Source organism: Rattus norvegicus, chromosome 19, assembly GCF_021556685.1.
Source record: "Rattus norvegicus strain SHRSP/BbbUtx chromosome 19, alternate assembly SHRSP_T2T, whole genome shotgun sequence".
Lineage (NCBI taxonomy): Eukaryota > Metazoa > Chordata > Mammalia > Rodentia > Muridae > Rattus > Rattus norvegicus.
Genome location: NC_141552.1, coordinates 29,579,684 through 29,651,594, shown reverse-complemented (window position 1 = coordinate 29,651,594; position 71,911 = coordinate 29,579,684). Strand labels below are relative to the sequence as shown.

General features: G+C 46.7%; 1 long non-coding RNA gene across 1 annotated transcript; it reads right to left on the bottom strand.

Annotated features, from left to right (window-relative positions):
- Positions 1 to 59,463: 59,463 nt before the first annotated feature.
- Positions 59,464 to 64,782, bottom strand: LOC134483614 (uncharacterized). Its single transcript, XR_015643552.1, has 3 exons — positions 64,519 to 64,782; positions 63,682 to 63,851; positions 59,464 to 63,361 (listed from the first exon to the last, which is right to left on the bottom strand). It is a non-coding gene; the product is annotated as an uncharacterized LOC134483614 (long non-coding RNA).
- Positions 64,783 to 71,911: the final 7,129 nt, after the last annotated feature.

Below are 71,911 nucleotides of genomic sequence, written 5' to 3'. Positions count from 1 at the left end.
CTTCCAAAATGCCAGACATCTACATATTTGGCTGTGAACAGCCATGCTCATCACGTAGCCTAGAGCCATCCCCTCTTTGTGGCCAACCCTTAATTCATGAAGTATAAGATGGGGAGCTGAACTGTTGGGGGCCTCTTCTAGTGCTAACATACTATTATAGCCATTCCTTCCTTCATGTATTCTACATGTATTTACTGGGCATACACTATGTATTGGCCCACAAGATATGGAATCGCTGAGTTCCTTTGTGAATGAGAAGATAACGTCAGATTCCACAGCTAAAAGAAACTATGAACAACTGGGAAGAGCACCACAGGATGTGGAGAAGGATGGAGGAAGACCCAGGAGCAGAGTTAATGGAGAGACAGATTTCAGATCTCAGAGACTGACAGTTGATCTCGGCAGATTGCTTCTGGAGAGCTGAATACCCCACATCTCATGGTGTTTAAGTGTGTCACAGTCACGGCACGCAAGGTCTGATGAGCAATTCCTGTTAAGAGGTTGGGCAGGAGCTGGTCTAAAGGAGGACTGAGAGGTGTGGTTTTGGGTAATGGAAGGGTGTGTGAAAGCTAGAAGGTCAAGGTTAGACCCAGAGGAGTTAGGTTCATCCCAGGTTGGTAAAGACACACCAAAGCCATTCAATACAACAGGGATGTGATCACAGTTCTAAGAAAGCCTCAGTAACTCCGGAGAGGTAAGCAGATAAGATGTTTGGTTTATAGCATGCTTTAAGAGTGGTCAAGGTAAGACCGTCAAAGTCATGTTCTGAACTGAAGGAGGGTCTGTAAGGGTGGAGGGAAGAGCTAGGTGCGAGATACACCAGGAGGTGGGATCCAGACAGGTGGGCCACCAGGTTGTTCAAAGAAGAGAGATGGGTCAAGGATGTCATCTGGGACCGTGAGTTCCTGCAGGCAGATCACTATAGACTCTAATTCTGCTGCAGGCACCTTTGGAAGTTAGATACAGGAAAGGGTAAATTGTTTGGTTTGTCTGCTTTCTTTTCCTTTTGTTTTATGTTGTTTTTAAGAAGAAGGGATGCGGGGTTGGGGATTTGGCTCAGTGGTAGAGCGCTTGCCTAGCAAGCGCAAGGCCCTGGGTTCGATCCCCAGCTCCGGAAAAAAAAAAAAAAAAGAATAGAAGAAGAAGGGATGCTAACAGCTGTTGGTGGTGTCCAGTGTATCCATGAGTACAGCATCAGCACATTCAACAAACCATTGAAAATGTTGTTTTCAGGTTGCACCAGGTGCTGGGGAGACAGCTCAGTGGACAAGTGCTTTCTAAGCAAGCAAGGGGACCAGAGTCAGAGTCTCCGGAGCTCACATATATCTGGGAGCTGTAGTGTAGCGCATTTCTGTGATCTCAGTGTGCCTGCCCTGGAATGGGAGGCTCCTCAGAAGCTCGCAGGCCATCTAGTCGATGTCACAGGGAACCACAGAGAAACTAGTGGAAGTATTGGCATTGGAGGTTGTCTTCTGACCTCCTGGCATGCGCTAGGCATGTGCATACATGTTCGCTGACTGGCTTCTGGTGAGGCTGCTCTTGCTGTCCAGAGCCAGACCCCTCCTCTTCCTCCTGTTGTAACACTTATTTGCTTATTAATAGATTTAGTTTATCTACTTGGCCCCATCTTCACGACCATAGTCCCTTTACTTATCCCTTGAGAGGTCTTGTCTTCTGATAGGCACGTTGGTCATTACAGCTTTGACATGCACACTTGTGGGTGCCTGTCGTCTGGCCAGGTACTTTGGCAAATCCCAGGGACAGACTAATATGTCAGCAGTGAACAGAGAGACCCAGTCGCCTGGGCTACTTAACAACCATCATGGGGATATGTTCACCTCTAAGAACTAGGGAGATTTCACTTGTCCAAACTATAGACACGTCAAACCCCATGCAGGCATCACGGAACAAACAGTATGGAACAGTACACAGAAAGTTGTGTCCAATATCAAGGTAAGGAGTGCCAGAATGAAACATCAATTAGATATTGGTGGTGTCAGGAGAGATCTTTAAAATGCAAATGAACCAAGTGCCCTAGGGTATCAAGGTCCAAACCACTGTCTATTCCTCTGGGCTATTTTCTCTGCTGGGACTACATATCTATCTTGTCGAGGGGAAAGCCATTAAAGTTCTTATTAACCAGAGGTGGGGGGCATTCTTTCCCTCTCTTGGAAGCTCAACCTTATCTGGAGGGACCTCTGTCTCCAAGAGCTGTAAAATAGGCTTTTCCCCTAAGCTAACGGCACACAAAAACGGTCACATAATGTATAATGACTCTGTAATGTGAACTAATTCCACTAGGGACCTCATGGAAAGTACCACTTTCATTAAGCTCTTCCAGCAACAGGGGCCGAATACCAATTTGGAGTTGGCCGTAATTTGCAAGGCGCGCATGTTTTGAGACAGTTGCTGAGGCTTCCCTGGGAAAAGACCCTTGGGGTGGAAATCCACCCACTGGGTGTCTGTGATATCCTGGCACAGTGGTAGGTGGGAGAAGGCCACTCCACTCTGCGCCCTAGCCATGGAGATCCTGGGCTGCTCCACTCGCTCTTGTCTCTACGGTCTCCTCCGTCACCAGGGGAGTTCTGCTGACCCTAACATGGCGGAGAGGGCACCAGGACATCACCAGGAATTAACGAGACTGCAATTACACTTATTTGCTTCAAGGAATTAAGACCCAGCACAGACCCCCCCCTCCCCCAGATAACAGTGACTCCTAATAACATGGTGATCCTTCAGAAGTTACTAATAAGGAGAAATTAGTACCCTCCATACCAGAGGAGTGTATGTGTGAGCTCTCACAGAAGTAAATAAGAGAGACAGGCCTCCTCTGCGGAAGAGAACTCCATCCTCACTCTGGTGGCTGCATGGCCCCTCTAAGACTTGTCTGGGCCACCAACACCCAGAGATGAGAGGGAAGGCAGTGGCCATCAGAAGCCCCACACCCACCCTGTGCCGTTTTCCAGCCTTGCTAATCTTAATTGAATCCATTTCCCAGGCTCTCTTGACAGTGAAAGATTGATCAAAAAGGGGAGGCTGGGCTGGACACCACTCCTAAAAAAAAAAAAAAATCTTCCTGAATCATTAATTTGTCCACTCTCTCTCATTTGGCCCCATTCTTCACTGTCCGGTCGTCCCCTTCCTCGGTAATCACTCTGGAGTGCTCTTCCCAGTGGGCTCCCACAGCTAAGAAAGTAATTTACCAGAGGAGAATTTTGTAGGGCAGCGCTGCTCTCACCCTCCCGAGTGCGCTCTGTCCCCTGTCTATGAACTGCTTTGGTGGCTCTAATTAAGTCCAGTGAGGCCTCAGGTACTATTTGCCGGATGCACTGGTCTCCAGCCCTGTCTCCCACAGCCAGAAGTACCCAGCAACATGCTGGTAAACCAGAAAGCACGAGAACTGTAGGCTGCACTGGCTCACACTGGCTCTCGTCTTGAAGGGAACTGTAGGATCCCTCCAGGGGATGCTCTTTCCTCACCCCCAGTTCTCAGCTCTCTCGGGCTGTAGGTTTCACCTATCTCTGTGTTTCTTAAAGTAGGTCCACTAACCAGTGAGCGATCCCATGAGAAGAAGGACACCTGAGAGAGCTTGCCACCCACAGCCAAAGCCAAGCTTCGGCTTGGACTTTGTGATAGCATGCGGGCGGCCCCTGCTCCTGTTCTTACCTCCAACATGGTATTCTTCAGGCACAGGTAAGCCTCCAAAGCACTTGGTACATTGTTTCCCCCTCGGCTCAGGCTGCCTCATGCCCTGAGCTTACTCAGCTAAGGCTAAAGAGGAAGGAGCCTGTGGCCTACCAGGCCCTGTAGGAACTGGTCCCTTGTCTTAGGGTTTCAGGCTCTGGGAAGAGACACCATGACCACAACAACTTTTGTAAAGGGAAACACTTAGTTGGGGCTGGCTTACAGAGGTTTAGTCCGTTATTATTGCTGGCACTCTGTCTAAGCTCCACCCCACAGCTACCTGGCATTAGGGTCCCTTCCTAGCATTGGCACACATGGTGGGCTGAGGGGCGGCTAACAACCATTGGTGACTCCAGTTCCAGAGGATACAATGCCTCCTCTGGCTCTGAGGGCGCCAGGCACACACATGGTGCACATGCATGTATAGAGGGAGACACTAAATAAATAAAGTCATCATGTCGAGTCACATCCTTGGCCACACGGCTCCCCAACTACCTCCACCATGCTGTTCATTGTCTGGCCCAGTGTCTCCTTTATTCTCTGTCTCCTGCTACAAGCTTGCTTGTAAGAGCTATACAACACTGTCTCTACACATAGTAGATACTTATTAAATATTGTAAGTAGTTGAATGTTTGCTGATGGGCAAAGGTGTTTACCATCCAGTAGGATGCCTTGAGCTCAATTCCCCAAAACCACATGGTACAACTGATCTCCAGTGGTCCCCTGGCTTCCGCATGTGTGCCGTGGCCCGTGTGTGCCCACAAACATATGTAGATAAGTGAGGAAGTGATCTTTAAACATTTCAGAAGGTGTGTTTCATGAGGGACTGTTACACTAATGACAGGATCTACTGAGAACATGTCAATGACATGGGACTCTTGATGGTAAATTTTCATGATCTCAAAGTTCATAAGATGACCCCCCCACACACACAAAGACTGTTAATTACACACAGAAATCCTGTCTCAAAAAAACAAACAAACAAACAAATCAACCCTCCACCCCCCCCAAAAACAAACATAATAACAACAAAAACAAAAAGAAAAAAAAAAGATGTCGCACAAAATGTTCTGTATCGATCTCTTTTGGGAAGAGGGTTGCTGTGAATTGAACCTAGGTCCTCACACATTCCAGGCAAGAGCTATACTACAGAGCCACATTCTCAGTCTGTAGTTTTCATATGACCTCTGGCGTTTCACAGGAAAAACAAACTAAAGATGGGGGACAGACCTAAACCGATTCTCTGAAGCAGTAGTGATGAAGGAAAACCAAGCAAGGAGGGGAAGTTGTCACACCAGGCTTACAGTGTGACAGCATCTTCCATGGAGCCCATGCCACTGAGACAGAGGCCCCACTCTTAACCCTAGGGGCGAGGTTCACAGGTGGATTTATGGCAGCCTTGTGAGCTGTCCCCTGGCCTTCCAGGTCAGCCCTCCCGAGGCTTCTGTGTGCAAATGCCAGCTGGTAAAATAAACAAACTCCACCATTCTCTCCTGCCTGGCTATAAATCGGTCCTGGCCTTAATCATGGGGACAGAGCCAAGTCTGATTTATGCACTTTGTGAGATTTACAGCCTAATCATTTAACATAAGAAACAAGACCTCTCAAGCATAAATTCCAGCGAAAGCAAATGTTTGGAAACTTGTGTTTTCTTTTGGTGACATTGAGCATGCCCACCTTATCTTAGGGTTCGTGGAAGGTTGGAGCCTCCTCTTCTGAAAGTGCCTGGCACGCGCAAAGGCCATTGAGCGCAATGCTCAACAGAGGCTGTGCCCACCAGGCACTTAGCTGGTTTGTGGAAACTGGAGTTTGAGGAGACTGAGCTCAGAACGGCGAAGGGCACTTGCAGCTTCTCCAGAAAGTCCTTCAGCCCTGGAAACAGTTGACGTCACGGGACATCAAACCTTCATTAGTTGATGTAGGAAAGTTGGAGGATAGGTGGGTACATCAGTGCCCTGATGAGTGAAGGACTGGTCCGAGTTGCAGAAATGTCTTTTGGTTCTATGTTCCAGAAGGGAAGACAGCTTCCCTTTGTGTTTTCACAGAGTTTGGTGCCAAGAGTAGTTTCTTTTAGCTAGAGTTTGATTTTTATCAACTTAGTGAATTCATATGCAGTTAGATGTGATTTTTTTTACATATTTACAAGTTTTTTTAACTAATAGAGTTTATAAAATTAAAAAGAATCTGATTAAAAATTTTTTTCTCTATCATTATTCTGCTACCTGTGTATGTATGGCATGTGTGTGTGTGTGTGTGTGTGTGTGTGTGTGTGTGTGTGTGTGTGTGTTTTAGGGTGTGTTTGTACATGCACGTATGTGGGCAATTTACTCATGTGGGCAATTTACTCATGTGGCCACATGCAGTAATTAACATTGGGATATCTTCCTCATTTTTTTCCATATTTTGTTCTTTGAGAAGAGGTTTCTCAATGAATCTTGAATTCCCTTGATCACTATGTTAGCTGGTCATTGAGCTCGTGGGATCTGCCTGTCCCTGTTCCCCAGTATTGGGGTTACAGACTTGAGTCACTGCACCCAGCTTCTTATACAGGTAATGACATGCAAACACAGGCCCTCATGTTTGTACAGAAGCTACTTTATGCACTGAGCTTTCCTTGGGCCCTGGAAAGTTCTTCTGTGGTCACAGTGGTTAGAATTACTCCTTACAGGGTCAGGGAGGTGACCCAGTGGATAATGGCACTGATTGCCCTTGAGGAAGACCTGGGTCCAGTTTGCAGAACCCACCTAGAGGCTCACCAATGCCTGTAACTACATTTCCGGATCTGACACCTTCTTCTGAGCTCCTCAGACCCATTCGTGCACATGTGCTGCATGGGCACACGCTCAGCCGAACACAATAAAACAAAATAAACCCAAAGGAAGTCATTTCTCTTTTCAATACAGGATGTCTCCTTATTGAAGTTGCTTAAATATGCCACTCGAGAAACACTGGGTTACCTCACCTTCAGGAACAGAAAAGCAAGTTCGAGAAAGGCTTTTTTTGCCTGAAAGTTGGTTGAATTATTGTGGGATTTGTCTACTTTAAAAAATGAGGTTCTTCCAGGTTGATTGTTTCATTTTAAAAGCAGTGTGTGTGTTTGTTTGTGTGTGTGTGTTCATGTGTGTGTGTGTGTGTGTGTGTATGTGTATGTGTGTGTGCGTGTGCGCACACATGTGTCTATGTATTTTCTACCACCCAGAGGACAGTCTTAACAATATGTTATATGCCCATATATATATATATATATGTATACATGATATATTCATACATATATATGTATATAAACATATATACTTACATATATCTATCTTCCTGTTTGGGTGACAGTTTTAAGATCCTTCTGAGCAGTGATGAAAAGCTCACAGTTCTAATGTGTGATCATTTCCCCTTTCATTATAATGCAGAATTTCTCCATGCAAAATCAGGCCAAGATAGAAGCTGAAACCCAGGGGCAAAATTCATTCATTATGCATGTGCATGACTCCCCCAAATATTGATAACACTTTTCATAATAATTATTTTACATATATTAGCTCTTGCTGCCATATTAGCATTAAAGATACCTTTATTAATCTTGAATATTTTACTGAATAATAAATAGGGTCTCAGAGGCTTGAGTTAAAAGCTGCTCTTAGCTAGAATGCTGTAAATCAGTTGTTTTATGAATAAAATTGGCTTCCATATTTTTTCCTTAGGATTGCTTATTTAAATAATTTTCTCATTTATTGAATGTGTATTTTTCTTCATTTTTTTTAAAGCCAGAGACAAGGCCTCCTACTGTTACCCTTTCTTCTGCTCCCCCATTCCCCCCTCCCACATATATATACATGCTTACTGGAAAAAAGTGCAAGGCCTTCCCCAAACCTCTGTGTGCAAGGGCAGATAGTTTGCCCTGCAGCCCAGGCTGGATACAGTCAATGGACTCCACATCGCAGCTCTTAGCAAACATCAGAGCTGAGGTAGGAGCTACCATCCTGGCCAGCACACCCTGCTTCTTGTCTTTCCCACCATGTGGCATTGGCTCTGGCCTCTCTCCTTTCTTCCGCTCTCCAAACCGAGGACACATATATCTGCCTTCTTAGGGTGGGAGATGGCAGCGAAAAGGTAAGGATAAGAGTTATGGAGAACCTGTTTCAGGACAGACATATTTGTCGAGGAAGGTGTTTCATCCGTATTTAAACAAATGCTACCAGAAATGCCAGCTGAATGCTTTATCCAAAAGGCTTTGGATTGGAAATAGTCCAATTTTGGCTCTTTCAGATTTTGGGATATTTGCATATGCATAATGAGAAGGGCGGACCCCAAGTTTGAACACCAAATATACACCATATGTACCTTGTACACGTAGCCAGAGGCAAGCTTACAGAACACTATTTTATTATTCTGGAGCAGGTCTTACTATGTTGCACAGGCTGCTCTATAATTCATGGGCTCAAGGGACTCTCCTTCAGTCCCCCAAGTAGCAGGCATTACATCCACAGGCCACAGCACCCAGCTGTTTGCAGAATTTGTTCTTATTAGTTTTGTGTGTGAAACCACGTTTTATGGTGGGGGATTTTCCCCTGTGCCATTGTGCCCATGCTCAGGGAGTTTCAGATCTTGGAGCTTCAGACTCAGAGGTTAGGGCTGGTCAGGCTGTAATGGTAGCTCAAGCGCTGACTGACACTGTGGAGGCCTTAGCTTACTCAGCACTCACTCCTCTAATGCCTCCGTTTTATCTACGACAAAATTTAGGGGAAAGTCTCAAGTAGTCAAGATTCAAACCTAGGCTTGTCAAGCCCTACAAATCCTCTCAGTGTGGCCTCAGAGGGAAACATTCTAAGCTGTGTGTCTGGGTGGTGTTGAAAATGAGGGAGGCCACAATGGCTGAGCTTGTAAGTCCTGAAGATCCCCAGTCAGGATCCTGGCACTCTGGTGGTAAGATATCAGTAGGGGGAAGGTCGTGATTGTTGGAAGGTCAAGCCTACCCTGACACAGCTTAGCACCTTCTGAGTTTTCCTATAAGCAGGAGGAGCTGACATCTTCTTGGCCTCTGATTACTCCACCCTTTGCAGAAGCTAAGGGTTGGACCTCTAGTGCCAAGGGGATTGACCGATGGATGGGTCTTGCCTGGAGCCGAAGGTTGCTCAGAAGCAACCTTGATGGTTTGCTTTCCTAATCAAAATGCCTGACGGAAGCAACTTAAGGGAGAAGCGGTTTATTTGGGCTTACTGTGTCAGAGGCGCTGTCCCTAATGACAGGGAAGTGTGGGGCAGTGGTTTTATGGCAGCTTTGTGGAGCTTGGGGCAGACTCCTCACATGGCAGCCAGATCAGGAAACAGATCTAAACCAGCCAGAAGCAGAAGTGGGCACTGTCTTTGTTGCAAAGGTCCTGTGGCTTGCCAGGACAGCCCCATGATCTGGGGACCAAGCATTTGACTCATGAGCGTGTGGGGACCATTCCAACCAAAGCAATCAATTGGGACTAGTGAGTTTTTTATTACTGTAACCAAATGCCCCAAGCAAGTAACTTACGAAGAAAAGAGGTTAACTCAGCTCATGATTATGGTGCAGAGCACAAACTCAGGGTGAGAGCATTCTCTTGATGCATCTCACGGAGGGCAGTTGTAGCATATAGACTTTTACCCAGACCCTATCCTGAACTCAGAAGCAAAGTGCTATGACTCAAAAGGTCCCACTAGAACTCCTGAGAGCACATAGTAGCCATCTAAGGATCTCTGCTCAGTACCCAGCCTCCGGTCACCATGAACGTTGGCAGACACTTGAGTCATCCACAGCCATGGAGACAGTGCTCCTTCCACATGGCGGTGAGCATCTTGGGAGTTCTCTCCCCTGCTGAGCTTGTAACCACTGCGTGGCTGCCTTGGAACTGTGGGTCTCCTGTTCTGAAGGGAGCAAAGCTACGAGCAGGTGTGAGCTCTCCAAAGCCACGCAGGATAAGGGGAGACCGAGGTTCTGCAAGTGCCTCTGAGCTGCTTCTCCATGAAAAATCTCCTCTGAGAGGTAGAATCAGGTTGACTCTATTCTCCTCATAACACACAGGAAGCCCATTTTGGGCCTGGCTACCTTGGCCTCAGTCACCATCTGCTTGGTCTGTGTGTTGTTTGTCATTGTGAATCCCCTAAGAGGAGGAACTTACTCTGTTTACTGTGCCTAGGAAGTGAACGCATACCTGACTGTGTAAGTGAATGGCTCTGCTCTGCCCCAGGACCATACACACCCCTCTCTCAGAAAGCCTTAGTGTTGGTCCCAAATTCATCCGTCCCAAACTCCACCTTTTGGATCTGACCACTGTCTGACATTCTGGATTTTATTTCTCAATTCATGTACTATCTTCTGGTTTTGTGATTTAATCATGACCCACAGTCTTCCTTGGGAGCAGCCCAGGGCCCAGAAACATATTCCTGAAGTAATTTGTATTCCTAAATACTGCCTCTTTGGCTCCCACAGCTAGGGGCAGCCTGGCTTAGTCAGGTTTTAGATATGCATATTATTATGTAAATGTGCTAGAATTGAATATAATTTCCTTAAAACATTTTCCAATGGAAAATAAATCTGCTTGCAGGAGAGACCTTGCCCAACAGCCCCTGAAGAAAGCTGTGTTGTCCACACAAGATGTGCATTTAGGGCTGATGCTTACGGCAAGGGCTAGGATTCATGGAACACTTGCTGGAAGCCACACGCAGATTTAAGTTCATAAGAAAGGAAGACCTTACAACCATACCCCTAGGTTACAGATAAGTAAACTGAGGCATGGAGAGTGCTGGAAACACATGCCAAGGTTGTCCAGCTTGCAGCAGTTTCTGGTGTGTTCAGTTTTAGTTGAGGGGTGACCCTATAGTGTCCCCCAGCTCCTCACTATTGAGTTATCTTCAGAGACATCTCAGAGGAAACAGTGAAGTAGCCCTGGGATACAAGGGGCAGACACATGTCTGTCCAGTACTCTTTGTATCTTTCCTTTGTGGGTCCAGCTGGCCCATTGCTCTCTCAGGAGTAACTGGAGAAGGCCAGACACCTTTGGTTAACAAATCGTGACATGAATCAGTATACATCCCAGCTCGAACACAACGCACAAGTGTCAGACCCATTTGGTTTTCTAAACGGGGGTTCCAGGCACCTCGGAAGAACATACTGCTCCCTATAAGAGGTCTGGGGGTGAGATCCCAGGGTACGTCTGGTTTGTGCCTCTAAGAGGACATTGGGAACCCCTGCCCCACACTTATTCCACAGACTTTTTCTCCACATGATTAATCCAGTATCCCATGACCTCCCTTTAATGTGATGGGGACACAGAAATGGAGCCTGCGGCTCCTGCCGACCCCAAACATTTAGTTACATTAATCACAGAGCACTTTTGGACTCGGAGCATCTCGAATGAAAGACACTTTCTTGGGGAGACATTGATCAAACAGTCTACAGGTATCTGCACATCGAGGGACATTAATCATCTCTGCGTTATCTCTCCCACCAGTAGAATATGTAAATGCGATTCCTGTCAGTGATAAGAGGAAGTGAAATTATTCTTGGAGATTGGTCCATCTGGAGCTGTTGATACAATCTTACCTAAGACAATAGGTTGTAAAGATAAATTTTTTAGCATTACTAATCCAGCGTTGCCAATACCCATGGAGAATGGAGAAATTTAAAACCAAACCAAAGACGTACCCATGGCCCAAGAGAGGAAAACTAGCCTCCATTGTGCTTCAGTTCCTGTAATACTGCTTTTGGCAACCTTATGGGAAAGACGCTTTCTGCATAACTAAGGAGGACATTTTTGGAAAAGTCTCAGGATGCATTTGGAGAGTGTTCTGGAAGGGTTCACATCTGGTTGCAAACAAGACAAAAGCCTGCATACAGATACACACTGGGATAAATGTTTCTGCACACTCAAAATCCAGGAGTTTCATCTTCCTGAGAGGAATCTTTTTAGAACTTTCAGCTGCCTCTTACAAGTTGGCAAAACATACCCAGTATGGAATGGAACAGAAAGACATGGGTAGAGCTCTGAAGAAGAAGGAGGAGGAGGAGGGAAGAGGGGAGGAAGAAGAGGAGGAAGAGGAGAAGGAGGAGGAAGAGGAGGAAGAGGAGAAGGAGGAGGAAGAGGAGGAAGAGGAGAAGGAGGAGGAAGAGGAGGAAGAGGAGAAGGAGGAGGAAGAGGAGGAAGAGGAGGGGAGGAGGAGGAGGAGGAGGAAGAGGAGGAAGAGGAGAAGGAGGAGGAAGAGGAGGAGGGGAGGAGGAGGAGGAGGAAGAGGAGGGGGAGAGGAAGAGGAGGAGGAAGAGGAGGGGGAGAGGAAGAGGAGGAGGAGGAAGAGGAGGAGAGGGGGAAAGAGGAAAAGGAAGAGGAGGAGGGGAGGAGGAAGAGGAGGAGGGGGGAGGAGGAGGAGGGGGGAGGAAGAGGAGGGAGGAGGAAGAGGAGGAGGGGGGAGGAGGAGGAGGGGGGAGAGGAGGAGGAAGAAGGAGGAAGAGGAGGAGGAGGAGGAGGAGGAAGAGGAGGAGGGGGGAGGAGGAGGAGAAGATGACAACGATGACACAGATTCTAATACCAGCCCTCCCACTTCTCAGCTCAGATCTGACTCATTTCTTAAACACATAATGAGAGCTGGGCTGGGTCAGGCATTCACTCCTCCTGACAGGCCTTCCTATGGGCACACCTTCTCTGTCAAGGTTGGAAAAGTCAACAAGTGCACAAAGCATCTTGGTTACTCACCTTTAGGAGTCTGTGGAGGAAATGTGGTGCATTTACAGAATGGAGTACTGCTTCTCTATTAAAAGCAATAACTTCATGAAATTCTTAGGCAAATGGATGGAACCAGAAAATATCATTCTGGGTGAGGTGACCCAGTCACAAAAGGACACACGTGGTATGTACTTACTGATAAGTGGATATTAGCCCAAAAGCTTGGAATACCCAAGATACAATTTTCAGATCACATGAAGCTCAAGAAGAAAGAAGACCAAAGTGTGGATGCTTCAGTCCTTCTTAGAAGGGGGAACAAAATAGTCACAGGAGGAGATATGGAGACAAAGTGTGGAGCAGACACTGAAGGAAAGGCCATCCAGAAACTGCCACACGTAGGGATCCATCCCACATGCAGTCACCAAACCCAGAAGTGCTTGCTGACAGGAGTCTGATATAGCTGTCTCCTGAGAGGCTCTGCCAGAACCTGACAAATACAGAGGTGAATGCTAGCAGCCAACCATTGTACTGAGAATGGGGTCCCCAATGGAGGAGTTAGAGAAAGGACTGAAGGAGCTGGAGGGATTTGCAACCCCAAAGGAAGAACAACAATATCAACCAACCAGACCCCCCAGAGCTCCCAGGGACTAAACTACAAATCAAGGAGTACACATAGAGTGGCCCATGGCTCCAGCCACATATATAACTGAGGATGGCCTTGTCTGGCATCAATGGGAGGGGAGGCCCTTGGTCCTGTGAAGGCTCGATGCCCCATTATAGGAGAATGTCAGGGCAGGGAGGCAGGAGCACCTTCATAGAAGCAGGGGGAGGGAGGATTTCTGGAGGAGAAACTGGGAAAGGGGATAACATTGGAAATGTAAATAAAGAAAATATCCAATAAAAAAATACTTAAGAAAAAAAAAGTCTGTCCTTTCTTCTCCTGCTTACTATGCCCGGGGACTTAGGGCCCAGGGTGTTGGTGATCCTTCAAGACACCCAGATGGGCAAGAGGCCCCTGGAAAGAGAATGCATATGAAGACCATTTTAATTCAATGCTGCAGATACTGAGTGTCCCTCTTTTATGATTGTAATGTGAAGCCCTCCCTGCAACACACACACACACACACACACACACACACACACACACACACCACCATGGGCTCAAGTGTGTCCCAAATTGGTTTTGCTGTTTCAGAGCTGAGGCCCAGCTAGAGAATGTGGGTTTCTTTCAAGGGCAAGTTAGGGGAGTCACAACCCGGCCCGGCCTCAGTTCTGATCTGAGTTCCTGTCTTCTGATCCATCCAGGTGTGAGCAAGTGACCTGACAGTCTCCCCCCCACCCCTCACCCACCCTACACATCCCACCCCAACCCACCCCCGTGTGAATAGGAGCTACTCCTACTACTGTCTGTGTATACTACCATGAGCCTGCACAAAGGTTTTCTTCCTTAAATTGCTCCAACTGGAGAAAAGTAGCTGAGACTTGCTTTGTCCGGCCGTGTGTGAATGTTAGTGTGAATGCTAAAAATCTGAAATAGGGCCTTACCCTGGAGGATGGTTAGAAATCAATTGTCAAAGGGAGTTTCCTGAGCTTCCTAAATTAGGCAACTCTCTCCACAGCCTTTTTTTAGGGCGACAAAGAAGAGACAAGAAGGTTCCCAGCTGTTAGTTTTCAGCTCTAGTTGGGTAGGGAAGAGAAGGGTGTTGAAGGGTCAGAAACTGGCCTTTCCCAGTGAGTGAAGGCAGTGGGAGGCAGGCTGTTAGGGTAATGAGAATCACTCCCTCTGAGACCTTTAAAGAGAGGACTAAACTTGAGTCCCTAAGAAAGAGGGACAAGGTAATTTCCCTCCCCGATATGTCAGCTTCCAAAGGTCACAGATGTTTCTTCCCCCAAATTCTTAGCTTTCTTGAAATAATCCATTATGAACCTGACATGTACAAATTAGCCAAAGTGTCCCTAATGAATGCTTTGACTTTGTCATCTCTTGTGAAGGTTAAATGGTGTCCCTTAAGCTGTGACGGCTGCACCTTCCTGTTTCAGGATCACCTTTCTTGGATGGTCCTCCTCATCTGCGTTCTTTCTAAGAATCAAACGTCATTATTGAAGGACTCCTTCTCATATAAAGCCATTACCCACGAGCTCCATTCCTGACGAACTTTAGTTTCTTCTCAGTGCCTTAAAGGCCTCTTAAAGGCACATTCACTGTGTGGGGCTTGGATTTCTTTTCCCTACATGTGCCAGAAATAATTCTGCTACTTAATAACCTTTAACGTCATTACTTCTTTGTTACATGGAGAGAGAGAGAGAGAGAGAGAGAGAGAGAGAGAGAGAGAGAGAGAGAGAGTGTGTGTGTGCAAACCTGAGGTCAACCTCGGTGTCTTCATTGATGACTGAGACAGTCTTTCACTCAACCCGGATCTTGTTAATTCTGCTAAGCCTGCTGGCCAGCTAGCCCTGGGGAGTCCCTGTCTTCAGCCTTTCACATGGGTCCCGGGGTGGGGGTGGGGAATCTGAATTCCAATCCTCACCATTTGAGCAACAAACATTTTACCCACCAAACTGTCTCCCTACACCAATTAGGACAGCTTCTACAAACGCTTCCTGTATAAGTTCCCTCTCAGCTTTAATCTTTATTAGCAGGACTCTTGGGTAGGAACCCCATGTGTGTGACGATAGGCCCCCTCATCCTACCACAGCCCCCAAATCGGTTCTCAAGAACTGGTCAGCTGAGTCTCTTACAGGGATCGCTGGAGCCAGGGATTTTGTTCCGGAACTCCAGGTCTGAGAGTCTAGTGCTCAGTGGAAATGTGGGCCTTGATGCTCTTGGCAAACCAGGGTGCTCTAGAACTAAGAAGGTGACCGTCTTCAGTAACTCCTGCCTTTGTAAGCACAGACTCCTCTTTCTCAGCACGCTCCCTGCAATGAGCATCCACAGGGCACAGAACCGGGGAAGGAAAGCTGAAGGCTATGGGTTCTGACATCCCTCAATGCAATGTTCAAGAAAGCACATTGATTCTGTTGGTCCTGTGTGCGACTTCTGAGTGTAAGGATCCACAGTCACTTCTGAAGTGTACTTGTTAAGGATATCTTTGATGGAAAAGAGGTGTTCTTTTATTTTGCAGTTAGGATTAAACTTGCTTTTCTGGAAAGTGATTTCCATACTTGTAAAAAAAAAAAAAAGGTGACTACGTCCTAGGTAGCAACTGTTCTTTTTAGGAATGCTTATGCGTGCTAAACTGCACCAACCTGCACAATCCTAATACTGTGATGGAATTGATTTTGATGCTTTTTTTTTCGGAGCTGGGGATCGAACCCAGGGCCTTGTGCTTCCTAGGCAAGCGCTCTACCACTGAGCTAAATCCCCAACCCCCGATTTTGATGCTTTTATTTGTGTGTGTGTGTGTGTGTGTGTGTGTGTGTGTGTGTGTGTGTGTGTGTATGCCATGTGTGTGCAGTACCTGCAGAGGACATTCGATACCCAGAGCTGGAGTCCCGGGTGGTTGTGAACCGTCTGACACAAGTGACAAGAATCATACTCTGAGCCTCCCGAAGAGCAGGAACTACTTTGAAGCAGCAAATATCACTTGGGTGGAGATTGAAGAAAATTAGTCTTCGGCCTGACACAGACACCAAGTGATGGGAAGGGAAGCACCCTCAGAGTGTCAGTGTGAGGGCTAACACTCACTTCTCATGGTAAAGATGAACATCTCCAAAAGGAACTGCCCCTCCTCCAACCCAAACAGAATAACCCAACAAGATTGTCTCTAACACTTTCTCATGTTGTAGGAAAAGCTTAATACTAAAACAGAAGCAATGAACTTCAGACCTCAATGGCCCAAATTGCTGCCTTTAAAGAAATTGGGAAGAAATACATTTTTAGGCATTTGTTGAATTTATTACCGATGTTCATGCCCCTTTGGAAAGTGTCCAGGGGAGAACTTAGCAGAAATATAACCTAGAAGAAGCTGCCTAAAGCAGACATCACGGCACAGAGCTGTAGAGGAAAGTTCTTCAACAAAGTTAAGTGTGCTACCTACAAGATGTGTCTCCACATGCATCCTTGTTTCCTTCTCTGTCCCCAGTGACTCTGAGACTGTCACACTAACTCATCTGCTCTGGTCCCCTTCAAGCTCCTCTGTTGAAGCCCCTCTTCAGAGGATGCACTGAGAAGTAGGTCTTTGGGAAGTGGTTCGTGGATGGAATTGGAGATCTGATGAACAAGGCCCAAGAGTTTCCTCCTTCTTTCTGCCCCGTGAGGGAGCAGATAGGAGAGAACTGTCCACGAACCAGGAAGCAGGCCCTCCTGGTACTTTTGAGCACCCAGTTTCCAAATCTGTGAGCAACTGTTTCTGGTTGAATTGTCCTGAGGATGATATTTTATTCCAGCAAATCTCTCCATTTGTTCAGACTCCCACTTTTTAATAGGGCAGAAGACGCTGCTCTGGAAATTAAGAATGCCATCTATAGAGTTCCTTAAAGAAAAATATGGCCCCTGCTCAACCACAAAATGCAAAGCTTCCCTTTACATTTTAGATCTTGTCTGTTAAACTATAAACAGCCCCCCCACCAAAAAAAGCTTTAGAGATTTGAGATGTTTCCAGTGTAAAAATAAACAAATAGTAAACAAACAAATAAATAAATAGTGACAGTCCCCCTAAGAAGGGCTGGAAATGAAGACAATTTAGAAGAAAAGTCTAAAAACACTCTCATTTTCAGAGAGATAAGAGAATTTCATATACTCAGAGAAAAAGTTGTAAAAACCAACAAGTCAGTCAGCCTAAAAGAAGTCCAGTAGGAGGAAAGAACTGTTGTCTAGAAGACTAAATCCCCCTGTTCCTTGTGTGAAAGCTTAAGGAGCCTCCACACAGCAAAGAGGTACAGAAGCCGTCGAAGAAAAAATACAAGAAAACTGCTCAGAAATCTTAAAATTAAACTACTCATTCATTTCTTCATGTAAGGAATAGAAAAATAAAGTCACTCCTAACAGTACAGTTTCAGAATGATTAAAAAAAAATGAAAGAAAGCATTCTAAGCAGGACATGGTATTGAAGGCCTTTAGTGCCAGCACTCAAGAGGCAGAAACAGGAGGATCTCTGGGAGTTTGAGGCCAGCTTGATTTACAGAGTGAGTTCTAGAGAGGGATGCACAGAGGAACCCTGGAGACACATCCACACCCACACCCACACCCACATCCACACACACACACCCACATCCACAGAGAGAGAGAGAGAGAGAGAGAGAGAGAGAGAGAGAGAGAGAGAGAGAGAGAGAGAGAGAACACTAGGGTGACACAGAGAAACTCTGGAGAAGATTATGAAGTCTGTGAGAGAAATGTCTGTTTTTACAGAATCCCAATAGAGAATGGAGAGATGGCTCCGTGATTAAGAGCGTTCATGTCTGTTCAGCTCTTCAGGGGACCAGGCTTTGAACCACAGCATCCACGTAGTGGTTCACAACCTTCTGCATCCAGTTCCAGAGGATCCGATGCCCTCTTCTGGCCTCTTTGGGTACCGGGCACATTGTGGCGCACAGACAGACATGCAGACAAAAACGTTCATAAACATAAGATTAGGTAGAATTCTATACATACAATTCTAAGAATTCTGTATTTAGCAAAATCCTTTGTATTAAGGATATGAACAAAAAAAAAAAAAAAAAAAGAAGCTCCCAGGTGTTAGTGAAAGATCTGTTTTAGCGAATTAGATTTGTATCAGTCAACGTGGGCGTCCTTGACAAAACACCGAGAGTGGATAGCTTAAAGGGCAGACATTTGTTTCCTCTCATCACTAGAGGGTAAAGGTATCAAGGGAGCATTCTGGTGAGGGTTTCATGTTGGTTTCAGATGGTACCTTCCCGCTTGTCTCCTGGCAGGGTGGAGGAAGAGTGCTGGTGTCCCCTTCATTTAGGGTACCAGGGTTATGTGACTAAGACTATGCCGTTTGTCATCTCTTCACAAATGCAGTCATAGTGGAGACCACAAGCAATTTGCAATGAGAATGTCAACCAAAAAAAGCGAAGAATAAGAGAAACCAGAGGGGAGACGACAACATAGCCCTCAGTTTGGCCTCAACTCCATGCAAGCGTCAAGGTGCGCTGTGACCAAAAGCTTGGATTGAGAAGCTGCAAGGGACAGGGACAGGGACAGGGACAGGGACAGGGACAGGGACAGGGACAGGCATAGGCACAGGCACAGCACAGCCCGAGGAGAGCTTACTAGTAATGAATGGAAATAAAAAACATCATAAGGATTTATTGCAGAACAGAAATACCAGGCATGGAAGCAAACTAAAGCATTGGACGGGACTTGGGCATGACATCTGGGTTTTAAATATCTGGGTTTTTACTATTCCCTAGCTGGGGCACTTCTCAGAGTCTCGCTTATTTCTTCTGTAAAATTGGCAGATGGGAGTTGCTAGATGCAGGCGTGTTCTTAGACTGACAGCTACAAACCAACTCAATACCCATTCCTGCGGAAAAGCTCTTGCAGTGCATTCTCTGTGCATATTAGTATGAGGAGAATGGAGAAGACACGTTGCTGGAATGACAGATCTTCGGTGCTGAGGGGGTCTAGGAAATAAAGGAAGAGGAAGAAAGAGTGGAGAATCTCAGAGCTTGCTGAACAGACTCCAAGATTTCAAAAGTGAAAGTGCCATCAGCACCCCCACCCCACTCTCACCCCTGTTTTACAGATTGAGGAGATGGAGCCCCTGAAAGGAAAATTCACTCATGCAGACAGGAGCTGGCAGAGGCCGGAGTGAAGGGCCTGCCTGTGGTGTCCAGCTTACGCATAGACAGATTCTTGGGGCTTTGTCCGAGTGCTTCTCACTTCTGAACCCCTGATCCTCCTTCACTTTAGTGGTCAGGGCAAAGCCAAGAGCTCTCAGGCCAAGTCAAGCGCGGGAAGTTAGATCATCAAGCGGTCTTTGAAAGGGCTAATTAGCTGACTGTGAAAACATTGTATCTGACCACAGCAATTCCCCTACCCGGGAAGCGGGAAGTCTGTGTGTTTTCGTTACAAACGGAATTGTGAAGGAGCTGAAGGCTTTAGTAGTGTTTGGTTTGGTTTGGGTTTTTAATGACCTGAAGCAGGACTCGGCATCTACTGCCTCAGCCCAGAAGAAAGGAAGTTTATTTTGGGGGTCAGATTAAGAGTCTTGGGCCCTGTTGACTTTTATTTTTATGGAGGAGAAGGGCTGATAGCTTGCTCACTCTCTGGATTCTTCTCCTGTCTGTCTTAGGCTTTCTGTCAGCTTCCTGAGCAAATGGCCAAGGTGAAGTGGGTCCTCGGGATAGAGATGGGGAGAGGATATGGAGAAGCAGTTCTAGAGTCTCAGGAGCCAGGGGATGCAGAGTGGTGAGCAAGGGAGGTGAGGTGGGCTCCCGAGGTCACTTACTGTCTGGGTGACTTCAGTCAAGTCGCTAGCACTTTCTGAGCCTAGTTTTCCCATCTGTACTGTGACGGTAACACCTGTGGCTTGCCCAGGGACCTGTCTCCCCAATGTAAATCTGTGGCTTAAGACAGGGCACGCTTGGCCTTGAACCCTGGCCCCAACTTCCATGTGATGTGAGCCTGTTACCTCACCTGTCTCGTAGGGGTGAAAATATTGAACTGTGGCTGTAGACACAGGGCATGACTTAGTAACGGTTGGGTACCACTTAGTGCTAATGGTAACAGAGCCAGCATGGCCTTTCTGCTTCTGCCCAGAGAGTGACGGATAGTAAGGCTGAGTTCGGGGTCTTAATTTAAAGTTATCTGAATACTAAGTGAAGGAATTTAGACGCACGGAATTAACTTTTGGGTTAAAGAGACTCAAGAGGCAATTTTTCAACCAACTACTGGAAACCAGGAACACAGGCAGCAAACGCAGCCTGTTCAATGTCCTGCTTTGGCTGGACTGTAACTGGGATGGCAACTTCAGAGGCTCTCGGTAAACCATCAGAGGTGCAGTCCACTGGTGTCTGTGATTCTTCCCACAGGATATGGATAAGAGCATCTTTCTCACTCACGTGCAGACACATTTAATCCACTAGTTATATTTTGGTACGGATTAGCTTCCATAGTGCTAGCTAGCGGAGAGCAAGGTCCTGCTAGGTAGGTCAAGAGACAGATGAATTATGACCCAGAGGGCAGGTAATGTCTGAAGCTCTTTTGAACCAGGTCCAAGGTGGTTGGGGTAGGCACCCGAGAAGCCTGAAGGTAGCCTAAAGATCCCCCATTCCCTTTCCCAATGTCTTAATCTATACCCCTATGATTCAGCCAAGGCATTTTCAGCTTGGAACTTACACAGCTTAGGGAAGAGTTTCCTCATCCTTTTTGACCATACATCATCATCATCATCATCATCATCATCATCATCATCATCATCATCATTCATCATCATCACCACCACCACCACCACCACCACCAGCACCAGCACCATCATCATCAAGAATACTCCCCCAAATTGGTTTGTAATATCTTTTGTTTAATTAATTCCCTTTACATCCTGATCATGCCCCTGCCCTGTCCTTGTCTCGTCTCCTCCCAGTCCCACCCTCACAAATCCCTTCTCCATTCCTCCTTCTCTTATCCTTAGGAAAGGGGAGTCTCCCCTCCACTTGGATACACCCCACCCTGGGACATCTAGCCCAGCAGGACTAAGCACATACTCTTTCGTTGAGGCCCAACCAGGCAGTCCAGTTAGGAGAAGGGGGTCCAATATCAGGCAACAGAATCAGACACAGCCCCTACTCCAGGTGTCAGGGGACCCACATAAGGACCAAGCAACACATCTGCTATAAATGTGGAGGGAACCTAGGTCCAGCCCCTGCATGTTCTTTGATTGGTGGTTCTTTAACTTGATAGGCCTTCTTGTGGTGTCTCTGATGAGTGTGCACCACAGACATCAGTTAAGGAGGTGTCAATTCTATACCCTACTCTCCTCAAGACTCCCTGAGCTCCCCCTGATGTTTGGCTGTGGGTGTCTGCATCTGTTTCCATCTGCCGCTGGGTGGAGCCTCTCAGGAGACCGACAAGCTAGGCCCCTGTGTGCAAGCATAGCAGAGTATCATTAACAGTGTCAGGGGTTGGGGTCATGATATCTTGAATCTCAGGGGTCCACTCACAAGTGGGCCTGGCACTTTGGGTTCTACCATTTCACCTATTATGGCACCATTTGCTCAGATCGCCTTTTAATCAGAGGATTCCTGTGGCAATTTATAAAGATAAATGTTCCAGGAAACAAGATGGTTTCCCTCCACTCTCTGCCTCCACTTTAGGAAACAGGGGAAGGAAGGTTGGTGATGGCACAGAAAGTTTGGTTAGGATCGAGGCCAAGAGCTGAGGCCTATGAGTGTACGCATCTCATCCAACTGTGGGCTACTTGGACCGGATCCCGGGAGAGACTTGTTTCAGCCTTGCAGGAGGTGCAGATGGAAAATGCTCCCTCAACCAACTCTTGAGCACTGTTAGGATGAGACAAAATGATACAGTTGCCCCTCAGTCAACCCACAGCTAAAGTGGAACCTCTTGCTGAGAGAGGGTGCTTCCCGGTGGGCTTTTCTTCAAAGCCTTGGCTCCTTAACAGAAGCCCCTGGTGCACACTCATCAAGCAATGGCAACACAAAGGGATCGGATCCTCTGCTCACAGCGCCTCCATCCAGGGCAAGCACGTGGGTACATCATCTTTTAAAAATTAAATTCCAAGAAGTTCTCTGCTCTCCCATCCCGGTGAATGTGACACAGGGGCTCTGGCAAGGGAGTGGAAGGTCAGAGTCCAGTTATGGAACCCAGAGACTCCAAATACTTTTAGAGAAGAGTTTATGCAGGGGACAGGCCACAGGTGGACAAGTGGACAGGTAGACAGGTGGATGGACAACTGAGACTTTATTCTGGGAACAGTGGATTTACTGAGGATCTCCTGCAGTGGATAAAGCCAGCGTTCTCATCCCTGCCTGCTGGAGGCCACGGATAACTGCCCAATAAAGTACCCCTTCCCTGGTCAGGTCAATGGAGAATGTATAATGAGTCATTGCACAGGAGAAAAAGCTGGAGGCAGGCAAAGGTCATCATAGAAAAGCCATTCCATGAACAAGAAGACCAGAACCTGAACACAGAGAGCCTCCTCAAATCCCATGTCCTCCATCACTAAACCCAATCTCCTGCAGCTCTTGGGACCACGGGCTACCTGGCCAGGCCAGCTGTGGGGTCTGGGGACTCTTTGGGAGGAAAAAGAATGCAGTTCTGCCATACTCAGGCATCACAGCCTTCCCTGAAAGACTGCTTCTCCCTCCTCGCACCAAGCAATGTCTGTAGGTCTGGGGCAAGCCAACACACAGTTGAGAAAACCGTGGCCTTGTATTCTAGACAGCTTGATCCAGTGACTCGAAGGGGAGTCTGTGATCTGTCTGAGATGAGGGGTGGCATCCTCTGTGCCAGGGTGTCATTATCTACCCTTGTGTTCTAACTAGTCTTGTGGTGTAAGGTTGGCCCCATCTGGAACCCTCCTTTTGCTGCCTGACATTGGTGGGCAGAGGGCAAGCACTCTGTGCTTCTAGAACTCTCTCTGAGTACCCTCCCTCTCCCCTCAGGTCTTTGAATGTTCCATGCTGAGAAGGTGCTGTGAGGATGAAGAGGACAATCCGCTACCACAGAACGGTTACTTCATTAGGGATGTATCATCTGGCTCTCCCTGTCCTCAGAACTTCCTGATGTCAGACACAAGCTGAGCTGAGTCTCCTTGAGCAAACCAGATTATCGAAAGAAGAAACGTGTGTGCGTGTGCGTGTGCGTGTGCGTGTGCGTGTGCGTGTGTGTGTGTGTGTGTGTGTGTGTGTTGGAAGGCTGGAGGGCTAGGTGAGCTTCTCCAGCTGTGATGCAGTGCTCAGGTTCTGTCGATTGCAGATTCCCCTCCGCAGACTCTGGTTCTCTCTCTCTCTCTCTCTCTCTCTCTCTCTCTCTCTCTCTCTCTCTCTCTCTAATCTCGGTTTAATTGCTGTGGTCAATTTGCCCCATGCTTAATAACCCACAGCTTGGCGTATGGTTTAATAAGGTTGACACACGCGTTGCTTTAAATGTCAGCGCTGGCTGGACCTGGGGACTTGGCAGACTCCCTGAGAGAGATGGCAGTGGCTCGGCGTCATCTGCCCAGCGTCTGAGCTGCTGGTATGTTGGCTGAAGCTTCTCTTGGCTTGGAGACCCAGCCACTGCCCAGGCTGAGCCACTGGCTGGGAGATGCCATCTCCTGCCTGGATCACAGACTGTACAGCCCGAATCTAGTCTTCTCTTGCTGCCTCTCATCCAGCAGCCCCATGGAGAAGGGGGTGCCTGCAAGGGAGGTATCCCAAGATTTGGAAGCATGTTGAGTCCAGGCCTCACCATGAGTCTGAAGCCCCAGGGTTAGATATAAGCTGGTCCTCAATGTGTGTTTGTGACTAAGACCCTAGGGGTAGCCGGTGGGTAAATGTCACACTCTGGTTGAGGGACTGTGGTGACATTCATAACAACAGCTGTGCCATGATGGTCTGCCTGCCGCCTCCTGTGGTAGACTCAGCCAGAGAGTAACATGCATTCCTGACACGCACTCATAATCCTCACCTGCTACAGAGGGACTGAAGAGTTCAAGTGGGTGTCTATCTGAGTAGCCTTGGCTCTTTGGGACTCTTGACAGGAACTGTATTTCCATGCACAGGACAAAGGGCCCCCAGAAGAGCTATTGGCCATGAATGTCCCTGCCTTCCTGGTAGGTGATTCAAGCTGAGAGTCTAGTCTCGTGTCTCCTGCAGGATAGGAATTTAAGATGAAGCAGATATGGAGGAGTCATGGGGGCCCCCAGATGGTGTACTGTAGAATTGGGGCAGCCATTTGCCCTATAGACATGGTGGTAGTTGAGGCTGGTTTGCAGAGCATTGGGGGAATGAAAGAGATCATTCCCAGGTATGGGGGGGACAGAGGGCCACTGCACCCTAGATCGATTTCTGGTTCCTGTCCAGGCCTTCTAGAAGAAAGACTATTTTTCTGCTTTGGGCTTCTCTGAGGCACTGAAGCTTTGGGCCTCATCCCTCCTTTTCATTTAAGCGGTTTGGGCTGGCTTCGCCCCTTTCATCTGGGAACGATGCCCTAAGCAATGACCAGTGATGACATGTTTTGCTCAGAGCAGGGGCTGACAGTGACCCGCCCTAAGCTGTGTTGATGATTGCTGGAAGTCTTCCATTCTTTTCCTGTTGCTGTGATGGCTAAAAACAAAAACAAACAACTGTGAGCAAAGCAATGTAAGGAAGACAGGGCTCCTCTTAGCCGGAAGTTCAAGGAAGAAACGTCCGTGATTGGGAGGTCAAGGCAATGAGCTTGAAGCAGGCGACTGTGCAACACCCATCGTAAGAAGAGAATAAGCACATGCACGGCGGTGCTCGCTTTCTCTGCTTCTGCAATCTGTGTGCGTATTATTGTTGCAATCACTTACTTACTCTGTATGTAAGTGTGTGTGCTTGTCTGCCTTTCTACATTAAGCCAACTCACCTGGGCCCTTTCTCTGCTCTTACAAAGACCTGGATCTCCTGCCTAAGGAATATTGTTGCCCACAGTGCTCAGGTCTTCCCATATGAGCTACTGGGTCAAGTAGACCCCCCCCACACACACACACAGACATACTCACAGGCCAATCGACTTCAGACAGTCATGGTTGAGACTAATTTGCCTTGTGATCCAGTTCCTTGTCAGGCAACAGAAGCTGACCATCACACCTCGGGGGGATCATACTTCTTGATTGGAAGTCTGTTGAGGCTCAAGTGGCTTTGAGGGCAGATTCGTAACCAAACCAGAGATGTCCACTCATCTCCTCAATGTGTTTGGGCTGCAAACCAGGTGACAAAACCCTTTTCCAGCTGTTGCACAAGCTCAACAATCCTGGCGCTCCTGAGGGTGGGCTTGGGAATGTCCCCTCCCAGGGCATTTTCTCCCCGGGGTGTTCCCATGGGACGTGGCTACCCAAATCTGTCTTGGACACAGCTTCCCCTTAGCGTCTAAGTTCACTTCAAAACACTGTCTTAATGTCAACTTATCCTCATTAGAAGAAAAAATTGAAGCAATAAGAATAAATACGCAATATGAATGCAGGGTGGACTCTGTCTTTGGCTCAACTAAGTTGTAAAATGTATTTCAGAGGGTTTGTTTTTTTAATGGAAGAGAAGCCCCTAAGAAAAAGTGCTTCAGATCACAAATGACATCATCAACAGCATCGTCTGTACTCCTACCCTGAAGGACAGCAAGAACATGACGGCCTACGAAGGCTAGGTGGAGTTGCCAAAGTCAGTGGATGAGCCTGGATTTTTTGGGGACTGTGCAGAGGGTGGTGTCCCCGCCACTCTGGCTCAGTTGCCCTTCTTGTGTGGAGATGGGCAATGGGGGTTAGGATGAACCCACTGGTCTGGGGTTGTTACTTTGAACTGGACTTATGATTTGACCTAGTAGAGGCTTGAGCAGAAGCTTAACACTGGCTGAAGATCTGTCTTGTCCTTGGAGGACAACCAGTGTGGGGTACAAACACAGTTATTGAACAATGGCAGGTCCTTCCTGCGACTGTGCCCTGAATTTTTTTTTTTTTTTCTGGAGCTGGGGACCGCACCCAGGGCCTTGCGCTTGCTAGGCAAGCGCTCTACCACTGAGCTAAATCCCCAACCCCGCCCTGAATTTTTATAAACAGGCACAAAGTCGTGGTCTACTTCTACACGTCTAGACCTCCAAACCCCAATAATCAGAGCCCTAACCAGGGCTATTATCTCCTCTAGTAAGCCAGCACACAGCTCTGTAGGAAAACTGCTCTCATCGATGTATAGACAGACACTGAAGCTCAAACATTGCAAGGTCTAGAAAGCTAGGGAGTGGCCGAGCCCGAACTTCTTGTATTTAGGAGGTACAGGTAGAGGCAGGAGGGTCAAGTGTTTGAAACTAGCCTGGGACACGTGACAGGACTCTGTCCCCAATCCAAGCAGAAAAGAAGGAAAGAAGGAAGGAAGAGAAAAAGGAAGGGAAGGGGGGAAAGAGGGGTAGAGAAGGTAAAAATCCCTGCTCCCAGCTAGAGAGCTGGCCTGAGGTGGGACTGTCCCTCCTTGGAATCATCCTGGTATCCCCCACTTTTTCCCAAGTAAGGCTCAGTGTCGATCCTTACAGATAATGAGATGGCCCTCCAGTGGTGTGTGGCACTTGTTTTCAGACACAAATACCTAAGTAAACATGCTCGGTGTGCCCACCAGCCCCGAGATTTCCCAAGTCTACCCACTAGACAAAAACTCTTCCAAGTGAACTGCTTTAAATCTAGTAAGGAAATGGTGACACAGCTGGGCACAGAAAACACAAAGCTAGCAAACAAAACTCCAATTTTAACTGACGTGAGAGAGCGTGGATCTCGGGCTCTTTGGCTTTAAGTTAACGGAGCAATGAGTTGAGTTTTAACAGTTCTCAGATTTGGTTTCTTAATCCGTAGACAAGGATTCTGTAGAATTCAAGGACCTATAGGATTCACGCGCAGGGTGTGCTCTGTCAAACTGTGGGTAGAGGCGTGGCATGCTGGGAAGATCCAAGGCATGCGTGTCTTGCTGTGAGCTGCTGGTCAGGGTGGGGAAGGACATTTTTGGATGGGAGATATGATGGGGAGCTTGGGCTAGGAACTGGGAATCCTTGGTGCCTAATTCCACTGGGGACCCACCCCAGACTGCTGAACCTCCCAAGTAATGAGATACAAATCCATTTAATCAAACATGGTTCTTAATTGCCAGAATTACCTGTAACATTAGCTTTCACAGCTGTGCCCTCTCTTGGGGCTGGTGCCAGTTCTCTGAGGTACACTGGGTCCTGGGGAGCCCAGCCCTGGTGAATTGGGCTGTCAGCCTAATAGCTCATTTTGCAATAAGGTTCTGTAATGAGAAAGAGGTGTGTGTGTAGCAGGGAGCACACGGTGTGCCGTCATGCCCTCTCAACTGGAAGGGCTTCTCTTCCCGGGAGCATCCTACCGGCCAGTTTAGACTCTTCCTCAGAAGCCTATCCTGATTAAAATGTTGAAGACATTATAATTCTATTGGAATAAAAAGATTAGAAGTCAAGACCAATGCCAGTGGTTTTGTTAGAATTCTATCCCAGAGCACAAAGTTCAAACAATCAGGTCAAAACATCGCCATGGATCTGTAGTAAGTGGAAGGGGCAGGGCCTGACCTCAATCCAGAGGAAGTTGTGGAAGCCCAGGGCCTATCCTTGTGCCTCAGATGACCTGACCTCAGTAGCTATCACAAAAGAATTAAAATGTTCAAGTGAAGGAATAGAGCTTAGTAGAACAGGGCCTCTTTCATATAGGAGACACGTTTGACCTCAAGCAACACAATCACACACACACACACACACACACACACACACACACACGATCAGAAGAAAGAAAATAATTAAGAGTCATTAACTACCAAGGAAATGCAACAAAAACAGTGTGTTTGCCCATCAGAGTGCAACTGATTTTAATTTTTAATAGTTTAACATTGCGTGATGTTGAAAAAAAAAACCCTTTATTTATCTTTTTGTTGTCATGAAGGATTGGAACAGGCCTTGGATGTGCCTGGCAATTCCTCCACCACTGAAGTCTGTCCCACATCGCAGGCACATTCCTACTTCTTTCGTATGCCAGGGAAGAGCAATTTGACTGAGAAAAATCTGTCAGGAGTTCTAAAATTAAAAGTGAAACGGGTTCAAGGATTCTACCTCTAGACACTTCCCTAGGAAACACTTGAACCTGAACCAAGGCCCGTCCACAGAGATGCTCCTGACACGAGTCTGATGAACAGTGGGAACAACGCAGCAATAAAGGATTGAGTGAAGAATGGCATCAGGGTAGACATCATCTCCTGGGGTAGCTTTTACCTCTGCAGGATTCATTCCACTTCCCAGTCCACTCGTGTCGACATGGGCTATCTGTCGAGACTAAGGCTTATGCAATGGCTAGTGTACTGTCAGCTCCATTAGTCTTATCATCCGCTCTAAGACACGCTTCTCGATGTCTCTGAGGGAGCTTCTAGAGAGGTTTAACTGAGGACAGGGGATCTACCACGAGTGTGGGTGGCACCATCCTCCTCGTGTCTGGGGTCCTAAATTGAATGGTGAGAAAAAGTGCCAGCCTCCTGGGGTCAGTCAGCTGAGAGTGATCCACAGCTGTGGGTCTGTCCCCTGGGGGCCATTACTTGGTCCCAGACTCTTGTTCCTGTGGTATGCCCCTTGGTAAGACTTAGCGTGGTAATGGAATATTGATACGATTCCTGCAGTTGGCAATGGGAGCCCTCACCTCACCCTCGATGTCGGAAGCAGAAACGAGGAAAGGGGAAAGAGCGTGCTCTTCCATTTGCATAGGGAGTCAGGGTGGGAGGAACTCGGGGCCAGAGGCAGAGGCAGAAAGGCACGCAGAGCGCTGCAGGTACCCTTCGCGCACAGCCCAACATGGCGATGACCATGGACAGTGCCACTGGTGGGCGGAACTACAAGAGAGGCAGGGATCTCAGCCATCTGCTCTTTGCACTGGGTGCTCAGACTCGAGCTCTACACAGATCTGTCTCTTCAGCCTCTTGGTTGTCACAAGTAACCATCTTACAACGCAGAGAACGGAGCTCAAGAGAGTTGTAGATGGAAATCATTGGCTCTGTAGAAAATGCAGGGACGTCAGACACCAGTGCAGTGCAGTTGAATCTCTTGGAATGACCCTTAATGGCTGGACTCAAAGCACTAGCCAGCCCAATGGAATGGCTTGCAGACCAAGAAGCAGACTGTTGGCACTGGCTGCAGAAAATGGCCACTGGGGCATGGGAAGCCTCTCAAGGAAGGCAGCAGAACTCGAGTCTGCTCGAGTGTCTTCTCGCCAGCCTGCTCTTTACTGGACCATGCCAGAAATGCCACTGTATGGTGCTCTCTTATGATTTTGCTGGGTTATCAGCTAAAAGCATGTTGTTCTTCATTGGTACCCAGACAAGCACAGACTTGATACTTTAGATGACATAAACATTGTACAAATGGGCTATGGAACAATTTCACTGAACTTTTCTTCAAAATAAAGATATAAACTAAGCTCTTCTGATTCATTAGCATGAGCTTTTGTTAATTAATTAATGAGGGAAAACCCTAAGACTTAAGAGCAAGTTAGCTTTTATTCATAATTCGGTGGAAACCTTTGGTGAGGTCCTGTTCTTTCTGAGGTCTCATCCTGGCTGTGTCCAAGCACTGTGGATGCTCTTGAGAGGAGCTGGCTCGTTTTGAGACAGTCTTGGTCTATAGTTTTGGTTGGTCTTGAACTCTTGATCTGCCTTTCTCAGATACAGAATGCTGGGATTGCAGACACGTGCCACAGCACACACTGAGGGGCTGATATTCACACAAGCCTGCGAACATCAGGGTTTGCCTCGTGGACAGGAGAGGAAGGAACCGTTTGACAGAGGGCAGGACATGAGAAAAGCTTTGGAGCAGGAGCCAAGCAGGCGGCTTGAGGTATAGGTCAGTAGGACAAGCAGTAGTGGAAGGACCCTGCAAAAACTGAGACAGGTCAGCTCAGCCTGAGAGTCGTAGTGAGAGATTCAGACTCTGCACACAGGCAAGGTTTTCACAAGGGAAAAACGAGACGTGACCTGGCTCTTAGAGCCATTGTTCCAGAAGGTATGGGTACCCCAGATGTCTGAAGCACCCCAGTCTTGGTGCTCCCACACTGTGGGACATCAGCCCCATGTATTGCATTCTAAACTACACCACCCCAGCTCATAGGAGCCAAAGCTGGGACTTGGGCTCGGCCTCATGCTCTCAGCTGGCCTCTCCTTTGCCTGCCTCACGCCATCAGGCTTTTACTTATCTTCTGAGGGGGATGAGTGGTTTTTAACTTTCGCCTGGAAATACACCTCTTTGAAAAAGACAACTTCACGACATGGTTGTCATTTAAAAAGTAAACGTTTTCCATCACCCCTTTCAAATACAAATCTGAGGTGGAGGGGCATCAAAGAAAGGGTCTGTTTATGGAACCCAAGTAAGCTTTGAACGCAACCAGTGTAAGCCATCCTCTTGCTTCAACCTTCCAAATGGTTGGATCATACCCAGGTGCCTCAGTGAAACTCTTATTAACTATAAATATATTTCATCGATAGGAGACTCAAGGGTGTGAACAAGGGATATCCTGGACAGTGGCCACACCCTAGGGGTTTTGGCCACAGGGTGATAGAGTGACAGGTTGCATGAAAGAGAGGCCTTTGGGACACAGGTTTGTGGGGTCTGTGGTGTGCTGCGTGTACCGGCGGCAGTCTCCCGTATTCGAGAAGTTAAAATGCTAAGTGCTCTGTGGGGTGAGTGCCATCTGGAAGAGGGCTGGCATGGGTCCGAGGACTTACTTCTCGTACATACTAGCAAGGATGGTGGCTTAGGAGGTTGGCCCTAGAACAGAAAGCATGCGATCAGCACCGGGGAATAGAAATCCACTAGTGAGCAGAAAGGCCTAGAAGGTGCCTCTCCCTGGCTTTGTTTGGGGGGGGGGGGGGGGGGGGACAGCACTGCCTGAAACTTGAGCCCTGGAAGCACATTAGGAACGTGACATTAAGATGCTTCACAGCTGTGCCAACAGGTGGATCTGAGAGGTTTGGGTGGGGTGGGGTGGGGTGGGAGGGATGAGTCACGGTAGCAGGAGACAGTGGTCTGAGCTCTCTGGCTACTGCCCCGGCCAGACCTTTGCCTCTCTGGGCCCTGGGTTTCCATGTCCTCTCAGCCCATCATCCCAGCTCCAAGTCAAGACTCCCTCCTCAGGCTGATTCGTTCCATGTCAGGACACTTCAAAGCATGGTAGTCTGTAGATTTTGTGGGTTTTTTGTTTGTTTTTTGTTTTTTGGTATACCCACAGCATAGAGGGTATACCAAAAAGAGCTCAAAGAGCTCAAAGATGAAATATATGAAACACAGGGTCAGCCAGGGAGACATTTGTAGCCTTAAAAGTTGCTCCCTCTCTTGGCTAGACACCTCTTTTTATTAAAATGAAATTTATAGGTCGAGATGTGAACGTGGACGTGGAGGAGACAGGGGGCTTAAAACCTGAGGAGGCCTGCAGCATGAACCAGGAAATCTCCCAAACTGGTGCTTTCGGAACAAAACTTGGTCACATTTATTTTCAGTTCACCCTCTTCTCCACCACCTGTGATATGGGCCCCAAATTTATCATCTGTTCCCAAGGACTGGCCCCAGTCCAACAGCCTCCCGCCACCTCGCCATCAATCACTGGTGACAGCGGTCGGAACACAGCCTGGCAGAAGCAGTCAGCCCTCACGGAGGCCAGCCCTCGAGCCCTGAGTTGGCCTATTTGCCACAACCTAATCCTAAGGCAGAAGGGGCTGGGGATAGGATTTGGTATTTTCTGGGACTAGAATGCAAGCAGGGACAGCTGCCTTTTCCAGAACCCTTCCTCCTGGGTCTAGGTTTGGGGGTTCTTCAAAAAGGCTCAGCATCCAAATGTAACCGAGAGACTAGAGACTGCCAGCCTCAAGAGGAACATGCCCTGCTTTGGAACAGTCACAGCTCACTCCCTGAGTGGGCCTCTCATGGTAGGCTGCTGCGTTAAGAGTTCTATCAAGCCTCTGGGCATATTTATACAATTAGCACAGACATCGAAAGGAAAACAGCATGGTGGTGACACACCAGCCATGTGTGCTCTGATGAACTTGTTAGAAAAAATAAATGGCAGTGGCGCTGGACGACGCCTGTGCTGGTTGAAGCGAGGCAACTGCCTCTCATCAAGACCGATAGATGCTAGGCTAGGGAAGGTCTGGCAGCTGCCGGAAATGACTCCAGAAAAAATGGAGACCTTCATCTACTCCCATACAGGATGGCAAATCCCTTTAATAGTATGAGGTAGGGTGGCCGTTTAGGTGAAGCCTGCCTGTAGCAAGCCAACTCCGATTAACACAGGATCCGGGAAGCAGGCTGCCTTTTGTCAAACAAGCTTTCATTTTTGTTCTGATTTGGCTTGATTCTTTCATCGTCACTGGGGAGTGAACTCAACTCTTCACAAATGCTGGGTCAGCACACCCTTCTCTTAGCTATTTCACCCTCTGTCACCTCTGCCCCCTTCCTTTTTATATCAAATTTTAATTTAACTTTTCATAATTTCATACGTGAGTACTGTATTTGTATAATCTCCACCCCTCCCTCTCTCTGGTCCAACCCCTTTCATGTCCCGCCTCCTCCCTGAGTTCATGACCTCTTCTTTAATTGCATCCATCCATAATAATTATGCATAAATATATATTCTACTTAGCCCGTTCAGTGTTGTTCCTCCTTCCATGTGTTTAGAGCTGACCATCTGGGCTTGGATCTCTTACCAGGGAACTGGTCCCTGGAGAAAAACGGTCCCTTGATCCTCTTGTCAGCCATTGAGTCCTGGTAGTTCTTTATCCAGGAGCAGGACCTTATGAAATTTCCTCCATTCACAATGTCACCTGATGTTACCATTGTGCAAGTCCTGTTTAGGTAAGCATACTTTTGAGGTTTGAGGTGGTTGGTAGAGCGTCCCTGTCCTGTCTAGTAGACATCGTGTAACAGCAGGCATCGGGGCGTGGCTTTTACGGTCTGTACTCTCTTCCACAATGTTCCCTGAGCCTAATGGTTGAACTGTACACGCATCAAAAGGGCGCACTACCATTAATGTTGTCTCCACATTCTGACCAGTGGTGGATCTCTGTAATAGTCTCTAGATGCTACAAAAAGAACTTCATTAATGAGGGGCGCGACCTACAGATATAAGGATGAATATTTGTAAGGCAGGTGAAGTTACATGGGTTTAGGAAAATAGCAGTGGTAGCTTCTCCACTAGGGTCTAGGGTGAGCAGTCAGTTACTTGCCTAGGTTTACAGTACCAAACATGGGTAGACCTTCCTCAACTCCAATTGGACAGCTGTTGGTTACCCCGAGATAAAAGTGTTACTATTATATCACTGGGGCTAACTTGCCAGGCCAGTCAATGTGACTCACAGACTTATAGCTGGGTAGGACTATTGACTGAGTTTCTCCCTCAGGAGCTTACTGTGCCCCTTCAGACACAATGAGACCTAGTCCTCAGGAAGGATGCTTCCACATCCATTCCAGCTTGATCCCTCCAAGTCTTGTAAGGGTGTTGTGTCTCCTGCAATAGGGTTTTACCTTTAAGATCCGGAAGACAGCCAAAGACCATGGAAATAGTCTGTATTATTTTAGAAGTTTTCTGTGCAAAGCATTAGAGTTTTGTTAGATAGTTTGTGGCTCTTGGAGACAGGGAGGGAGTTCCTACTCTATAGTGCTTGATTCCATGGGCAAGACGGCTAGAACATGTAGTAGAGGGCACTCTTTCCTTCCTGACTGAACAGGAAGCTGGTCCTGAGACAGGAAGCAGGTACCGGTAATATATGCCGCCCTCCCCCACTCCTTACAGCTTGACCTCACCTCTCCAAGTTTTTACAGCCTTCGACAATATTGCCACCAGCTGGGGATCAATCTTCAAAACCTAGTCAGGGAGGCGGTGCTTGTATTCATATTAAGTCTGTGGTAGTTTGTGCTCTTAGATTCTTCTGCTTCTCTCCTACCCAATAGGTAGGTGCTTTTGATGACAAGAGGCTACGGCTTCCTGCTTTGTAACCACCTCAGTGCACTTGGGGGATCCATAACAGAACGGATGTACCATGCATGCTTGTTGGGTGAATGGATGACTTGTGGTAGTGTCCTGGAGGTGATAGGTGTGAACACGACTGTGCTCTAGCTTGCCTGAGTCAGCAGTCTCTGATGTCACTTGGCTTTTCCTCTTGGATCTAGTCACCAGGGTTCCTTATATGTGAGGTCACCTGCTGCTGATTCCTCAGAGGGCTTCCCCCCCCCCCCCCTTTGTTGAACTTTAGCTGAGGAAGAAAAAGAAATTTCAGCATTTTTCAAGGCAAAACAAACCAGACAACAACCACAGACCACGAACGGCCAAACTATCTTTCTCAGGGTTAATCAGTCCCGGTCCTTTTAAAGAGATACCAATTGCCAATTCTGGAGTAGTTTTTGAAGGCCTTTGAATGAAGTAGCAATCAAGAACCTTCCATCTCCATGGAGCAGCCTCTCTGGGCAGAACGAGGGCTTTGGACTGCGTACTTTCCATACTCCATACTCCAAGGTATGGCAGTTTTCTTCTGAAAAAAAAAAAAATTAAGGACATCGATGGGCTCAGGAAGTACATTTACCATAAGTGGGATTTTTTTTCCCCTACAGACTTGGTGACACACACGTAGTGTCAGAATCAGAAGGCTTCCTTCTGTTCCAGACCCAGAAGGGGGGGCTGACATCTTTTATCAGAAAGGCAGACAATCACAGTCCCTTGACGATTCCAGATTATGGGTCCCAGGAGGCTCGCCTTACACCAGGGCCTTATCACTGGAATCAGAGTGGCTGCTGTTTGTTTTCCGAACCTCGGCATAGTTTCCAAGGTGTTGCCTGCCAGCAGGGCCTGGGCTGACAGTGACATGTGTTATTTATTGTCACATCGCTAGATCTGAAAGAAGACGCGAGATAAATAAATATCAGTGTCTTCTTGGATCTCTCCTTGCTGTCGTGGGCACCAGAGATGCTGGCATTTGTTAATTCTCTGATCAGCTGTTTCCTGGCCAAGTTCCCTTTTCACATGGCAGGGACAAAGGGAGGGGAAGCACAGCTGGCAGAGGAACAGGAGCTGGGGAGGGTGTGTGGTTTGGGTCCTAGGCTGAGTGTGGAAGGGAAGTGGGCTTTGGTACAGCTCTACCCAGGAGGGAGGCAGAGCCTGGCTACAAGCCTATCTTCCTGTATTCTCCTCAAAATACGGGTAGATGACCTCTCTGTAAGGCAGACAGCGTCACTCAGGATAAAGTAGTGCTGGCTAATTTTTTTTTTTTTTGTCAACTTGACACAAACTAGACTTATCTGAAAGGTGGGAGGAATTCCCTTAATTAGTGATTGTTGGGGGAGGATCTGTCCCATTGTGGGTGGTGCCATCCTTAGTGTGGTCCTGGGCTCTATAAGGAGGAAGGATGGTCAAGCCATGAGGAACAAGCCAGTAAGCAGCACTCCTCCATGGCCTCTGTCTCAGCTCCTGCCTCCAGGTTCCTGCCCTGTTTAAGTTTTCATCCTGACTTCCTTCAGTGACGAACGGTGATACGGAAGTGTAAGTCAAATAGACCCTTTCCGCCCCTAGTTGCTTTGGTCATAGCAATTTCATCACAGCAATAATAACCCAACCGAAGATTCCCAGGTAGTTGAGATGATCCATGCTTTCAGGAGAGTCTCCCTCCTTCCGGCTATCTCCTGGTCCTCCTCCAGGTGCTTGCTGCACACACTCACCTCTCCCACGCTCTTGGTCACCCTTCTCTTTCTGCCTTTTACCTTCTTCGGATCTCCTTATCTGGGCATCAGGGAGTGACGTCAACACCTATGGGCCCATGGGCCACATCTGGCCTGTGGTGCTAAGGAAGCATGGCTGGGTCCAGGTGTCTACATGTTGTCAGAGGCTCCTGTTACTACAGTGTCAGAGGTCAGAAGTTGCAACACAGACCCTATGGCCACAAGGCTAAAAACACATTCTCCCTGGTATGCTACTGCAGAAGCCAGATGACCTTTGTTCCAGATACTCTCCTGGGCCAGTGGCACTTGGATTCCACTCATCCCTGAAGACCCTCGTAGACTCTTGACCTGCTTGGTGCCTGGGATGTTAACCAATACTATATTGAAAAATAGTTCCATGAGCAAATACAAGAAGGAGGTCCTAAGTAAAGGATGTATCTGGCATGTTTTTGTTTTGTGTTTTTTGTTTTGGTTTTGTTTTGTTTTTTTTTTTGCTTTTGTTTTGGTGGGGGGGGCACAGGACTTATTGGGGACTTTTAATGAGCCTACTGGGGTTTCCAAGGGGGGAATGTAGGGTGCACATTCCTCATTCGTACTGCTGAGCACGAAAGACCTGAGGCCCCTCATTATTAGACCATTCTGACACTATGGGTGGTGTTATCAACTACCATAGCTCCAGAACACTTGACTTTTTTTTTTTTTATTTAAAACTGGAACTTCCAATCTAGAACTCTCCCTGGCCATCACGTGCTACTGTCCAGTACAGATGTCTGACATCTCAACCCGAATAGCCTCCAAATTTCCCCACTCTAACCTGGGAAGCAGCGACAGTGTTTAGCAGCTTAGGGTCAAGCGGATAGCTTGTCCTGATTTGTCCTCAATGCTGCTCAAACAGTCACACTGTGTATCTAATACATCAACACGTCTGTCCTCTAGGCCTTCAACGCCCATCCCATACGGGGTCACTTTTCACTGTCTGTGCCATGTCTGTGTGTGTCTGAGTCACACACACACACCCCTCACCCGGATTCCTTTGATATCCTCCTAGTGGGCGTTCTTTGCTCTCACCCCTGTGGCTTGAGTTCTGTACATTGAGTTCTTTCTGAGACTCTCATGTGGCCATGTCCTTTCAGGAAAATAGCTCTGTTCTACCGGGATGAAGCGTCAACTTCCTAGGCGGCTTCCAGGCTCTGTATGGTTAGACTTCCTCATACCTCTCAGCTCTAGGTCAGTTACTTCAAGCTCAGGGCCTTTGCACGTCATAAACATTCACCTCAGAAAGCTCGCTGTCATCCTATGGTCTACTCTCTGGCAACCGCCTCATCTTTTCAAGAAAGCTTTGATGTCACTGAAGCCTAAACTTCCTAGGTCATCGGAAAGTTCTTTGTTGAGTGGTGTCTTACTCCAGATTCCTCCCAACACTCTTCTCCTTCAGCATCTTTATGACTCTTGCTGGAGCGTGAAGCTACTAACTTGCCTATTGCTCCCCTGCTAATTCTGTTTCCTGCTGGATGCGAATTTTATAAGGGTTAGGACGAGGCCAGGCCTGCCATTTTCTTTTCCCACCACTGGGCATCCACAACTTTAAGACATGATGGCTGTTGAAAACCCACTACTTGCCGATAGACTGATTCCTAGGCTTGCTTGTCAAGAGAACTCTGTGCCCCGGTGTCTTACCCTGTTGTCGTGATAGTTACATGAGCAATGGTGTTTGACATTCACTGGGATGGCTTGTCAGAACCTCGCTGCAGGCCTGTCCCTTAGCAGCTCAAGCCATTCTCCCTGTGGACAGGCAGAGAACTCCTGAGCAGGAACCATGCCAGCCCCGCCTCACAGGTAGGGAACCGATGGCACAGTTCATTCAGCCTGACAGTTTAAACAGCAGATATTTCTTTCTCATGGTTCTTGGGGCTGGGAAAGTCAGAGGCCCCGTGTGCTAGGAGACTCCAGGTAGCTTTCTAGGTTTGCTAATGGCATCTCTTTTCTGGGTACACACACACACACACACACACACACACAAAGGTATGAAAGTGCTCAATGGGTTGCTGAGTTCTCTGGAAATAAACTAGGTTCTTCTGCCTCACACAAGGCTTCATTTTCATGCCCCAGTCATCCACCAGTGTCATCTCTAGGACCAGTGTCAGCACAGGAATTGGGAAGATGGGGTGGCACAACCATTCCATCCATAAGCCCGAGGCTCCATGAAGCCACACATTCCAAAGGTGCCACTTCGATGTGTGGCAGGGCTGTTGGCTCTTAGTTTATGAGCAGACTCTGGCTGGTGTGGATTGGGGGCTGGCATTTGGCTTCTGAGAGTGAACTTTCAGCACAGAGCTTGAACACAGCTCTAAGAAGCTTCTGCCTGGGGCCATGGCTCTGTTCTCTCCTGTGCACCAAACTGGGAACGATGCTTACCTTTGTCCACACGGGAAACATCGGAGCAGCGTGTTTGTGTAACCTCCTCCCTGCCTGTCAGGCAGTTCTGCCTAGCTGGTGACAAGTTAGCTGTTACTTTCGAGGCACTTACCACAGCACCTGGCCCATGGTGTGAACTTTGTTTTAACTCGCGCTTCAGGAAAAGGCCTTCTCCTGAACAGAGCTCTGGTTCAAAAGGAGGAGTGTTCCAGTCTGGCAGAGTCCCTTCCCCTCGCTCTGTGAGATGTTACCTGGTTACGGATGGCATGTTTGTGAGACTGACATTGAAAGGAAGTCCCCTTTTCCCTCAAGGAGGGTCTAGCCCAAGTTTAGCACCCCTCCGTCACCTGCTAATCTCCCTTTCCGTTTCTTGGAACCGACCTCTGGCTCAGAGCTTCTGATAGGCAGCAGTAGCATCTCAGACACGAGTAGTACTTTGCCTCACGCATACAGCATTTACATGCAACACACGAGGCTGTCCTGTCATTTAAATATTCATAAACGTGTTACTACGGGAAGCTTTGACTAAAGCACATCCCCATTTCCAATCACAGGAGTGGCATGGAGTTTTCTCTCAAAATGAATACACTACAGTTAGAATGTATTTGAAATGCACATGTACCGTGTGATCTGGGGATCCCACACATAGGAGCTCAGAACTGTGAAAACATCCACACACATTCTTTCTCACACATGCTCAGTGGCCATAGGCCACTTGAATACCCACCTGCTGGTGGGCAGATACGTTGCACATCCAGATGATACAGAGCTAGGAAGAATAAATGGGAACAGAATATGGAGGCACGGAAGTAACATGGTGCTTTACAAAAATGGGGTAAGCATGAGAAATCAGAAAGCGGTGATTACCATACACTGGGAACTACCTATAACGGCCTTCCTAGAAAAGGCATATTACAGCTGGTTTGGTGGCACAGGCTTATGACACCAGATAGTTGGGTGGCTGAGGCAGCTGGTTGCAAGTTCAAGGCCAGCCTGGGTGTCCTAGTTGTTTTCTATGGCCCGGATAAGTACCAGGACCAAAAACCAACTTGGGAGCAGGAAAGGGCTTATTTCATGTGATAGCTTACAGCCCTTGGGAAGGGATGTTATGGCAGAAACTCAAGGCAGGAACCTGGAAGTAGGAGGTAAAGCAGAGCCTGTGGAGGAACAGAACACAGCTTACGGCCTTGACCCTGTCATTTGCCCAGCCTGTCTTCGTGTGTGTGTGTGTGTGTGTGTGTGTCACTGTGTGTGTCACTGTGTGTGTGTATGTGTGTGTGTATGTGTGTGTGCATATGTGTGTATGTGTGTATGTGTGTGTGCATATGTGTGTATGTGTGTGTGTATGTGTGTGTGTTTTCTGTTTGGTTTCTGTTATTTACATTTATATTTTGAAATTAAAATATAACATCCCTTTCCTCCTTTCACATTAGCCATTCACATCAACCTCTCCCCTTCACTGTCTCTCAAATATCTCTAAATATCTCTAAATATATCAATACAACCTATTCAGCCCACATAATGTATATGATTCCTGGGCCGATCACTTGGTACTGAAGAGCCAATCTGGGCTTTTCTCTGGGGAAGACGGTTTCTCCCCCTCTCGAATCCCTTACTTGCCTGTGGTTCTTTGTGTAGAGTTGGGCCTGGGAGCTTCCCCCACATTAGCATGTTTTGGGTATTGCTATTGTTCAGCCCCTGTGTTAGGCAGCCATGGTGATGGGACTTCATGGGTGCAGCTTCGGACGTTTCTAGGAGATAACCTCTCACAGCGAGTGTGTGTTCCTCTCACTCTGCGTGCTCGATGGCGCTGTGGAGAGCAGCCATTTGTTTCTGCAAGTTGACTCTGTGTCCTGCCTCATTGCTGATATTGTTGATCCCTTTTAGAAAATTTCCAGTAGAATTTTCAACATAGCTTATATGTCAGATGTCGTCAGCAAATGAGGATAGTTTGACTTCTTCTTTCCGTAGGTGTGGTGGTATGTCACCTCTAAACTACTTTCTTCAGGGCTTCTAATCACGAACCAATGTTGGATTTTGTGAAAGGCTTTCTATTCCATCTATTGAGATGATTATGCAATTTTTGTTTTTAAGTCTATGTTTTTCTATTTATTGACTTGCATATCCCTGAATCTCTGGGATAAAGCCAACTTGATCGTGTTGGATAATCTTTCTTATCTATGTCTGTATTCAGTTTGCAGGTATTTTGTTGGGGAGTTTTGAGTCTGTACTTGTCAGGAACATTGACCTGTGGTTTTTCTTTTTGTTTAATTTTTGGTGGTGGTGGTGTGTGTACATCAGTTGTGTTTCTTAATGTGCATTTGTGTTTGGTACATGTCTGCTCTGTGTTGAGTGTTTGGGTGTGTGTGTGTGTGTGTGTGTGTGTGTGTGTGTGTGTTTGGTCGGTAGATATGTATGTTTGGTGTGTGTCCTTGCTGTGTATGATGTGTATGGTATGTGTGCAGCATATGGATGGCATGATGTATCTACTTTAAACCCAGGGTGGTTTAAGATACCATTTTCCATAGTCATTAAGAACCATTCCTAGGAACCATCTTTCATTTGTGTTCCAACAAGACACACACACACACACACACACACACACACACACACACACACACACACACATCTTGTAGGAGCAATGTCTTCTGTTCCCTTGATCTCTTTGTCGATCCCTAGACTGGGTCCACTGTTGGCTACTTTAGCTGAGACCACATCCACCCTCACTTGAAGGCCTGGATAGAGTATTGGTTCTTCCTGCCAGCCTCTTGCCTACTTCCAAAGCCTAAGGGTGTTTCCCAGGCCCCCTGAAACTTTACTCTATCTTGTAGGAGAGCTCAGCAGGTGGGAGGTCTCAGTTCTCAATACAAGATAGGAGAGGAAGACCCAGGCGCACCTGTCAGATCTTGCAAACCTCGAGAGATCTGAATTTCTCCTAAATTGCCACTTCCCCACATCCTAGCTGACTGCTAAGTCCAATTCAAGATAAGGCAAGTTCATCTTGGTTCCTCTCCAAGGACATTTGGTAAGGCCACGCAAAACAGGATTGTCTTGAGGCGCATTTCCCCTCAGGCCTGGAGGCAAGTCACAGTCATAGAGGGCACCTTGTCTTTCCAAGAAGTATGCAAATGGAGCTACTGGGGCCTCCTCCCTCAGACTGTGATGTGACCCCAGAAGGGGCTCAGCGAGGTAGGGCTGGTAAACAGGTCTGTTCTGTGTGCCCACAGATACATCTGCAGGGTCTGGGCACTGAAACCTCTTTCTTGGCTGAGCGTGGGTTGGGAAGGGACTGAGGGTTCTATGAATCTCTTGTCAGCCAGTGATAGATGAGTCAGGCCTACAGCTCCCTCTAGGTTTCTGGAAGGTGGGAGGAGCCGAGTGGAGCTGAGATGGAGTAGAGATAAAATGGTGAACAATGGGTATCCTGCTCCTACTCCTGCACACCCCGAGCACCTGGAAGGCCACCTGGCTGCTTGGCAAAAGACTCTCTGAGTAAGTACAGTGTCTCACATGGAAACCGGCAGCTCAAGGAGAAGCATGCTGGGATTGCAAGTGCAGTGGGCAGAGTGTCTTTGGGAGATAAACAGACATAAGTGGTCAATAACCAGTGATCCCTAATTGTAGTCATTATATGTCACCTCCCCTTTGCCTTTTACACACACATACAAGCTGAGTATCTGAGGCCTGGACTCATGGGTTCTTTATAAAAAGGACCCATGCACTGTCTACCCTCTGCTCTTAGCTGTGAGTAATGAGTCTCTTGAGTAGGTGGCTCTGGGTCAAATCCTGCTGCTGGTCCTAAATAGCTGTGTGGCTGGGTAAATTATCTAGCCCTAGTACAGGCCACTTTCTTCATTTGTAGAACAGACACCACGGTTTGGACCCCATAATGGTACTTGGAGGTTGATGGATGGAACTTGGTCCCTAGAAGTCACTTAAGAAGCTCTGGTCACACTTGGGGAGAAGAGCTGGGCTGCTGAGTTTGCCTGCTCTTCACGGCGTTTACGTTTTCACCCAATGTCCATCATCAGATTATGTCCTCTGCTGTCAGTTTCGAGTTGTGGAACTCAGTGTCAGCTGATGCCCATTCGGTTTACAGCTGTGAGGGTCACCACGTCTGTTTCCCTGGTTCTACGCTTCCCGTTCAATGGCCCTTAATGTCTGGATCGTCTAAACTTTAAAGTCATGAAAAGGCAGAGAATCTTACATTCATGCTAAGTTAAGAGACCTGGAACATGGCCAGGCGTCCTCAGCAACTCTGCTCACTTCATACCCTCCATCACAGCCAAAAAAGGGTATATGGTGTTCCTTTCAAAGCCTCATCATCAACTCTGATAGGGTTGTTTCAACCTAGTTGAGTTAGTTGCTGCTTCACAAAATCTACTGGACAGGACTTCTGTGTCCATTTTGAGGCTTTAAAAGCTCTTCTTCATAAGGCATTCAATGACAGAGACCAGGAGGACCCAGCAAGCCGTCTTGGTAGGCATACTTGGTATAGTGTGAAAGGTGAACACTCCCTGAACTTCTGTCTCATTCATAATTGTTATTTTAAAATATCCTCTCCAGCTGTCACCCAGGCCACAGACTTCAACCCATGTGGGAGGGTGAGAATTTCCTTAAATGTCTGTGTCTACTTGGGGCTTTCTCTCTGAAAGGACGATTTTTTATCTATGGTCCCTATCAATTCTCTGAGAAGACTGGGGCTCTGCCTTTTGCTGGGCTCCCTGTACCTAGCGGGAGCTTCCAGGCTGTGCTCAGCAAGCTCGTTAGCTGGGCTAGATCATGAATCAGATGCCAGGGCATCTGATGGGACTGATATCATATCCCTACCTCCATTTTGCAATCGTGACTCTGATCAAGATGGGAAACAGGCAAGGGAGGAGAACAGGGCCCCTGGGAAGCATGCCCCCGCCTCACTAAGGCTAGCCAGCCCATTCTTGTTGAACAGCATGTTGGATCTCCATGAGCTGTCTCACCAAGCCTCCTGCCATGAACCATGCCTCTGGCAGTCTTGGCAGGGTAAACATTCTGTACCATTCTGTCCCCTGAGAACAGTGCTCTACATTTAGCTGCCAACTGGGTGAGTGGTGACAAAGGCTTTCAGAAACTACCCCTGGATTGTCTCGAGGTTGCAAAAGCATCCCTTGGTGGGTCCTTGACTGTCCTGAGGCCCAGACACACAGCTGTTTCTATCAAATTTTAATCCATCCAAGAAATAGGTACCAAGCACTCTGGTGTAGTTTGTTCTCCCGTGGTCCCCTACCCTACCCTGTTTCTCAAAACCATAGTCTTACTCTGGTTAATTTATCCTCCACAGCATTGTGTGCAGACACTTCTTGGCCCAGTGCAGGTATAAGTGAATGAATTCTGAGGAATGAGTACACTCCAAAGACTGCCAGTCCACTCTATAAGGTGATTTTCACCCTACTGAAAGTGACCACACCCTTCTCTGTCCTAAGGACAAACTTCAGTGACTAAGCCTGAAGGACACTGACGCTGGCCGGTTTGGTCCTGAGGTGTGGGTACAGCTGTTGCTGTGTCTAGAGAAGACAGAGTCATAAGGGCTGAGGGCTGCAGATGCATTTAGAAGGCTCTGCAGGGAGTTCTTGGTGAACTAACCTCAACTAGCCCTTCTGCAAAGTGACAGGGTTTGCAGTATTGTGGGTAGGAAGAAAAAGACAGAGCTATGAAGGCAGGCTTCAGGGAAGCAGATAACCTCCAACGTCAAGGCCCAAGTTCTGCTGGTTGGAATTTCCAAATATTGGGAGGGAAAGGTAGGGAGTAGATATAAAATAGTGTGCATGTATATATTCTATCTAGAACTACTTGAACTTATCATTAACAGGCATGCCATTTTTCTGACTCTTCACTGATGTAGTTGGCCTATGGTCCTCTGGTCAAGGCATAGGAATTAAATACTGATCCAGGAGGCTTGGGGGCCCTTAAAAATGTGCTTGCTTTGAGCAAAGTTCTGCAGGTATTGGTATTACCTTAGAACCTCACAGGGTGGGGAAGGGAAGATCAACTCTGACCTATGCAAGGGTGGGCCTGGAGTGAGGATTCTCATGGAGAAGCTTCAGCTCAAGAGAGGCCGGACATAACCTGTGCCACGGCCACTTGTAGCTCGCCGTAGGTAGATAGAACACACTAGCTATTTGTCTGTGTCTCTGCTCCATGCTGTGTTGGGCCTCTGTTGACTGACTGAAAGCCAGGAAGTATGGAACTACAGGTGGGGTCAGCCTCACAGGGGTTTGGGCTACACAAGAGGGGGGTGTGGCCGGCGGAAGGATCATCATGGAGAATAGACAGGGGAACCTTGATCCTTGGTCCCTAACTAAATCTAGCAGCATATTAGCCTGGGACCAGGGAAATCCTTTCTAGAAGACTGTCCCCCAAGTTGGTATTAACCTATATTTTCTGCTTTGAGGCAATAACATCTAATGTCCAGGGCTCCCCTAGAATAGAAAGGCAGCCTTCATACTTCTGTGTAAACATCCAGCTTAGCATATTGACAAACTGGAGGCTGGTTCACCCCAGGCTGCCAGCTCTGAAAAGCCAACCCAAGTGGAGCTTGGGGCTTCAGGTTCCACACACTCCTCCCCCACCCCCCACGGAGGGAGGGCCCAAAGCTGTTGTAATCTCCCGTACCTTGGTCTTTATCCTTATTTAGTCTCTACTTCCTGTAGCCCCTTAAGCTTGGCTTGGAGTTTGTTTAGCAACCTTCCTTCTTCACACCGGCTAGTGACTCATAAGTTCGTTTTCTTAGCAAGGCATGCAGCAAAATTCCAAAGTAGCAAATGACCGGAGTGAAAACCCTTAAACTCACATAGATTTAATCACTGCAGCAAATTGGAACCATTTGTGGTCAGGTTTTGATGACGATCTAGAAAGAATTTCCAACTCCCCCTCCACTTTCTCTTTAAGTGGCTTAGTTAAGGTTAGTGAGAAGGGAGTCCAGGGTCGGGGTGGGGAAAGAGGCTCCCATAGTTTCCAGCCACTCTCAGGGACATCTGTGGCCACCTGAGTACTTTTGAAAGGCAAAGAGCAAACTTCCGTGATAGACAGCCGCATGGCTCAGTGGTCCAGGCTCTGTGACCCAGAAATCAGTAAGAACTTGGCTCTGTGAGTTTCCACCAAACCTTTGAGGTATTCTTAGGAAAACACCGTGTTTTGTGACTTTTGTCGCCTCCAGTTATCCTAATAAGGCAAGGAAAAGGTCAGCACATTTTTTTTCCCACAAAAAGAAAAGAAATCGAACCCGATCTGTTATGATTTCTCCTTAAGCAAAGCAAACAGAGAGATTTAATGAAGACTCAAGTCTGGGGCTGACCCCCACTGCACGGCGAGTGTCAGATCTGTTTCTGATAAAACCGACATTGAGGTTTTGAAGAATGAATCAGAAAGGAAGTTCAAATCCATTTCATGACTGAGCTGAACTAAATCGAAGGGGAAAGCTTGCTTGTAATTAAAGAGAAGCCTAAAAAACATTTTCCCTCTCTCTGAAACATCTTTAGAGGTTTCTAGAGCCAGGCTTGCTCGCCACCCATCAGTTTGTGGGGTTCCATGTGATTTCTTGAAAGCAAACGTGATGGTGACTTTGCAGGGACAGTGGCGGCAAAATTTCCTGCAGATTATGGAAAAAGCTACCCACTAAGAGCCCTCTCCGGCCCCCCTCTCCCCCATCATCTCTGGTTTCTATGAGTCTCGTTACAGAGAAAATTCTGGTTGAAAGAAATCGAATATTTATTTTCTGTGAACTTCAATAAAGAATGTGGCAGGTTTGAACATTTTTAGCTTTCAAGGTTCTTTGGACAACTCAGTTTTTAATTTTTCAAAGCTGTGCCTTTTGGTATAAAGCAGCTGGCACCTGATGGCTGGCCAGACTTGTCTGTGTTGAGGAAGGTTGATTAGAGACTTCTAGCGGGGTTTAGGTGGAGAGAATGCACTTTTCGTAGGATCCTCCTCTACACCCCCCCCCCCCCCCAGGACCTTTTTAAACTTTTAAAGACTCAGGGTTGAGTCTTTGCTTGAAGTCCTGTTTGTTTGGGCTTGTGGAATCCCTTTCCTTTCTTCAGCAGTCTCAGATGTCCTTGGTTTAGGCCAAGCCATCAGCCGTAATCCACTCCAGCCCCGCTGAGGAATAGCCCACTTTGTTCATAGGCACATAACATAACTCCAGCCCCCAGGGCCTCTGTCATGAAATGCAATCCCAGATGCTCTAAGATGTCTTGAGAGATAAGTGTGGCCCTAATCCTAGGGTCACCCTGGCCCTGGAAGAGCAGAGTTCTTCTATACCTCTTGACATCGTTATCAACCTAGCGAGCGACCCCAAGAAGCTACAACCCAACACATTTTCCACAGAGTCTGTAGTGTTAAGAAAATACCCTCTGGTGCTGTGTTATTTTAGGCTGAAACAAAAGTAGCCATGAATGGCTGTGGGGAACAGAGGGGACATTGTTCTCCCTGAGGTCAGGTGCTCAGAACTGGCCTGCAACTGGATTCCGAAAAATAGAGGCCAGAATGCCACCAAATCCAAATTTGATACTGAGTGTCAGGCAGGATCACTTGGTGCCCATAGAGGGCTTGGCCCAGGGTTCTGCCAAGCCCTTGGTCATGGGAAGTCTGATTTCCAAGGGAAGGCAGGAAGTCTACCCTATAGGCATTGGTAGAATGACTGAGTTTGAGAGAACGTCACCTGCTCATAAGTAGACCCCACAGAGGTGGCGAATAGGTGGGAGTGGGTTGACTTCCTGTGTAGCACAGGCAGGGATAGGCAGACACTAGTCTGAGCCCTTGAATGAACTGTTCCATTAGATCTCCCACCCAGCCTATAAGGCAGATGCTAATCCCTTTTACAGAAGAGGAAACTGAGGCAGAGCATGGCAGAACTGCCAAAAGTAAGTCAAATTGCCGGCAACTGAACAAGTCAGGATGCAAAGCCAGCAGCGTGCTTCCAAACCTACGTCTCCTGTGCTGGATCCTCTAACTATCATGTCTTCTCCACAGTTTTGTACTCCCTGGACGATACAGTGAATGCTCTGGGCCGGCCATGCCAGAATCATGTAGGTACCTTCTTTTGCCCTGGGCTTTCTTTGACTAGAGAGGAGTTTTGGGGGGAGGGGTCAGGTCTGTCTGTTCGCAAAAGGCTAGAAGTAGCTGAAAATTAGCCCTCCTATCCCAAGGTGTCTGGCAGCAGTAGCAAATAGTTCAGCTTGCTTGGAGTCCATGGGAAATCTTGGAGCTGGGGTTCTGTGTTCTACAGTTCCGTTGAAGTCTGGTTACCCACAGATTATACTTTTCTGGTATGTTTAACCCTTAAACACTTGGGATCTGCAGTGTCTGTGACCCTAACTCCTTCTGAGGCCTTTGGCAATGGAGAAAGCTAGTGTTCTCTGCTTCTTTCCTGTCGTCTGTAAAATGCATATTAACTGTGTCCAATGAAAATCCCATTTTCCCTATGAGAGCTGTTCTTACTAAAACAACCAACCAGTGAAGGCCGAAATGTGGGGAGTGGGCAAAGGGTGGCAGCCTGCTCTGAGCCCCGTGCTCCTGCCAATCTATGTTCCCCATCCTCCCACAGACTTTTTTTTTTTTTTTCCTAGAAAGGACTTGTCTGACAGGCCACCAGCAATAGCTTCTGGCAGCTGTACCCAGCTTCCCATGGGCTCCTGGAGCAGCAGAGACAGGGCTTAGGGTGAAGGACAGGGACAAAGAGGTTGGTGGAAATGTTGGGAACGTTATCCTGAGCTCCCACAAAACTCCAAAGGAAACACAGCCGAGAAGCTACCAGAAAGTCCCCGTATCTCCCACTCTGGAAGCAAGTCCCATTGGGTGTTTCCAGAGGAAGTCAGGGTCACCTGACCTTAACTGATGTGACAAAGATGTTCTCTGCAGAGCCCAACATGGAAACCATATGACAGAAATATATAAATAGCAGGGCATTCATCATCTACAAGGACGAGCTCTCCTGTGGCTGGAGCTCAGTGCCCTGTGCTTGTATAAGCAATAGTAGCCTGTGATATGTGGTGTTCAACATCCGTTTTTGTTTGTTTTGAGACAGGGTCTAACTCTGTCGCCTAATATGTCTGTAACTCATGATCCTCCTGCCTCAAGACCTAAATGTTGGGATTGCAAGCCTGTCTCATCACGCTCAGCACAGTTCTTCCTTTCCCTTCCCTTCCCTTCCCTTCCCTTCCCTTCCCTTCCCTTCCCTTCCCTTCCCTTCCCTTCCCTTCCCTTCCCTTCCCTTCCCTCCCCTCCCCTCCCCTCCCCTCCCCTCCCCTCCCCTTCCCTTCCCTCTATACCTTCCTTTCTTTTTTCTTTCCTTTGTTCCTTCCTTCTTTTTTCTTTTTTCCTCTTCCCTCCACCCCTTTCTTCTTAAGGTTGAGTCTGGCTAGGCTGTTCAGGATTATCTCAAACACCTGACCCCAACAATCCTTCTGGTGTAGTCTTCTGAGTAAATAGGGGTGAGTGTAACTGGGTCAGCCCCTCTAGCTTGTTTCTTTTTCTAGTCTGATATTTTCCCTTTGGAAACCGTGTAGCAATTCTCTTTATAAAACTTATTTATCTGATTTTAAGTCTCTGTCTCTTCTTTTCCCTGCTCCTGTGTGTGCACGTGTGTGTGTTTTTGTATGTGTGTGTGTATGTATCTGGGTGCGTGTATGTGTGTGTGTGCCTGCCTGTCTCTCTCTCTCTCTCTCTCTCTCTCTGTCTCTCTGTCTGTCTGTCTGTCTCTCTCTCTCTCTCTGTCTCTCTGTCTCTCTGTCTCTCTCTCTCTCTCTCTCTCTCTCTCTCTGTGTGTGTGTGTGTGTGTGTGTGTGTGTGTGTGTGTAAATGTGTGCATGAACGCAAGTGCCCATGAAGGCTAGAAGAGGACCTTTGAGCCCCTGGAGCTAGAGCAACAGGTGGTTGTGAGCAGCCTGACCTGTGTGCTTGGAACTGAACTCAGATCTTCCGAAAGGGTAGCAGCAAGCACTCTGATGTGATGAGGCCCTTTGTGCTAATTCCTGAAGACATGCTTCATCCTTTGTAATAGGTGTGACGCATTCAGCATCAAGGTGTGCCTTGCTTTGTTGAAGTGGTTGACTCTTGCTAATGTGATCTGGAAGGAGAAGAAAGGAAAGGAAAGCCCCAGCTCTCTCTAGCCTTCCACCCCAGGGCTGGGATTCCAGCCTCCAGAACCTCTTGCTCCTTTAACAATTTGGGAAATCCCTGACGTGCATAGTTTTTTTTTTTTGTTTTTTTTTTTTTTTTTTTTTTTTTTCTCCTTCCTTGCATTGGCTCAAGTGTTGGGTTCCTGCTGACGGCCTAAACATGCCTTGGATCTCTTTATAACCCAGGTTGTAAGTGGAGGAGTCTTGATTTGGCCCACAGGACTATTTAACACCCCCCCTCTAAACCCTGTTAAACCCATGTAATGAGTTTCCCCCTGCTGCACTCCCAGCTGTGAAAGCTGAGAGCTGGCTCAGGACACTCACCTGTTCCAAAGATTAGCTACTCTGGAGGCCATGGGGGCAGAGGGAGGGGCAGCGGGGCAGCTGGGAAGGGAGTCCTGACCAGGATGGCTGTGCTAGTGCTCCTTAGGCAAGCGTAAGTATCTTCTGCCATGTTGAGCTCGAGTGGCTTGTTTGAGCTCATTACTCAGTGCCTCCATGGTGTGCCTGAACCATATGATGAGCCAGAGCTGACAGTTGCCCTTAAGGTGGAGTTGTGTGTTCTAGGTGGACCAGCGGGGCTCCTTTTAAAAACCAACAGACACAGGATGGCTGTCATGTGAGTCTCTGTAAATGTGTCTTCAGCACAGCAGTCTCTTCTGTTCTTTCCTTGCCTTGTAGGTGAGGTTTGGACCTGTGCTTGGAGTTGTGGATGGTTTCTTTTCTTTCTCTTATAGACCACAGGGGCAAAAGACACCAACTGTAGACCTACTCCTACCTGTTCTGGGCACATGACCCACCACTTGCAGAATATCAAGGCTTCTGTCCTGTGATTGGCTCAGGGCACCTCTTGCTCATCCATGATTGGTTACTTGGCCAGCTGGTGGCAGAATTGAGAATTTCTTGGTAATTGTTTTAGAGACAGTTTAAAGGCAGTTCAAAAATGCAACACCTAGACTCTTTTAGGGAATAACTAAGGAAGAAATACACATTTTCCCCCTTGTTAAGTGAGGAGAGAATGTCCTTTAGAAGTCTAAGGCTAACTTTTCACCAGAAGAGAAAGGCCGAGGAGAGAAAAATAAGACAGAAGTTAAAGGGCAGGCTGGTATCTGGGTCCACCCTTACCTGAAGACTTCATATTTATATAAACACATTCATTTTTATTTCAATTGGAGTTTTTTGTTTTTTGTTTTTTGTTTTTTGTTTTTGTTTTTGTTTTTTTTTTTTTTGCTTTGAGGCCATGGACTATTTTTGACCCAGAGTCCTAAAACATGTACAGCTAACACATTCCTGAGTAGGACCTTTCCAGGTTCAGTCAGACCTACCTCTCTATCTTTGTTTATCTGTTGCTGTGGTAAACACCATGAGCCAACACATTTTGCTGGAGGAAAGGGTTTATTTCAGCTCATAAATTCTAGGTCACAATTTACCATTAAAGGAAGTCAGGTCAGGAACTCAAATAGCAAAGGCAGAAGCCATGCAAGGAAGAAAGCTGCTTCCTGTCTCGTTTTGGCCTTCTGCTCTCTGATAGCTTTTCTTATACAGTCCAAGCTTACCTAGCAAAAACTGCACTGCTCACAGTATGCAGGGCCCTGTCACATCATTCACCAGTCAAGACAATCCCTCACAAACATGGCCACAAGACGAGCTTATCAGGACAATGGGGCTGTATCAAGTTGACAGCTGAAGCTACCTAGGACACTCTCCACACGCAGCTTGGCCTTTCCATTTGCCTTTGATGCATCCTACAGGAACCTTATTACTCAGCTTTTCTCTACATGGTCAGCTGTCTCCCACTCTTGCTCATAGTCTTCGTCATAGTGAATATTTAACTGGCATAAAATTCTCAGTCTTTCGAAACCCCTCCTATCTAATGCATAGCTTTTCATCTGCAATCCAGCTGCGGTTGCTTACCACAGAGTAGATGCTCACTAAAAAAGGGAGGGGTGGGCTGAAGGAATGAGTGTTTGAAGAACAGGCAGAGCTCACACTTGAACCGGTAGGTCAAGAAATTGGAGAGGAAATGGACAATTTCCTAAACTCAGATAAAAGTGAGAGCACGCCTTCTCAGGACCTTTGGGTTGTAGCTAAGACAGTGCCGAGAGGAAAGCCCATTCTGTGAACAGTCACATTGAAAACCAGAGAGAATTCGAGTCAGTGGCCAAATAAAGCATCCCAAAGTCTCAGACAAATAAGAAGCCAATCCCCAGTGCACCAAGGGGCACAACATAAAGACCAGGGCAGAAATGAATGAAATGGAGGCTAAAAAAGCAATATATTGAACCATAGAGTTGGCTCTTTAAAAAAACTAAGATTGACAAGTGTCAAACCATTCCAACCAAGCAAAAGACCCAAGTTAATAAAAGTAGACACGAAGAAAGAACAGATTCTAATGAAGTCCAGAATTTTACTAGGAAGCACTTTGATTCCAAAGTGCTTTATTCCAAAGACACTGGATAATAGAGAAGAAATAGGTAAAATTCTGGATACAATTGACCTATCAGAACTAAAACTGAAACCAAGGATACCAGCAATTTATGCAGATAGCAAGCAAAGGGACTGAAGCAATAAGAAGAATTTCACAACTAAGAAAAGCCCAGAACAGGATGGTTTCACTACTGCAGTTCAAGAAGAGTTCATCAAACTGTTCAATAAACCAGAAAAGCAAGGGATGCCACCCAACTCAATCAATGAAGCCAAAATTACCTGGATAACCAAACCAGGTAACTTAAAAAGAAAACTATAGATGGAATTTGCTGGTAAAAGTAGACACACATACATACATACATGCATATATACGTACATACACACACACACACACACACACACACACACACACACACAGATAAGATACTTACAAACCAAATTTAAGAACGTATTAAAGATGACACAGCAGCACCAAGTTGATTTCATTCTAGGAATTCAAGGTTGGTTCAATGTACACAAATCAATAAATATAACATAGCATATCACATAAGTAGACATACAGATGGAAATTATGTAATCATCTCAATAGATATAGGAAATATCTCTGAGAAAGTTCAGTATCTTTTCACTATAAAGATCTTTGAAGTAACTAGGAATAGAAGGAATATACATCAACATGATACAGGCTATCTATACATGACAAATCTATTCCAAACATTATTTTAAATGAAGAAAAACTGAAATCATTGTCTCTAAAATTAGGAACAAGGTGATGGTGTCCCCTTCCTCACTGTCCTTGCTTAGTGTAGTGTGTGGGGAAGTATCAATAAGACCAACAAGACAAACAAGAGAGAGAGGAAAGGGATACCAGTAAGAAAGGAAGATGTCAAGTCATCCTTATTTGCAGATAGCATGATACTTCACTTAAAAGACCCTAAGATTCCATCAAAACAAAATAACAACAACAACAATAGAACCTTCTTAGTTCTGATAAACACTTTCAGCAAAATAGCAAGATACACAGTTCACCAAGTCGATGGGGAGATGGTTGTGTTTGTAAAATGTTTGTTGTGTAAGTGTGATGATCTAAGTCCGATGCCTACTGGCCATGTAAAAGCCAGGCAGTAGATCCTATAGTCCCAGCACCAGGGAGGCAGAGATAGGAGGACTCTCTGAGGCTTGTGGCTCCAGCCATCCTGTCTAGCTGAGTCAATGTGCTCCAGCATCAGTAACAGACCCTGTACCAAAGAACAAGGTAGAAAATGATTGAGAAAAATACCTGACATCAACCTCTGGCCTGGACAAAACACACACACACACACACACACACACACACACACACACACACACACAGAGAGAGAGACAGAGGAGGAAGAGGACGAGGAGGAAGATGAGGAGGAGGAGGAGGAGGAAGAGGACGTGGAGGAGAGAGAGAGAGAGAGAGAGAGAGAGAGAGAGAGAGAGAGAGAGAGAGAGAGAGAGAGAATTGATTTATGGGGCTGGAAGAAGTTGACCTTCAGCATATGGGAAGGAGAGTTTTGGTGGAATTTTTCTATTTCTTGATTGGGATTGTAGTTCTACAATTGCCTGTGTTTGTCAGAATTCATAAAATTGTACATTACAGTGAGTCACATTTATTCAGGTGAAGTATACTGTAAGTTTTACTTGTAAGTTAAGTTGGAGTATGGCTAGAACATCTTCCCTGCCCAAGGTTTGAGCCCAAGGTTTCTTTTTGCTTTCTTAAAATAGATGACCAAGTGGGGAGGCAGAATTGACAGTTTCTTAGTACCAAACTGAGCCTTTCTTGGATCTTCTCAGATGCATACCTTGACTTGAAAGGAATGTCTGTCTCCATATGTGATCCAGTGTTAGAAAAAGCTGTGTCCTCAGCTCACCCCAGATCATCTCTGGGCCCCCTGAGAAAATGGTGCCAGGTTTAGGAGCAGTGCTCTTCTCGGACAATGGTCCCCTCCTAGACCTCCACTCCATTTCCTATCTCCTCACTGTCTATTTGAAATCACTCCCAGGTAACCAAATTCTCCTGTTTCTTGTACGCCCATAGTCCTTGATGTGTCCCAGGAAGCCTGAACACCTGGGAAAGCTCTGAAGCTCTCTGGGTGTTTTGGGATCTGCCAGAGGCAAGTTCTTGGGATCACATTGTTTTTGCTTGAAGGAACTCTTCAGTGATGAAGGTACACATCACGTCTGCACTGCCACGTCTCCTATCTGCCTGCCCTCTGCATCCACCTTTCCATGGCCAGTCAACAAACTTCCACTTTCAGAATGGCCCTGCTGGACCCACCAGTCAGCCTCCAAGAACACAGTGTGGAGACAAGGTGCTGCCTTGCACTAAGGGGAAATGCCCTGTGTTTTCCTTAAAGGTGTCTCTATATCTACTGGGACAGCCCCCAGAGCAGTGAGCTGCAGCCATGCAGGGCCATCGTTAATAGAATGTCCTTCTTTGTATTATCAAGGCTATGTGATGTGACAAGTTCAACTCTACCAACTTTACCAGTGTATCTTGATAATCAACTTAGTCTCTTCATTACTGGCTAGATGACTATCACTCCTTCTTAAAGCTTTTAATTCCACATGAGGTTGGCAACTGTGGCTGGTGATCTCCCCAGAGGAGTTTCTGAAGCACTTATTCACTCCATTCTCTCCTGCTAGATCACCCAACATCACTCTGCCCTTCTCTCCCACTAGAAATCTCCCACAGAGAACAAAGTCACTACTAAGCAGCTAAGGGCTTAGCACTCTCTTCCAGAACAGCAGCAGCCCAGGGCCACATGTACTATTTGGGTTTTGGCTATGGCTGATGCTTAACGCGAGGCTTGGCTTCTAGTACAACACCCTCCAGAGCTATATCCTTTCCGAGATGGTTACTCTCTGTCCCGAACCTTTGGCTGGACAAGTGGAGAGAAACCTTCACAAGACTGGTTCTCAGGCTGGTTTTGTTTCCCAAGGGGATATTGGCATCTAGGAGGCTGAGGCTAGAAACTATGATAAATATCCTATATTGCATAGGAGTGCAAAGGCACACACACAGATTATCTGTCACTCGGTGACGGGAGTGCCAGCAGGAGAGACTCCGCTTTCACAGGCTGGACTGTGCTTACCCTGCCTGCTCTTACCCAGGCTGGCATGCAGTGGGGCCAGAGGAAGCCCCACTGAGGCTCTGAATGTTCAGACTGATTGACATCTGGCTGCTTTATGGGGATGGCGGCTAATGAACAAGCCTGCCTTGATGGCTCTGTAGAAGACATTGTTCAAAGGAACCAATTACAGAGGATTTTTTTAATGTCAACTTTTAACCAGGTAGCCCGAGGGCTTGCTAAACTTGAAAGTACTATTTAGAAAGACACAAGGTTTCCCAGGAGGCCCCCAAGGAGAGATGCTAGCATCAGAACTCCAGGGATGAACAGTAACCAGAAACTGGTATATTTCCCTGGCCTTACCTCAGTAAAAGGCCCAGAGAGCACTATATGAAGAGGGCCCAAGTCTGAATAGGACACTCTGGAACAGGATTTCTCTTAGCTATGGTTTCTAAGATGATCTCTGCCCCCACCCCTACTCCCCTCAGGAGGGACTACTCTGACTGACTCCCAGTGGCTAACAGATTCACTGCTCTCTTGCCTTCATTCAAGTCTTGGAGTTTGGAACAGGGTAATGACTTATTCCCTCCTTCCTTAGCAATGTGGACTGTGACACAATGGAGTAACAGAAAGGCCCAGGCAAGAGCCTGCCTGGATCTTCATGGATTCTTATCTCTCTAGCTCCAACCTCCCTTTAAAAAGGGGTGCAGCAAGGAAGGACACTTCCTCTGGGGAAGTACCTCCCATTACTTTCCAGTCTGTCGGTTCTCATTGCTCCCAATCCTCTCAGACTCACTCATCTTTGGGTCCTCCAACAGCCATTTAGAACATTCAGTTTTCAGGGAAGATTCAGTTCGAAGATCTCTGGTTCCAAGTCCATCCTGCCACTTGGTGTTCAGCAAATTGGCATTCATGCAGGTAGATTGGGCTGCTGTGGCTGACTGGGGATTTCTGACCCAGCTCTAAACTGGTGGCTTCTGATATCCTATTTTCTGGGTATATGACATTTAAATATCTTTACTATTTTTTCCCTGTGCAATCAAATCGTTTGTAGAGTTAAAACATATGTCTTGAGAGTCTGCAGAGTTCTCAACACTATTCTGTGAGGAGAATGGTCAAGAGACCTGTGCAGTGGTAAACAACAGCACGTTAAAGAGTTGTACGTCACATTAGTGATGAATGCACTGAAATAAAGTGTCAGGAGCAAGGGCTGACTGGAGGGTGACCAGTAAGGACACCATTTCTGAAAGGGAGAAACAAGTCTCTGGGCAGAGATCTTTGAACTAAATCTTCCCTGAAAACCTAAAATTCTACACAGCTGTTGGAGGAGGTACTCTATGGCAGACAAGAGAAAAGAGGGCCTTGAAGTAGATAAAATGGTTTAGGGAAGTACCAATCAAGTGGAAGACCTAGAGGTGAGAAGCAGGAAGAGGAAACATCACTCCATGTTAACACTGAAGTCCAACAAATGAAACTAAGCAAATCACACATAAGGGAAGTCTCCCAGCCCCTTCGAAGCTGTGTCTTTGCACCATAGGCAGGCCGTGGAACAAATGTGTGTGTCTACTTCTAGCCACTTCTAGCACATCTATGGAATGCCTGTCTCTATCCTCTGTCTCTATGCCTTTAAGATTCCTGTGAGAGCAGATTGAATAGGACCCACGGCACCTTAACTTTTAAAATTAAGGATATTAAACTTTAAGAAACATCCTGGAAAGGCTTGTAAAGATACCTTCTGTCTTGGAGTTTGCATTGCTGTGGAGAGACACCATGACCAAGACAACTCTTATAAAGAACAACATTTACTTGGGGCCGGTTTTCAGGTTCAGAGGTTCAGTTCATTATCATCATGGCTGGAAACCTGGTAGCATCCAGGCAAGCATGACACTGGAAAAAGAGCTGAGAGTTCTATTTCTTATTCCAAAAGCAAAGAGGAGAAGATTGTCTCATAGGCAGCTAGGAGGAAGGTCTCAAGGCCCAACAAGGCCACACCTCTTCCAACAAGGCCTATCTAATAGTGCCTTACCTGAGCCAAGCATATTCAAACTACCACACCTTCTATTTGTGAGTGAGTCTGGTGGCTACCCTTGGAACCATGTTTTTATACTCCTACTGTTGCAGGTGGGTCATTATTGTAACGCACGAGATTATTAGCTGGATGTCTCATTTCTCCTCTAGTGACTTGGTCTCCTAATCAAAGTTTCTCTAGCTGTGAGGAAACACCAGGACCAAAATCAGGTTGGGGAGGAAAGGGTTCATATCACTTACTCTTCCGTTCACAGTTCAGTATCGAAGGCAGTCAGGACAGGAACTCAAACAGGGAAGGAACCTGGAGGCAGGAGTTAATGCAGGGGCCATGACAGAGTGCTGCTGACTGGCTTGCTCCCCATGGTGTGCTCAGCCTTCTGCCTTAGAGGACACAGGTACACTAGCCTAGGGGTGGCTCCACCCATATTGGGGTGGGCCCTTTCACATCAACCATTAATTAAGAAAATGCTCACAGTATTTATTTCCCTGAGCACTTTCAGCATCTACCTGGAAGAAATTACTGCATCAGTCCAGCAGATACTACGAGAGGGAAATACACATATTGAGTATATAGTGGGGTGCCTCCATTGCATACGGTCCCAGAAGTACAGTTGCTGGGTTAAAGGGGATGTGTGTATTCATCTTGACACTTCTTGACAACTTACCTAGGCAGAGATTACACCAATGTATTTTCCTTACTCATCTCCAAAGGCACCCATCTCCAAAAACACCTATCACCACCATGCTTAAGTGAGTGCTTTGTTCTCCCTTTGTCCAACTGGCGATCACACCCCATTTTTGCCATGGTGGATCCATCTTGTTCATTTCCAGTGGAGTTGAACATCTTTGAGACAGCTTACATTTCTTGTCCTGCAGACTGTCTGGTTGTGGGCTTGGTGAGATGAGGGGGTCTATTTTAAATGTCTACATAAAGAGAGCTGATGTCCAAAGTGAAGCTTTTGGGAACCTTCTGGAATGGGACAAAAATTTGAGAGTCACTGTTTATTGATATTTCAAACCATGAGGACAAATGAGCTCACCTTTGAGAGATGACAGAACTGAGAAAACAGGTTAGTTTCTAGAATCTAATGAAAGTAAGGTGGAGACTGAAGAGTGCTTTGGGGGCACAACAAGAAATGGCTGCTGGAGGGGTGACAGGGTGAGGCCAGAAGCCAAGAGAAGAGACTTGGGAAGAAGCCTGGGCTATCTGAGAACTAATATGAAAGGACCTGTGGACTTGATGGCCCAGGGCTCACTGGAAGACATAACAAAGAAAACTAGCCAGTTTCTGCAAAGCACAAAGCCACGTTAGGCTTAACCAAAGAAACAGAACCCAGAACTTGAAGATGACACAGGTTAGGCACTTCACCCAAACGAGAAGGAAGAGAATTAGACATACTTAAGAGTAAGGAGGAAGGCATGCCTGGCTTGGTGTTTTGAGATAGAAGTTATGTATATAGAAATTTCTGGTGAGAAGTCAAAACAATGGGTGTTTGAATGACCTATGTGAACAGTGGGAGTGGGGAGGGATTTTAGTCAGGCCAAGAGAAGGATGTCTCTTATGGAGAAGAGAGACATAGCTTGCACTATATCCGGCTTGCACTATATCTGGTTCGCACTGTATCCAGGTTGAAGGAAGGTGGGGTTTGGTTATAATCCAGTTTGTGGGAGGGGAATGTCTTGGTTTGGAGCCTTTACTCCTCCAAAGGGAAGGCAGAGCCCTCAGCCCAGTGGGATGTGAATCCCAGTGTTTGGAGCCAGGAGGAGGCATGAAGCAGTCTTCCTTCTAAACAGGATTTTAACTAGGGACCCCTGACGCCAGGAGTTTTCCTGTGACTGGAGCTTTGCCTCCCATGGGCAGTTCTCCCTGGGAACTTAATCTGGCCACAGAGAGGTTCGGGTGGCAGGGTGTAGTTAATTTTTCAGATGTAAGATTGTCACTGTCTTGAAGTTATTCGTATCTGGGATGATGAAAAGCCATGCTACCCCTCCATTCTGGGCCTGCAATTAAAGAGCTGGGGAAGTGGCCAGTCTGGAAACCTGCCTTGCTGGGCCATGAAGATCAGGATTGTGGGGGCTGGTTTGTCCCCTCATCCATCTTCAGCCCAGTCTCCCCAGCTCCTGCCTGTCAGGACGAGCCACTGATCCCCACTTCGCCCAGCTTCCTGCCTCTGGGCAGCATGGGGCCTGAGCACAGCTGCCAGCAAGTGATTTTAATAAGCGTCAAGTTCCCGCCTGCCCCCATGCTCCTTCTCTGGCCTCTTTCATGGTGTCTGGACAGAGCAGATCTCCAGCTCCCACTGAGTGTGGGGCAGGGTTTCCCACGAAGCACACACTTGTCTCAGAATGGGGTATGTCCTGACACTGTGGGGATTATGTCCACTGGGGTGTTGAGTTACTGCAACCACCTTGCCTAGATTTAGGAAGCTTGTCTGGAAAATCCTATCCTAGGAGAGGTGCAGGCTGAGGCTTACCTCAGATGCCATGTCCTGGAGATTTAAATTCTGGTGTCAACAAAGTTTCCTAATCCTGAAGGAACTGTCTGCTCCTTTCTAAAATGAAGGTGATTACACCTGCCCTAATTAGGTACCATGAAAGAATGATGGGGTTGTAAAATTAAAATGAAAGAGTGAATAAAAATTACACTTCCATCAAGGTTTATTTTTTGTTGTTGTTGTTGTTGTTGTTTGTTTTTGTTTGTTTTAGTGTTTTGGGACAGTGTTTCTGTGTGTAGCCTTAGCTGTTCTGGAACTCGGTCTATAGAGCTGGTCTCAAACTCTGAGCGCTGGGATTAAAGGCATGTGTCAACACCAACAGACTATCAAGGGTTGTCTTTTGTCAGTCACTTTCCTTGTTGCCATGACTGAATACCTGGCAGGAACAACAGAAGCATTTATTCTGACCCACGGGTTATGGAGGGATTCAGTCCATCCTATCAAGAAAGGCATGGTGTTAAGCTCAGGAAGGGGATGGTCACATTGTATCTGCCATTAGGAAACAGTGGGTCAATAGAAAGTAGGAATAGACTATAAAACCTCAGGTCTCACCTGATCTACTTCCTCCAGTGAGGACCCACCTCCTAAAGGTTCCCCAGTCTTCCAAAAATAGTACCGAGAGCTAGGAACGAAATGTCCCAGCATGTAAGACTAAGGGAGGGATATCACCTCACAAACCATGTCTGTTACCCAGCCAGGCTCCTCATAGGTGTTCAATAAACATCTGAAGAACTGCTCAGTGGATAGAATAAGCGCATGCACAGGTAAATACCTGTGCGATGCTGTTAATTAAATAATTAATTAATTAAGGCAGGGCTTCTCTGAAGCGCTGGATGTCTTGGAACTCGCTCTGTAGACCAGGCTGACCTCGCACTCAAAGGTCCATCTGCCTCTGCCTCCCAAGTGTGGGGACTAAAAGCGTGTGCCACCACAGGCCAGCTATACTAGCTGTCTTTAAACAGTGTTCACGTAGCTCTTATTTCTCACTGATGGTAAGCAGTCCCGTCTGATTCTTCAGAAGAGACAGCACGGCTTGTTGAGCATCTCGGTTATGTTTCTGTTTCTGTGTTAAAATTCCTGACAAAAGGAAGAGTTTCTTATATCTTGTAGGTTGAGGTTATAGACAGTTCTTGTAGGGGAAGCACCATCAGGAGCTTGGAAAAACTGGTTATGCTTTATGGTCACGGCCATGGTCACAGTCATTCATGGTCAAGACGCACGTTCAGCTCACACGTTCCTTTCATGATCTCGTCCTTGGGAATGGTTCTACCATGTAGTGGGTAGTTTTTCCCCACTTCACTTAATCTCATAAAGATAGTACCCTACAGATTGCCCAAAGACTTCTTTCCTAGGTGATTCTAGATCTTATCAAGTAAATAATTGAGATTAACCATTATAATACCATGCCTTGTCAACATGGCACCCAAATATATCACTTTAAATCATGACATTTTACCCCTTGACCCCATAGTTATTTGTCTGTTTGTTTGTTCGGGTGCCATGGGGGGGGGTTGTTTTCAACTATACTGATAATTTAAAAGCCTAAACTTCAAGTTCCATCCGAGATTTAAGATAATCTGTTAACTGTGAGTTCCTAGAAAATCAAGAACAAGTTCCAGCAAATATTGGCGCACATTGAACATTCCTGTTCTAGGAATTGGAACATAGCAAGGAATGATCAGAACAAAGGAATACTAAAGCCCAGAAAGGAAACACCAAGTCCTGAGGTTCCATGTCTGGCATCTGGGACTCATAATCATCTGGGACCTAAAGATTTTGGGTAGCCTCACTCCTTTATTTCTGCCACCTGCAGCAATTAGTCTCGTAGGGGAACTCCATCCCATGCCTTCAGCTTTCTTCAGTGGACGTCTTATGGTCCTGGCATCTCTAGTATCCTAGGGTACTCAGGCTTTCCCTTCACAGATTTATGCAATAGTCTGCCACTCACTGCTCTGCCTGAGCTGCTCTCTGAAGCAAGACTTCATGAGACTCTCGATTTTGCACCTTGCCCAGATCCACAACCAATACCACATGGACACCGTTTCCAGAACAATCACCCCACGTCAGGTTGACAACTGAGATCAACCATCACAGTGAGGACTGGCTTATTTGTGTCCTCCCTTGCAAGCAGTGGGTTTGAGATTTGAACCCACATGTTTGTCCTTCCAGAAGCTATGTTCTGGACTTTGGTACTTTGGCAGCAGAGGCACTGACATTAAAAAGTTTCATGACTGCCCTGTGCTAAAATCAGGTTATGTCTTAGGACTGGAAGAATATTATTCCAGGGAGTCGGGGGCAGGCTCCTGAACGCATCAATAAGTAGGAACTGAGTGAATACATGAAAAGTTTTCTGTTCTGAAGACAGAGTTCTCTGTGGGTGTCTGTTGCCAGCACAATGGTGTCCAGTCAACCATTCCACCAGTTGGGTAAAACAAACAAAGTCACAAGGATGACCTTCCTGCTGCCTTCCTGAATCAGGTGACTTTGGACTTGAGTGGGGCTAACTAACTGTCATATCATTTTCTTTTGTCTTCTCTGGGAGTGAATTCAGATGAGGTGGCCAGCAGTGCCCTCTCCTGTCCTTCTGACTTTTGTGTCACTGGAGTCACACGCTACCTACCCAAGGTGTACACAGACAAGCTAAGTACCCCACTGAGATCCCTCTTCAATCTTAGCACACAGGCCCTCTTGGGCTTGGTGGTTGCTGCCTGAGACCTGTTGCTTGTTCCTCAGACAACTGAACAGTGGAAGAAGGCAGGGAGCAGTAAGTCTGGAAGCCTGACTCCCTCAGCTCTCTTGTATCTCTTAGTCAGTAGAAGGTGTCCTGTGAAAGTGGAGGGCTTGCCCTAGGGAGAGCCCAGGGAGCTCCCATCTGAACTTGGGGCTGTACCCACTTGGGAATGAGAATGCCAGTCTCACACAAGGCTCTCTCAGGGACTCTGCTGGCTGCTGCCTCCTCGTTTAATAAATTAAATCTGTTATATCATTGCTGTTATATTCCTGAGACAGGCACTTCCAAGGCAGATTAGAAAGGAACTTAAGGGGATTAAAAGCTTCTCTTAGTGAAAAACAATGTTTCAGATGGGAAATCCATTTACCAATATGAATTTCAGCAGAAAAGCATGTTTTCTTTAATGCACTGCTACTGTTCTGAGAAACGGGGCTTTCCCCCCATGCTGCCCGCCCTCTGTTTTGCATAAGTTATAATGTGGATTCTGTTGAGCGTGGCAAGGCTTTCAAGGAGATTGATGGCTTCCATAAAGTTGCACGAAAACATTTCTCCTTTGTTCATGGGGGAAAAGAAAAGTGTCTAATGGATTTGGAGTGTTAAGAGAGTGTCAGTTTGCACTGTAAACCAGAAGAAGTCGAGGGCTAAATACCAGACACCAGAGGAAATGGATTAATTGAAAATGGAAGCAGTCACTTCTCAGTTATCTGCACGTGGCCTATCTACTACAGTAAGTTTAAAGGGGGACGGGGAGAGAAAAGACTCCCCATGTTTCAGCTGGCTGCCTGGTTGCCTCTTTCTATATTCCTGGGAACTGAAAGTCGTTTTAATAACTTGGACCAATATAATTTGGAAGGCAATTCTGCTGCCACAGCTATAAAAAAATATTAGAGGGCAAGCCAAAGGAGATGTAATTAATTTTCCCCTGTTATCCTTAGGTTGGGCATCTTCAGTCCATTAGAAATTTGACTTACAGAAATAGCAGGAGACTGGCACCAAAGCCTACATTCAACTCCTTCAGGTGCTGAATGCTTCCAGAAAGTATCAGTCAACTCCAACATCCTGGTCTGGTCAGCAGTGGGCTTGGAGTTTGTCCCTGGTGATCTACCGGGGCCAGTCAGTGAGTGAGTGTTGATATATTCTGGTGATTCTCCGGTATGCTTGGATGGTTCCCCGGGCAGATCCTGGGGCCTTTTGTCCTCTCTGGATTTGGTAAGTGTGAGCACTGCAGAGAGCCCCTGGTGGCAATAAAACAGGACTCCTTCATGCCATCTCAAGCTGGAGAAGAGTTCCAAGCAGGGGACCCTCGTGGGACCTATGGCAATGGGGCAGTTATTATGGCTACATGACAAGGATTCAAGTCCCATTCTTTCTCCCTCTCTTCCTCTTCTGGTTCCTCTTCTCCTTTCTCTCTTGACTGAGGGAGGCTGAACCCCAGTTCTTTAAGGTTTCCGGGTCTCTGTGGCATATCTATGTCCTAGGGCTTCTTTAAGAGGAGAATGTGGGTTCTCAGCCAAGTTCTTATCTGGATGCTAAACAGACTTGGCCAAAGAACCCCACGAATCCCCACATGAACCTTCACCTTCCCTATTGTCTACCCTTTGGGACTGCCACATGCCTCAGGAGGATTTGTACCTTCACAGGAGAAGCTGGACATCTGCAGGTCCTGTCCCCGGCTTTCCATCCTGCCAAGGACAATGCTTGCTCCCAGTTGTGGATGCTGACTAGGTGACAGGCACAGCGTCACAGACTTAATGTGGAATTCTCCATTGGAGCCACTCTGCAACTCTAGTGATGTCGATGTCCTATTTTAAAGGAGAGGCCAAGAGAAGTCAGCTTGGCTAAGATCAGTCAGCTAGCAGCTGGCACGTGGAAAGCAAGACTGGAAGCCAGGTGTCCTGGCTCTGTAGTGTGTGCCTCAACTACAGTAGTGTGCGACCTGGATCTAACTCACAAAAGGCTGTTGTTGTTTTGTAAAGAAGCTTTTGGGTTGAAAATGACAATCTGTGGCTGAGAAAAGCCAGTTTCCTTTTCTTTTCTCCTCTTTCTTTCTTTCTTTCTTTCTTTCTTTCTTTCTTTCTTTCCTCCTTTCTTCCTTCCTTTCTTTCTTCCTTCCTTTCTTTCTTTCTTTCTTTCTTTCTTTCTTTCTTTCTTTCTTTCTTTCTTTCTCTCTTTCTCTCTTTCTCTCTTTCTCTCTCTCTCTCTCTCTTTCTTTCTTTCTTTCTTCCTTCCTTTCTTTCTTTCTTTCTCTCTCTCTTTCTCTCTTTCTTTCTCTCTCTCTCTCTTTCTTTCTTTCTTTCTTCCTTCCTTTCTTTCTTTCTTTCTTTCTTTCTTTCTCTCTCTCTCTCTCTCTCTCTCTCTCTCTCTCTCTCTTTCTTTCTTTCTTTCTTTCTTTCTTTCTTTCTTTCCAAACATACAGATACTGTGAAAATAGAGGGTAGAAAAATTCAGACTCCGGTGACAATCTCCTACCTGTGCTCTCTAGCGTCCTGGCCTTCTTCCCCTGGGCTGCCATACAGCCAGGATCCTTCCAGAAAGCCTGGTGCTAAAATGTTGCTCAATTTTAATTACAGTCCCAGTCGTTGCTGTCAGATGCCCTTCTGAAATTGTTTTAATTGAAGTCCCATGAATCCTGGTGAGTTCAGACGGAGTTCATCTCTAAGCCCATCCTGATTTCATTAAAGATTTGATCTTTCTTTTTTCACCAATAAAGCATTTATTATCGCTATCTGTTTCGTAACCGTTTTCTCTCTCCAAAGAGGAGGGAGGGAAATCAAGCCCATCTTCATGCCAATAAAAAGGGAGAATCATCTGTTGACTTTTCTGGCATGGAATAGCAGTGACATGTTAAAATAATAATTAACTTATGTTCCTTTTAAATGAAGGCAACGCTCATTCCAGAGAACATTCGAGACTGCAGGTGACGATTTATGTAATAGCACACAGGGATCGGGTAAAAACGGCTTTTAAAATATTGGTAGTTCTGTGGTTGTGTTTGTGCACCTGTGACTGTGTACATGTGTTCATGTGCATCTGAGTGAGTACATGTGTTTGTAAGTACGCGCATATTTATGTATTTGTGTATGCATGAATAATACACATGTTTGAGCCTACATGCATGCATGCGATTGCATGCACGTGTTTGAGTACATCTGTGTATGTGAGTGCATGCATGTGTTCATATGTATGTGAAAATACATGCACGTTTGTGTGTGTGTGAATGTATACATGTGCACATATGTGTGTGTGTGTGTGCGCGTGTGCGCAGGCTTGTGTCTGTATGCATTTATCTGAGATTCGAAGGCTGCAGAATACCTGATATAGGGATGGCTTTTGAACCCCCCCACACGCACACACACAGAGGAATAAAGTTATAGGAGAATCAAATAAAGCAGAAGTAAAATCTCACGTAATGCTGTGTGTTGAGCCCTGGTGGTTACTTAAATAGACTATTATTTGGCCAGTATTGGCTTTACCTTCTGAAGACGGGCTGTCTTCATTTGTGTCAATCTCCTGCCAGGTCTGGGCCAGTCCACTGCCTACCTCCCGCTCCTCAGATCCGAGTCACACTTGTGAATGCTTTTGTTAAGATCTCAGCAGCAGCAGCACCACCAGCAGCAGCAGAAGTTCCTCCCAGATCTGCGTTTCGTGTATTTAGTAATGTACCTGAAATGCACTAAATGACAGTTTATAATATCATTATCTACAGTTAAATATATTAGAACTTCAAAAATCTACAGAAAGTGCAGCCATATGTGGAAATGGCCTATCCCATGCCCTTTTAACCTTCTCTCTCAAAGTTTCAACCGGACCAGACAGGCAACATATAAAAATCGTAGGTCTGCACAAATCATCCTGTTATTTTAGCCCACGGTTGTCATGAAAGGAGACCAGGTTATTTAGACAGTAAATAACAATCGAGGACTAATTTATTTTACTTTTCCCTTCGTTTTCTCTCGGTACCGGGTTCCAATGTGTTCTTTATTACACGGTTTGATAATTCAAGGATGCCTCAGTCAAGCCCTACTGCCCTGCTGCTGCCTCCCCAGCCCCCAATAACATGGGAGTTGATTTAAAACTTCACTCTGAACAGCCCTGGGGTCATTAGGAACAGTGCGGATGGAGTATGGATTAGGTTTAAAAGTAATAAAAAAGTAGACCTGTTGGTTAGGTGAAAAATTCGCTATCAGATTCCTGAGTACAGCGTTCCTTTTCATGTGCAAACAGCACTAAATGAGGCATTTAATTCAACAAATCCAAAGTTCTGATCCGCCAGAAATCGAGGCTGGGTTAGTTCAATTTGTTACAAACGATCCCAGCATGATCAAAGTCCCAAACGCTGAGTTCAGCATGCTGCTTAAATTAGTCTAACACCAAAGTCTTCGGCTGGGAGACAGTATTTGGAGTGTCTTACCAGAGGAGAAATTCTTTCTCACACATGGTTCTAATATCGTAGCATGCCAGCTTTCCTTTTTAATGGGCTGACAAGGAGGCGCAGCGCTAACTTTCTGACTCCAGAAACTTCTTGTGCTGTCACCCGCAAACCAGCTAGGATAATTTTTCCTCGGCTTCCTTATTAAAGCCTGAATGAAGGGATTGTGCGGCTTTCTTAATGTCACTCGGTCCTGTTTGCCATAAATTCAGGCGCTCACGATGAAAGCTGCACTTACGTTTGGCTGGGAAATGGAATCAAGAAGCATGCACCCCCGGTTCACAATAAATAACTAAGCGGGAGTTATTAAGGGAATTTCATATTGCTGCCTTATTACAGCGGCAGTTTAGATAATGGCTTCTGAAAAAAACACATCTCCATCTTCCTTGGCCAGAGCGTGGGGGTAGGCGGGCGGGGTCATTCCCTGGTGCCGAGGTGGACGGGCGAAGGCAGCTGGGGTGAGAATGGAAGAGGTGGTGTTTGAGGAAAATAATATAATATTTACATTTTTGCATGCTGTTTGCCTTTTTCGCTCAGCAGGGAAACTCAAAGGCCTGTTGGCCAACGTGACGCCCACCGCTGCAGGCTTCCTGCCTCCGATTGTTTGTTTTTTTGTACGAGAGCGACTTGGAGTTGTTTAGACTATGAGCCTAATTTTAGAGGATTATAATTATGTTGCTTCTAAACCACATATTTTCCAGAATTTGCTGCCCCATGAAAATAACTCACATGTGTGTCCAGCCTGGCTGTCAGCCAGGCTGGATGCCCAGGGCCTTAGTTCTCTGAACGATTATGGGGGTGCTCCCAGAGATAGGGACAGGAGCCCAGGGGACGTCCTGACTAACAGGAGGCAGGAGAGCTGGGTTTGAGATCCTCTCTTCCTGCTGTTGGGTCTTGGATAGATAACATGCATTCTGGGGTAGCCTTTTGAAGAGGGTATTTTCTTATGGAATGGTGGATCTGCAAACATCCTGCAGGGCACCAAGATACAAAAAGTCTGGGAGTTTCTGCAGTTCCTTCCCCCTTTAAAAAATCCTACCTGCACAGGGATTTGTCTAGGCTGCATCCTATCCCATGAACCCTACCTACCCAGTGATGGAGAGTTGGCTCTGTTGGTAAAGTGTCTGCCCTGTAGACGTGAAGATCTGAATCCCAGCACCCCCATGTAAAAGCTAAGCATGGAAGTGGATATTTATAACTCCAACAATGGCGGATGGAGACAGGCAGATCCTAGGGGCTCACTGACTATCTAGTCAGCCTAGATACAGCTCCAGGTTTACTGAGAGACTCTGTCCTCAAAAGTAAGGTGGATGTCTCCATCTGTTTTAGTCAGCTGCCGGGAGGTCAGGGACCCTTATGGAGGAGTCGAGGGGAGGATTGAAAGCCCTGAAGGGGATGGGAACCCTACAGGAAGACCAACAGGGTCAACTAACCTGGACCCCTGAGAGCTCTCAGAGTCTGAGTCACCAACCAAAAAAGCATACAAGGGCTAAAACGGAGCCCCTGACACATATGTAGCAGACATGTAGCTCAGTCTCCTTGGCTGCCTTGTTTGGCCTCAGTAGGAGAAGAGGTGCCTAATCCTGTAGAGACTTGATGTGCCAGGGTGTGGGGAAATTCAGGGGGCCCTACCTTCTCAGAGGAGAAGAAAAGGAAGAAGGGGGGAGGACCAGGAGAGAGAGAGAGCATCATTTGTGATATTTGGAAAGAAGAAAGTAAGAAAGAAAAGACAGAAAGAAAGAAAGAAAGAAAGAAAGAAAGAGAGAGAGAGAGAGAGAAAGGAAGGAAGAAAGAAAGGAAGGAAGGAAGAAAGAATGAAAGAAAGAAAGGAAGGAAGAAAGGAAGGAAGGAAGAAAGAAAAAGAGTAGAGGCAAAAGAAAAGAAAGAATTTTCAGGTTTTTTCTAAAGCACTAGATAGAGATGCTTGTCTATCTCTGACCTCCACACATACAAATGTCTGTACATACACAGGAAACATGTATGTAGATCACACGTGCACACGCATACCAAAAGTTAAATAGATAAATAAAGTAAAAGGCTCTCTGGGTCTCTGGTTTGTAAGGATGCTTCCTTTATGGTAGAAATCAATAGCATGGGTCCAGAGGACAGTTTCTCATGACACATTTTTATGACGTCTTCATTCCCTCAAGATGGATTTTCTGACACTGGGTACACCATCCTCTCATGAATCCTCAGGTCAGTGTCATCCACACACTCCTCAGTGGTGATCAGTGGATACACTAAATCACACAGTGTTCAAACTAACATCGGGGCCAGAAGAGCCCGGATTGTTGAAATTGAGGAGTCGAGCCCTGCTGGTCAGGAATGGGGTCCTGGTATCTGCCTGCTCCTGTGTGCCATTGGCTTTGCAGTGTGAATGGCGAAGACTTCTAGAATTCATCTGTTCCATCCAAAGCAGGCCAAACACTGCTTGTCTTTCCCTGGTGTAAAGCCCTAGCCCCATCCCTGAGCTGAGCTTCATCTATAAAACAGTCCCTGTGTTTTCCCTGTGATTCGACTACACAGCCATTTGACTGATGCTGTTGTCGAGTCACCACTGACTCTGGTGCCTGGGCAGAAATGGATGCTTCTCAGGGTCCTGGAGATGTCAAAAGGGAGTGATAGAAACCTGCCGGAACCCTTCTGACGTAGTCAAGATACCGAGGGAGGCAGCTAAGTGTATAGTCATCGTACTAGCATCGCCCTCACAAATTTTCTGAGCCTGGACATGTGAGGCCAGATGGTAGAACATTCCATGTGTTCTGAACTCGGGCTTTGCAGAGGCAGGGAATCAGGGAGCAACACGGACAGAGCCATCCCAGAGACAAGAACATTATGTAAATACACAAAGAAATCTCGTGAGTCAACAATAAGAAAGCACGAACCACATCATTTTGAAATGGGCAAAATATTTTAATAGCCACCGTACCAAAAAAGATATGTAGATTCTGCTGGAGAGATGGCTCAGGGGTTAAGAGCACTGACTGCTCTTCCGGAGGTCCTGAATTCAATTCCCAGCAACCACGTGGTGGCTCACAACCATCTGCGATGGGATCTTCTGGAGTGTCTGAGGAGAGTGATGTGTACTCACATACATTTAAAAAAAAAAGACACTTAAAAAAAGTCAATGCCATTTATCAGTAGCAAGATTCAAGCAAGTAGAAAGAACAGTGAGATATCACTACACATCTAGTTGAAGGGAAAAATCCAAAACCTGGTGGCACTGCTGGCCCGGTGTGCAGCCTCTGGAGTTCTCATCCATTGCTATTGGGAATGCGAAACAAAAATGGCGTTGGAAGACCGTTGGATGGCTGGAGAAGCTAAGCATGGTCTTAGTGTGTGACCTTACAATTGAACCTCTAGATATTCACTTAACAGAGTTGAAAATAAGTAAATAAAAGTCTTTGCATTAATATTTATAGTGGCTTTATCAAGAACCATCTCAAAAGTGGAAGCAACCAATATCCTTCAAAAGGTGAATGAGAGAACAAATAAAAAGCCATAAAATGGAACATTATTCCTCGTTTTAAAATAAATGGGCTACCAAGCCACAAAGATGAATCTTGACGTGTTGTTAGATGAATGAAGCCAATTTGAGCTCATCTCACTTATGCTCTGTACAGAGGCCTGTGATAGTTGAACTTTTGGTTTTGAATGTGCGAGTTCCCTGTGTGTATAGCAAGCAAAGGTGGAAAGGAAAATAACAAAAGCAGACAGATAGAATCAGACGTGGGTTAGCAAAACACCACTAGACTGAGCACTTATAGCAGGTAGCAGAATTGACAGGACTTGTCCAGTTGGGAGAGCAAGCAAAAGTAGCATCATTGAACGAGGTACTTAAAACACCCAGCAGAAAGGGCTGGGGAGCCCTGCTGAAATCACCACATTGACGTTCCTGACCGAGAGATTTTCAGACAGAGGACATTCTCTCCATGTGTAGCTCCTCTCCTCATCCCTATGCCCAGTGCTCTGTTGTGAGGACACAGGAAGAGTAGGAGCTAGGCTTAGTCCTCAGCAGCATGGGCTCAATAGTACTTTCTACCCCATGGGCTAGAGGAAGGGCTAAATGATAGTCTCCATCTCATTCTTGATCTATTGAGCATGCTTCCTATTTATTTGAAGAGCTAACCCAAACTTTGCCAGTCCTTCCCAGGTCCAGGCATTGTTCTCGCTTCTGTTCCCTGACTGTACCTAGTTCAGCCTTTAGAGAGGAGTAGAGGTCACCAGAGAATATAGGCAGATAGCAGCTGCGTTCATGGTGTTGGGGCAGGATGGAGGTGTGCTTTGGCCGCTGACTTGGACGACAGGTTTCTGGGTACTTGCCATCAGGGGATGCCTAGAGCAGGTGCAGAGGCTATTTCCCAGGGCTGTAATGAAGATCAGTCCCTGTACCCCCCTCCTGAATATCTCTGTGTTGTTCAATATGTACGTACCTTGTTCCTGCTTGCCTGGTGCTGGCTGAAGACCTCTTACCTGGTTCTCTGTCCATCTTCCTCGTCCTCCCAGAGAAGCTGCTGCCCTCCCGACTTCTCTGTGGGATTCTGAGAATTGAACTGGTAATAACCCACGAGTGCCCTGTGGGGGGCAGGACCAGCAGAACCTGGAGTACAGCATGGTAGCAGAAATAAGAAGAGAATTAAGGCCAAAAGCTGTCCTTTGACCTCCACGTCCATGCGGTGTCACACACATGCTCACATTCATATTCTCTCCCTGACTCTGTCTCTTTCTCTCTCACACACACATACACCCAGAAAGAGACAAAGAGAGGAAGAGACAGAGAGAGAGAGAGAAGGAGGAAATGAACAAAGAAAGGAAAGAAGGAAGAAAGGAGGGAGGGAGGGAGATAGAGAGGAGGGAAGGAAGAAAATTATGGAATACCTTGAATGACAAGTGAACCTAAATATTCTGCTGGGTCCCAGCAGGTGACACAGATATCACTTTGTGGGATACAGAGCCCAGAAGCCACTGCAGAGGAAGCCTTGTCTCTCTAACCTACTCGAGTATGGAGGATAAACGTACCCTTCTGTGGCACCCAGAAGGATGAGGTAATGACGGCGGCAATGAGGCTGAGCAAATCCTTCCTCTTCAATCTCACAGTGAGAGAAGGCTTCAAAATATCTGACTTAAACATCTCTCAGTGCGCTCTTGGACACGCCTGGCAGCACCCCTCTCAGGAGACTCCTCTCTTTCAAACAGCCACTACGACGGGGTGTAAGTATTTTTGTTCCCCCCACTCATGTTGTAGAGATACATGTCATTTCTAGAAGTATGGAACTAATTGAGGAATATGTCCAACTCTTGTAGAGGTGAGCAGGGCAGATAAATAAGGACCCCGGTGCACGTAAATCTTTGCTTCAGACATCAAAGGAGCAGGAGCCTGCTAAGTGTATACGTATAATGCAGTAACTTATGCAAAAGGCAGCTTTGATAAAT